Raw genomic sequence first — 71,086 nt, forward strand, 5'->3', positions numbered from 1 at the left:
ACTATTCGAATTTTTAAAATTTTTAAATCATGCATGTGGCATTTACATATGTTAATTAGAGTTTTTAACAATAAATTTAATATAATTCCTATGCTAAGTATATATGATGATTACAATTTTTATTAATTTTAAATCATGCCGTATGTATATACATATGTTAATTAGAGTTTTTACCAATTTAATATCATTCATATGCTAAGTATATATGATTATTAGAATTTTTATTAATTTTAAATCATATATTTGCTTATTACGTTTTATCCACTTAATTTATTACAGACAACAATAATTTTTCGAAGTAATTGTCATTACTCTTTGTACTTTAAATAATTTTAATGCATTATCTTCTATTTTAGAAACACATATGTAATGGAAAATAATATTCAGTGCGCTTATCAGTAGTCCCGGTTCTTAACCCTAACCGGGTTTAAAAAGAATTTGGAAATAACGGGAAAATATCTTTAGTCCCGGTTGATAAGAACAACGGGAGTAAAGATATCTAGGGGTATATATATATATTCCCGATGCGCGCCCTCGTCTTCTCCACCAACACTTAGAAGTTTTTGCCCGATCGATCTCTCTCGGCTTCTCCTTCGCCGCCACTGCCTAGGGCATCCCCGCGCCGACGCCGCTGCCGTATCTCGCCGTCGTCTCGCGCTCGTCGTCGTCGCCGCCGCCTCCGCCTCCTCCTCCGCTGCCGCATCTCTGGGGTGAGAGCCGCCGCCGCCTCCCTCGATCTAATCAGCTATCTCTCTCCGATCTCGATCTCTGTCTCTCCCTCTCGGTTGCTGCCGGCTGTCTCGTTGCAGACGCCGACGCCGACCTCGTCACGACACGACGCCGTGCCACGACGACGCCTTGGCGGCACGACACGACGAGACGCCATGATGCCGCCGCGGCACGGCACCGGCGCCGCGCCGCCACGCTGCCGCCGGGCAACGCCGCCGCCGCGAAACGCCGCCACCGGGCTTAGCGCCACGCCGGCACCGTGCCACGCGCCGCACACCGCCGCCGCGCCACGCCGATGCCGCACGCGGCGCCACACCGCCGCGCCACGCGCCCGATGCGCCGCGCGCGGCGCCACGCCGCCACCGCGCCGCGCCGCCCCGCTGCCGCCACACCGCCGTGAACGAGAACGTGACCGAGAACGTGAACGAGCGAACGAACGTGACCGAGAACAAGAACGAGCGAACGAACGTGAACGAGAACGAGCGAACGAACGTGAATGAGAACGAGCGAACGAACGTGAACGAGAACGTGAACGAGCGAACGAACGTGAACGAGAATTGAACGTGAAAGAACGAACGAACGTGAACTAACGAGCGTGAACGAACGTCAACGAACGTGAACGTGAACGAACGTGAACTAACGAACGTGAACGTGAACGATATCGTGAACGAAACGTGAACGTCAAGTGCAATATATGTTACTTCGCATTTATCCTAATACATCTTTTTGTATCTTGCAGAAAAGACGTTGTCGGAGTCGTCCCTCAAGCCGGAGTGGTAGCTAGCCCTCGAAGGAATTCGCGCATGCAAGTGACGTAATTATATATATGATTGTTATATTTGTAATGCAATTAAGACTATTAGATTTAATATACGTCACCTAGACTTAGCATATATCACTATTTGAGTTTTAGTATAAGATTATTAGATTTGTAATTAGACTTAGCATATAAGATTGTGTAGGGTTCTAATATACGACAGTTACACTTAGCATACATGACTATTTGAGTTTTAGTATAAGATTATTTGAGTTTTAATATAAGATTATTATATTTGTAATTAGACTTAGTATATAATTATTGACTAGCTAGGGTCCTATAATATACGTCACCTAGACTTAGCATATATCACTATTTGAGTTTTAGTATAAGATTATTAGATTTGTAATTAGACTTAGCATATAAGATTGTTTAGGGTTCTAATATACGACAGTTACACTTAGCATACATGACTATTTTAGTCTTAGCATATAAGATTATTTGAGTTTTACTATAAGATTATTATATTTGTAATTAGACTTAGTATATAATTATTGACTAGCTAGGGTCCTATAATATACGTCACCTAGACTTAGCATATGATTGTTAGCATATAAGATTGTTAAAACATAAATGTCTCATGACTTAGCAGATGTTTCCTGTATGAACAGATGGCTGATCGCGATGAGGAACATATATTGTATGATACAATTGCGGAGGGAAGCAGCCAGTACTGGAACGAAGAAGAGGGGAACGAGGATCCAAACCAGTATTTCAACGAGGAAGGGAACGTGGAGAGGGATGCGGAGGGGAACCAGGAGGGGCACGTGGAAAGGGATGTGGAGTGGAACCAGGAGGAGGAGGCTAGTGGAAGTCAACCCTCCGTTGGACAGAAGAGGGCATGCGGGCAACGAGGTGCCGCGAAGAAGCTTGAGGGTCGGCACATCATAACGGAAGTGGACGAAGACGAACGACCTAGTGCCCCGGCAGAAGCCGCCAAGAACTATGTACGTCACAGCGGTTGGGTTGTGCGGGATAACGTGCCTGTCAGTATGGTGTACTGGCGCAGAACAAGGGCACGCGGAGATCATGAGAGCTTTGTCCCAGATTCGGAGAAAGAGATGCTGTGGACCACAATGCTCGAGATATTCACCCTTCCCGCGGGTACAGAGGACAAAGTGAAAAGGTGGACTCTGAAGAAAATGGCAGAACAGTTTCAGAGCTTCAAGGGAGATCTGTACCAGAAATATATCCTAAAGGGGCAGACACTGAACTTCGACACATTCCCAAAGCTAAGGGATCACTGGGACGAGTTCGTTGCATATAAGACAGGTGAACAAGGGCAGGCGATGATGGAAAGAAACAAAGAAAATGCCGCCAAGAAGAAGTACCATCACCACTTGGGGTTAGGCGGCTATAGCGTCGCGATGCCGAAGTGGGAGGAGATGGAGGCTAGCTTACTTGAGAGGGGTATCGAACCGGCCACCGCTAATTGGCCGGAACGATCGAAGTTCTGGTACTATGCTCACGGTGGAACGCTCAACCCAGCTGATGGCTCACTGGTCTTCGGCGATCAGATATGCTCTGCGCGTCGACTAACAGACGCAGTGGAAGCCTCTTCTCAGGGCACGTTCCGACCAGACAGAGAGAGGGACGATTTGTCACTCGCCCTGCAGACTCCAGAGCATCCAGGACGAACACGAGGGAAAGGGGTGATTCCTTGGAAGATTGGGTTCAAGGAGGACATCCACACGTACAGGAGTCGGATGAGGAGCAAGAGAGATACCGAGGCGAAGATTGCAGATCTAGAGTTCAGGGTATCGAGCTACGAGCTCAGCATGCAAGAGGAGGTGGCAAGGAAGGTTGATGAACGCATGGCCGCACATCGGTCCCATGATCCCCAGCCGACCATTCCTCTTGCAATGGTGAGCCCGTCAGGAAACTGTAGCAGCTGCGCCTCAACGGGGCAGGTAGGATCACATAGCATGGACGCCATGCAAACCCAGGACGAATCCACCTGCCCCGTTGATGACATCACTCAGCGGACACCATGTGAGCTGCATATTCCTTTCAAGAACTTATCAATAAAGGTAAGCTCGTAGTTTATATATTTTAGATTTGGCCATTCCGCTAGTTGCTGCTTATATATGTTGATTACTAATAAATAACCTCTCACTACATGAAGGTGGCGTCGGGCATCCATCCCAACGGACCCTTCAGATACTTACCACTGCAGGCCGATTCCAGCAGGATACTCCAAGGTCAAAGTTGAGTTGGTCGAAGGCGCGTATGAGGACCTCGAGCTGGATTACCCTGGAGGAGACGGTGAGACGCATCTACGAGACACAAGCCATGCCATTATTCTATGGCGCAAGCGGTACATCATCCTCCCTGGGCGACAAGCGGCGTCTCGTGCACCATCTCCTCCGGCTCCGCCATCTCCTCCTCAGGATCCTGCACCGTCTCCTCCTCATGCTCCAGCACCGTCTCCACCTCAGGCTCCTGCACCGACTCCTCCTCAGGCTCCTGCACCGACTCCTCCTCAGGCTCCTCTTCCGGCACCTTCAAAGTCAACGGCCCCCCAAGCTCCACCGCCTGCCCACACAAGGGCAACGAAGAAGACGAAAGTTGATGCCGCCAAGAACAAGGACCCGGGGTACGATTGCACGCAAGAGGAGCTTGACGCTTACATGGCATCAGAAGTCAAGAGACAATTCAAGCATCGAAGTCCAGAAAAGAAGATTCCTATAGACCCGAGTGTCAGGAACTTCTTCAGGGGTATGTCTGCACCTGCCAAGGAGGCCATAAAGCTATCGGACTATGAGCGAACGCTGAAGAAAGCATCTTCTGGAAAGTCCAAACCAGTCCCTCAGCTTGGAGAGCAACCAAACCAGGAGATCGAGCCGTTGGTGACCGGTGAAGATATTGGAATGGAAGAATTTATTAATGACACCGGCCTAACTACAGATCAATTGCTAGGAGTCGCACCAATCGAAAAGGAGGAAGTGAAATACATGTACGAACTCGGTAAACCGCTTGTCAAGCCTGAGCTGCCGCAGTCCCTACCCACACAAATGTACAAGTTCCATCATCTGTACATGGAGATGAGCGCCATTGGTAGAGAGATGATCGGAGCGAGGATCAGGGACACGGACTTCTTGCAAGGAGATGACATTCTCTGGATCAATTTCAAGGGAATCTACGAACTATACCAGCTGGATGCCCTCGACGTCTCTATTATGAGTTGCTGGATTTTGTAAGTATATCGTTCAGTTAGATTTCTTACTACGTCTCCTTTAATTAATTAGGTCCTTGTATATAAGTAGACTATATATAATATATACTCCCTTTTATCGTTGTAGAATGGAGATTCAAAGGGCCCGACGGCAGGGGGTTTTCGATACTGGATTCATCGACCCTCGGAAAGTAAACGTCGCAATGCTCGACCAATATCCGCAAGCCACAGTGGACAATCTCGTCCATCTCCTGAAGGCGCAGCATTACAAGACGTTCATACTGTTGCCGTACAACACATAGTTAGTTTAATTTTACTGTCTTCCTATACCAAATTTCATTCCCGTACGAACTTGCTAAGAGTTTCATATGTAATGCATCCCACGCACATTGCAGATTCCACTGGGTGCTTTTACTCTTCGACCTGGCGGCCTACACCGTCAACGTATATGACTCAATGGATAAAAAAGAGTCTACGTTTGACAAGGTTTTCGAACTTATAGACAGGTACTGTCATAAGTTCCTCTGTTAATTAAGAAAATCTTGTTATGTTAATTGCTACTACGAATCATAGCTTTAAACTCCATGTAGGGCTTGGTATCGGTTCCGTCATTTGGTCCGCGGCAACTGGAGAGAAAGACTTAGGCGGAAGTTCAAATTTCCTGTGAGTACACATGCTCTACATTTATATTTCTCCGATTCAAATACATACAAGTGTATATTAATTAGATCTCTCGTCGTTTGTCATTTATTTGTAGTGCGCAAAGCAAAAGCAGGGAACTAACTTGTGCGGCTACTACGTGTGCGAGTATTGCCACTGCCTTGCAGACCAAATCATCACCACAAGAGAGCTCGATGTACGTACAAATAAATTCAAAATTTCATTACGTATCGATTTGTTGTTTAATTACTAATCAATTTCATACATTCATATAGTTTATTCGCATGAGGGATAACCTGACCACACACAAGGAATTTATCACGGCGGTTCAAGAACAACTTATGGAATTCATCAACGAACAAATCCTTGATCCCAAGGGTGAATTCTACTACGACGGAAATACAATTCATAGGTCCTTAGCTTCTGAGCTAGCGACTACTACTACGTCGAAATCGTAGCTAGCTAGGACATATAATGGATTGTAATTAATACATGACTACATATGTTTCTATATGCATGTGTACACATTTTCTATAATGTAAATATATTTTGGTCATATATATATATATATATATATATATATATATATATATATATATATATATATATATATATATATATATATATATATATATATATATATATATATATATATATATATATATATATATATATATATATATATATATATATATATATATATATATATATATATATATATATATATATATATATATATATATATATATATATATATATATATATATATATATATATATATATATATATATATATATATATATATATATATATATATTTACATAACATATATATGTATAAATACATATATATTATGCATGTACATATGTATTGAAACATATATATGCATGGTTTATATATATATATAAACCATGCAGCAACAGGGCCATGCAAAAAAAAAAATGTCAGCTTGATCTTTAGTCCCGGTTGGTAACACCAAGCCATCTTTACTCCCGGTTGGTGTTACCAAACGGGACTAAAGATCCCGGTTATTTCACCTGGGACTAAAGATAGCGATCTTTAGTCCTGGATTGGTAGTCCCGGTTTGGAAACCGGGACTAAAGGAGGGTTACGAACCGGGACTACAAACGCTTTCTCCACCAGTGAATACACCGCTACATGTATATGGCATACCTACGTGACAATATTAACCAAACAAACAAATACACAAATACAACTCGCAAGTTCTCAAAAAAAAAAAATCACAAGCCAACTCACAAGTATGGGAGGCTTTAATTTCCCGGCCCAGCCCATCTACCGTGACAGGCCACTAACTAGGCCGGGATATTTTGGGGCCCCCAAACTTATAGGCCCCAACCCTCAAAGCTTAAACAGGGGCATGCATCTCCTCGTCGTCGTATATGGCATAATGAAGTACATAAGGTCATAAACAGAAAATACCTGCTGAAGAAATGGAACATAAGAGCATCTCCAGCAGGGACCCTGAATATAGCCCCAGTGTTGAGGCTAAAAAATTCAATCCAGCAGAGCCCCTATCAAGGATCCTAAATTAGGTGGGCACCCAAATAACCTTTCCAAGCCCCCACAGTCCCAGGGGCTCTACTGCACAGCCCCCATCCACGGTTGGAAAAGCGCGGGAGCCGCCTGACGTGGTCTTGGTCCGCCGGCACTTCCCCTGCCCAGTGCTCATCCCCGGCCGGTGCGGCTCCTCCCTGCCTACCGTGTCCTCCTTCAGGTGCCCTCCTCTGCCCGACGCTCCTCCCCGGCCGACGCGTTTGCCGTGCCTGGAGTCTCCTCCAGCCTGCACCCTCCGCCTGAACTCGATGAAAAACATGGCCTAGTGACCGAGTCATGCAATGGCGTCAAGGCACTGGATGGTTCAAGTGCTGCTGCGGGCTGCGAAATTGAGACAGTAGTAGCAGGGTAGCACTAGCAGCTGCGATTGTGGGACAAAAGAAGAATGGGGAAAGTGATACATTTTTTTAGATAATGGAATTTTACATTTTTTTTAGATGGGGAAAGTGATACATGCGATGTGCTATGCAGCTTTTTTGTTGCTTTGCTTGGTTGTTGCTTCGCGAGAGAAGTAGCAGGTCTATTGGTGGATGAGAAGACAGGAAAAATCAACACATGTGAGAAACTCCATGGAAGCGCGATAGCAGCAGAAGCTCGTTTCACCCGAGCTATGAATACAGGCTACTAGGATATGTATTTCCATTTTATTTTTTTTAAAAAAAATCGAATTTGAATTGTGATGTTTTGAATTGTGAATTTAAATATGGTTGGATTATTATGGTTTCATACTAGGAGTAGCGTAGAGTATAGAACTATATATTAGTACTTTAAAGTATATGTTAAAATAGAAGATGAAATGAAATAAGGGGTGAGAAAAGGGACTGCTGCTGGAGTTAAAGGTATTTTTTAGGTACTCAGGAAATGGGGGAAGCCCCTATTGTACTTTTAGGGACTGTAAAATAGGAGCTATTACTGAAGATGCTCTAAGAATGCAACACCTAGTGTATTCGTCAGCTCACGCGTCAAACAGGATTACTTGTGGGGAGTCATCTTTCTTGGTCTCTGGTGCTTCTGATAGAATATTGATGAGTTTCCTGAAGTAACAATGTGGAAGTCAGTTTTCTGCTTTACTGCATATTTTTATTCTTATTGCTAGATGTTTAATATATTTCTCTAAAGAAAGCAGTTAACTGTAGTGTTAACATATTAAGAAAGAGAACCCGATTAACATGAAAAATAAACATAGAAGATATTTTAGTGATGAATTTTCATGACATCATAAAAATTTCTGCCCAAACAAGCCATCGTATAAATTTACATACCCAAGCTTTTGACAGGGGCTTCTTATCTTTCTTCTCTTGTACAGTGCTTGCTGCCACCATCAAGTTCATCATTATCAGGACCAGCAAGATCAACAAAGGTAATTCTGCTAGTCCGTGAGCTGTTGAAGCCATTTGATGAGCAACCCTGTAATTTGGTTGAACAAGGTAAATTCACAAGATAATGACAGCATGTATATTTGCGGATCAGTTAGTGGAAACTTAAAAAATAGAATAGAATAGACCAAAAAGCATATTGATCTTTTAAATGCTCTAATACTGACATAATTATTGCAATACGAGAAGTTAAATATAGCTGGTTATGAGGTCTCCAAACAACAGAAGAAATAGGAGGTTTAATTTACCTTGCTCCATTCTTCAATGACACAAGTGAATATTACATGAGAACAACCTTTTCAAGTTCATACTGGTGGTGCCAACTTTTCTGTTTGAAAGGCCCTGTAAAGAAAAACAAGCTTAGACAAGCTATCAATAACGCTGGAGCAATGGTAGACTTCAATTCAGATTTTAATCTCTTAGAGGAGAAGGCAGTGACTCAGTTATTAGGACAACATGAAACAACTAGTATTGAGAGAGCATGATACAAGAACTAATATATGTGATCTTAACAAAAATACAGCTTGTTATCAAGACAAAGGTCTTTGTGACTACAGGGTAGCTCAAGCAGAGGTCCTGGTTGTGATCCTCATCCATGCAGAGGTGAAAATGAAAAGCAAAGAAACCCTAGTTTTAAAAGCAAAATAGAAAGGACAATTTCTTTCTGCTGCTCTTGTAGATCAAAATTATAGCTTCATCAAGATTTCATTGACGTCCTCAACCGTTGACACATACTCATCGATCAAGTTCTCAACATGTACACCATTGCAAGCATTCTCTCTTATCTATAATAATGGAGTTGGAAAAGTTTACTGCAATCCATTAGCAAACACCAAATACAGGATTAGAATATACCTAAAGGTTATGCTGAAATGGATCCAACAGGTCATTAATCTACAAATTATACCTGGAAAGCATTGAGCAAAATTTGCATCATGTCAGATATGGAAACCTTGTTAAATTAACTGAATTCAGAAAAAAAAAACCCACATCTAGATGCACTTTTCAGTTCAATTAAGAACACGCAGATGAGTAAGTACTCACCTCAGAATTGGTAGCTTGTCTGCTTGCTTCTCTGGTGAGCTTTCTTGCCTCTGTACAGGAATAAACAGAACTAATATTATAAGGAAATACAGGTTTAATTCTAACAAAAAAAGGCCTTAAGCCTTGGATTTGAGCAAAGAGGTTCTGGAATTCGTAGGATTCGTGCAAGAGCACGCAGAATTGGAGGAAGCTTAGCTTCAACCCGAACTCACACGGTCTGTACGGACGGCAGAGGGATGGGAATAATGCAAACCTGGGAGAGTGGGAGGCCGGAGGCCCTGTCTGTCGTCGAGGAAGCCATCGATGGCGAACAAGGGAGGGGTTCGTTCCGTCGCCGTGATCGGAACCTCTCAATCCTCATATATACTCGTCTACCGAGATTTGAGGGGAGAGGCGGCGCGGCGTCGTTGACTCGAATCTCGTCGCCGACGTACGCCGAGCTGCTCCCCCATCCCCCCGCGCCGCCACCGAGCCCCTCGCTGGCCGCGGCCTCGCCCCATACAGCGACGACGAGGAGGACACGGCGGCGAAGAGGGCCTCGCCGGCGGCGGATGGGAGTGAGGGAGGAGAGCGTCACGCCGGCGAGGTAGGAGGAGGTAAGGGATAGAGATATTTTGCATAAACCCCCCTCAAGAAATGGTATATTACAAAAACGTTCAACGAAGCGATCTGTCACCGTCGATCCGCGATCCGACGGCTGCGGGAAGGGGACGAACGATGGAATCCCAGAATTCGATGTTTAGAGATGTGATGATGAATAATTGGTGAGTGTAAATTAATTAATTTCGTCTGGCTCTGTAATGGTTGTTTTCAATTGTTCCTGATCAGCAAATAGGCATGATTGTCTGAGTGAAACTAGCAAATATATACTAGCTGGAATCGACGAATTCAATATAACAATCAAACCGAGGAGAAAGTGTCCCAACATAAAAAAAAAAGTTTGCAACAACAGAGCAGAATAATTCAAAACAGAAATAAATTAGATGATCAAATTCATCTCAAAACTTTGAGTTATAACATATATGCATGTTTTCTTTCAAAAATGAAAAACAAACTAACATACATGGGATGAAATACATGGTTGTGACTGGTCACTACACACATATAACACGGCCCAGCTAGCTATGAGCAGCTGATGGATGAGGATATGATGAGCATACACGTACGACGAAGCAAGCAAAGCTGGCTGAATTTTATTATCTGAAAAACAAAAGATAGTAACAAATATAAATACAGCAATACATATATATATGGCATACCTACGTGACAATATATAACCAACCAAACAAAATACGTACACAGATACAACTCACAACACAAGCTAGCCTTTATTGAAGAGACAGTATGGAAGGCTTTATATATATACTATATATATAGGCCCTGAAGGCTTAAACAGGGAGAATAACCATCTTGTCGTCGTCGTTGTCAGCGATGTAGCGAAAGCTATATGGAAAGATGAAGGCGTAGGCGAGCTCGACGGCGATGAGGGCCATGACCCAACCGACCACGAGGCCCCACGGCGGCAGCGGCATGATGGAGCCAAACAGGTAGAACAGCATGACCGAGAGACATATGTACAACAATACAGTTAATACCTTGAGGCGAAAACGGAGGCTGTTGGAAACGGTGAATAATACGTTGCGGCTGCGGCGGAGGAGAAAGCGGCAGAGGTAGATGAGGATCATGTGTATACCGGCTACGGCTGCCAGCTCCTTGAGATGATGCAACATTTGCAACTCCTTGAGATGAGGAAGTGCTGCCAGAGAGGAAGTGCTTGCAGCTCCTTGAGATGATGCAACAAGGAAGGGCTTTTATAGTAGCTGATGTTAGTGAGGCGGAAGGAAGGCATAATCTCACCACCACGACGAATTTACCTTTGAAACATGGGAGGTGGTGGAAGTAGCTGATGTGAAGGGCGCGGAAGGAGAATATTGCGATGTTAGTGATGTTCGGGTTAGCTGTGAGATGATGCAACATAGTGAACCCAGCTATAATACAAAGTAGTAATATAGGGAAGACTTTGACTCAGGGAAGAGGAAGCGTTTAGCTCATGTGGACAGGGAGGAAGACGGATACTTTGAAATAGCGGAAGGGAAGGGGGGACTGCTAATGCGCGCCAAGCGATCACCCCGCATTCCCCTCCCCCCAATATGCAATACCTCCTCCCTCTTCTCCCCCTTCCTCCTCCCCTTCTTTTTTTCCTACTACAGTACACCAAAAAAAATTAGTCCAAAAGCATATATTCTTTTTTTCCTACTACAGTACACCAAAATAATTAGTCCAAAAACATATGTGTTTAAATATTGATCGCAACTTACCTGAATTCTCCATATGGGACTAATCCTACCAACACCATGCATGCCATCGGCCACTCGATTAGACCTCTTTCAGGCTTTGCAATTTTCGTTTTGTATACTTACGCCGGGAGGAAATTTTGAGCAAAAGTTTTATTAAATTTGAACTAATTTTGACTGTATTTAACAAAGTTTGAATAAATTCAAAAGAAATTGGAAATTTTGGACGAAATAGTTTCGTGCAGGGGGTTCAAAATTCATGAAATATTGGAAATTAATTTCAAACCAAAAGTTCAAACATTGATTCATATCTCTACTAACAAGACGGGATAGATATTACTTTATGTTGCAAAGACGGGAGATGAGTAATATTTGTTCCATTTACTACTCGTTACCTTATCAACCGCAGCTAAAATTTAAATTTGATCATTAATTTTTTTACTATCTGTTACACATTCGACATTAAACACCCATCAAAATCTTGCAATTTTTGGATCGTTGGATCGCTTTAAGATCCGTGCAGAAACCTAAGCCTACCTTCTTTCTCTTTTTCTTTCTCCCCTCAAACACCGCATGTTTGATGCTTGATGCCTCTCAACTCCACCACTTCCACCACCACCTGGCCTCGCCGGCTGCCCAGAAGGCGTCAGTGGCACCAACAAGGTCCCACCCTCCCCCTGGCCGGCCTCCTCCTCCTTCTTCCCCCCCTCCCCTCCCCCCCTTCTACTCGTTCTCAATTCAGTGGCTGCGAGGTACCTCTACCCCGCCGTCTTCCTCGTCTCCAGCAACTCCCCGTCAATGGATTCGCTTCCACCGCTCATTACCTCCTAACTTGTTGCTTCGCTTTGCCCTTGCCACCAATACTGGCCTATAGCCAGCTACCAACCCCGTGCCTTCGAAAGTGCCGGTGCCGCCTTGCTACCCACTCCAGGCCGCCGCCTCCCACGGCCATCTCACTTAGCCCAACAACATTTCCCTTCTTCCCCCTCCCTCTCCTACCCCTCACACCCCACCCCAACCTAGGACCCTAATCTGTTGGTCCTCTAACCGAGTTTAGGTTGTCACCGGCGTTGAAGAAGAATAGGAACTCGCCAGAGTTGAAGAAGAAGCACTGGAGCACAAATTGCGAAGCACATCCAGTGATCCAAAATTTATATGATTTGGGATGGATTTTCTGTCAACAGAAGGTGTCAACGGGGGATACCCGTAAACCGGATAATATGGGTATTGGGGAACGTTGATACGAGGATCTACACGATTCGACATCAAGCAGACAAGGAGATAAGTATTATACTGGTTCAGGCCCCTCGTGAGGTAATAACACTAATCCAGCTTATATGAGATTGATATAGAAATCCACATAGTACAATAGAGAACAACTGATTCCGAGATTACCGGCGAGATCCTTGTTGAGAGAGTCTCGACGAGATCTACAAGCGAGTAGGCTTCAAGTCCTCTGGATTGCTCCTGTGGTGGCAGGTTGGCTGGTGCTATGATTCGATCCCATGGACCTCTCGGGGGGTATGTATTTATACCGTGAATCCCCTTAGTCTCTAAGTAGAACTTGGAGACCCCAGACCCTGCACGATATAGTATAATCCTAACCCTCTCTGAGTAGAACTCTGTTACGTACTTGCCCGTGAGGATTATTTCCATAATCTCTTGTCAATTTTCTTATCGTATACGGAAGTCTATCGTACATACGAAGGTATGCCGCATCCGTATATTCCATAAGTCGTAGGATAGAAGGTATATCGTATCCGTATATTTCATAAGTTGTAGGATAGAAGGTATGCTTTATCCGTAACCATGACAGTAGCCCCCGACTTCAACTCAAAATGAGTACTCGTTCTCGTACCGAGACTTCACGGTCAACGATGTCGTGCTCTCTTGGTCATTCTCGATGAAGATCGAGAAGACATGAAACATGCGATATCATTGAAAGAAGAGCAACAGATAGCTAGCTAGGCCGGGATATTTCTGGCCCCAAACTTAGCAAGTAATTTTAGGTCCCTCAATTTGTCGCCGAGTCCGAATTTCGTCCCTGAGCCGCAATACTAGATATGACGCGTCTAGTGCAAATAAGATCCTAAGACGGTTTGGACTACGGTTTCGGCTGATGTGGCACCTACATGACAATGACGTTGTTGACGATTCTTAAGTGCTAAATTTGACCACCAACTCCTGCAAAAAACTAAATAAAATGAAAAACCAAACTTAGCGATAGGCGTTTATTGCTAACCATTATCACAAGTGTTGGTAAATATTTGTATGCAGGAGATTTTTGATGAAAATATACATGTTATGCGACCAAATTCAATTTCATTCACTCGCAGATCAGCTTCCACTTCCGTACCGTATCTTTTGGATCTTGGTTAATGTAATCAACCATACTCGGTCTATTCGAGTAACCCATGTAATATTAAATATTGTAAGACTTATGCTATGCAGAATGTGATGCACCAGATATGTATTGTGTGTATGTCAATCTATCGGTCCATGGAATTGTTATTATGTACACATATATATGGTCTCCTGTGCTATAAAACCAGGGGCCAACACTGCCCCCACCGCTGCCCGTCAGCTCTGGCGCCCCCTTGTGAGTACCCCCCCCTTTGATGTCGCGGCGACGATGGCTAGTGTCGATGGTGTCTTTTTCTTGCCTTGCTCTGATTCCTTGGTTTCTTGGTGGCTTTCTTCTACCTCCTATCTCCCCCCTCCACTCATGTATTCCCATCTCTCTCCAGTATCTACCTCTCCCCTCTTTCCCCATATCTGTCTAGGGAGGCAGTTGGCGTCGACACGCGACGTCTTGGGTACCTCCTTAATTTTAAAGATAAGCCCGCTTGACGACATCTCCCTATGCTAGGAGATATGTTGGTTTCTCTCAGTTGATCAAAAGAGTTAGGGTATGTGCAGCTTGCTTTGGCGCCTCTCTCGTGCTTGTGATCATCTAACACCAGTCCTCCACTGTAGTGGCTTGGTTCCATTGCACGGGGTTTAGATTGCGGCAAGCGACCCAGTCCGCAATGGCCCCCCAAATTCTCCTGGTATATCTACACTTCACAAGGAGGAAAACACATGTCATTTTCATTGTCCACCTTATAGAATCATCTTACAAGTAGTGTATTTTCTCGACTCCGTCGATCCGGGAACTTGGTTCTGGTGGCTGGAATAGAAGTCAGAGGTGGGTTTTGTTGGGAATTTTAGTGATGTTGCAGCTTATTTGTGTTTTTTTTGTTACACTTTATTAAGATGTTTCATTCCATTTTGATTCAACATTACATACATTGATTTCTTAGTGTTGCAATTGATATGTTTGAATAGAGTACTTAGTTGAAACAATTATGCTCAAGCGTAGAACTATTTTTCTCTTATATATCTGAAACATTTAGAACATTTTCATTGAAACAATTTTATCGAGAGATGAAACATTTTTCAACAGTGCGGTGCAATACTGTCCAACGATTTTTTTTTTAAAAAAAAATAAGACATCCGATCCATATAGTAGGCTCCCAAGCAATTTAAACAATGCTGTTTTTTTTTTGAAAAAGAAACGAATCGTACATTTAAAATCGTGGCGCGAATAAACCGCACATAATCATCGACCAGCCATAATGAGAAGAACGGCATCAGCCATCACCCGATGAGCATGTGGAACAGCATGTCGTTGCAGGCGTCCATGGCGCCGGGAAGGCACCAGTGCACGCAGTCCCGCGACACCTTGAACTTGTCCGGCTGCCACAGCCTGTACTTGCTCGGGTGGGCGTCCGGCCGCTGCGCCATGGCCTCCGTCGCGTCCATCAGCATCATCCTCGCCGCCCCTTTCCCCCTCTTCCTCGCCGCCGCCGCGAACTCCTCGACCTGTATCCGGTGCATGTCCTTCTCCATGGCGTTCAGCTCCCACTCGCCGCGCCGCGCCGGCCTCGTCCGGACGCAGTCCCCGTGCCCGTTCCACGTCCCGTTCTCGTAGTGCGACGGCGAGATCGTCCGCACGATCACCGTCCTCCTCGCGGCGCGCCCGCCGCGGCGGCGCGCGCCCCCCGTCGCCGCCGCCCGGAGCGCGCTCCGGAACGCCATCCGGAGGGAGTAACGGAGGGTGAGGTCGGTGACGTTCGGGGACAGGCAGGTGTTGCAGCCGACGAGGCGGCCGCGGCGGTCGTAGAACATTGACGGCCGGTAGAACCAGCTCCCGGCGGAGACGACGACGTGGTCGAACGCGCCGACGTGCGCCGCCCACCCGGCGTCGGGCTCGTCGAGGTGGAGGCTCCACAGGCCGGCGCCGCTCCCCGTCGGGCCGTCGGGGTCCGTCTCGACGGCGCGGACGAGGAACGGCGACCAGAACGCCGCGACGGTGAGGCCGTGGCGCTCGAAGCGGTACGCGTAGCTGCCGTTCGTCCACGGCGCCGGCCGCTCGGCGCGCGACAGGAGGCACACCAGCGAGTGCATCTGGTTCCTCGCCAGCGAGTCCCCGACGAACGCCACCGACCTGCCCCTCATCGCGGCGAGGAACCTCGCCGCGTCGAACCGCCGCATCTCGCACCCGCCGTCCGGCCGCCACCGCCACCGGACGTACCCAAGATCCGGCCGTCCGTACCGCATGCAATCATAGTGCCCATGGATCACCGGACAGCTCTCGCCGGTGTACGGCGGCGGCTCGCCGGACATGTCCGGCACCCACTCGCCCTTGAAAATATCACAACCAGACCGGTCGCCGCCCACGCCATCCGCCGTGTTCTTCGTCACCTCCGGCGCCAGCAGCGGCGGCAGCGGCACGCGGCCCGGTAGGCTGACGGCGGCGAGCACCAGAACGCACGCGGCGACGGCGGCGGCGGGGAGCACATAGCGTAGGCCGTAATGAGCAATGGATGGCAGCTTGATCACCTCGTGAAACTTCATCATCGACCTGGGCGGTCAACATCCACACTATAGCTAGCTTAGCTCATGGATATGAAATGAGATGAGAAATGAGATTGCTGTATATACATCGAATTTTTTTCTGCAATTTTCGTCACGAATATTGATTTGATTACGAAATTAAAATGAAGTGTACACTTGGGATGGTGGATTCCACGCGTGTAGTACGAGATAACCACCTGTTTATTACTAGGTCTTGGCGAAATGGAAAGAATCAAAATGCTAAACAGGTGTGATTGTTTGAGACCAGGGGCACTGGCCACCTGTATGAGCTAACCTAGCAGCAGCTCTCCCTTTCTGTCTGATAATCTTTTGACTGCATGTCGAGATCAGCCAACTTGAGTTCAACCACTGCTTTTGAATCGGCTAGATTATTCCTAATTCTTCCAGATTTGTCACAAAATATCAATATAGTATCCAAATCGATTACGAAGTTTGTTCTGAAATTTTTGGCAATATTGGGCCTCAGGTCGATTTAGGCCCATACAGACGGAATCACAATTACCCTTTGCGAATGCAGCAAACAGGACCAAAATGTTTGAGTTCAGCTTGTGCAAACGTGCTAGAAATTCACATGGATCATGGACGACGATTTTTAAATTCTAGACTGAATTCAGGAATGAATGTTTTTTTCTCTGTTTTTTTGGCTGCTACATTCGTTTGATCAATAACCTAACTAGCTTTGCGATGTGAGCAACATGTGTGAGAGCATGTCGTTCCAGGCGTCGACGGCGCCGGGGACGCACCAGTGCACGCAGTCGTTGGAGATGGTGAAGTACTCCTTCATCCATCCCTTGCGCCGCGTCCACCCCCTGTACCTGCTCGGGTGCGCGTCCGCCCGCACTATCATCGCCTCCGTCGTGTCCATCAGCATCATCCTCACCGCGCCGCCGCTGCCACCGCTCGCGGTCACCGCCCTCTTCGCCGCCTCGAACTCCTCCACCTACGAAGCTCAGAACGCACGTTCCTAGAAAGAACAAGATAATTGATCACTAGATCAATGGAGGAAATTCAAAAAATTGACCTGCAGCGTGTGGAAGTCGAGCTCGACGCCCTGCAGCGTCTTCTCGCCGCGCCGGTACGGCCGCGTTCGGACGCAGTTGCCGTCCTTGTTCCACTCCCCGCCCTCGTACTGCGACGGCGACACGGTCCGCAGCACGGCGGTCACGCCGCCGCCGCCGCCCACCACGGCGCGGAGCGCGGCGCGGGTGGCCATGCGGAGCGCGTACCGCAGCGTGAGGTCGGTGACGTTGGGGAGGAGGCAGTGGTGGCAGCCCACGAGCCGGCCGGCCTCGTACAGCATCGACGGCCGGTAGAACCAGCTCGACGCCGACACGACGGCGTAGTCGAACGCCGGGACGTGCGACGCCCACACTGCGTCGGGCTCGTCGAGGTAGAGGTTCCATAGGCCCGTGTGCGCCGGCCTGTCGGTGTCGATGAGCTCGTTCCGGACCAGGAACGGCGCCCAGAAGCTGAGGACGGTGAAGTTGTAGCCGCCGCCGTAGTGGTACACCGTGTGCTCGCTGCTCGGCCAGCTCGTCGTCGGCTCGGCGACCTGCAGGCCGGCCAACAAAACGTCACACCCTTGTTGCTGCTGGCCCATTTCTGACCGTCCGATCAAGCGATCGACGGGTCAGATCGAAGCTAGTACTGTAGCAAATCCGGCACGTTTTTCACTTTTTTACCCTGGTCAGTAGACAGATGAGGGAGTTCATGTGGTTCCTGGCAAGGGAATCCCCAATGAAGGCCAAGGTCTTACCCCTCATGGAGGAGAGGAAGCGCGCCGGGTCGAGACGGGGGAGATCACAACTGTCGGGATGCCACCGCCACTGCACGAAGCCAAGGTCCGGCTTTCCGTACTTCATACAGTCATAGTGCTCGTGGATGACCGAGCAGGTGTCGTTGGTGTAGTAAGGTGCATCAGGATCCGGAACCCACTCTCCCCTAAATATGTTGCAGGCCTCGTCGGCGGCCTTCTGCCCACCGTGGGAGGAGGAGAAGGAAGAGTAAGACAGTGTTCGCGACTTAGTTGTCGGGAAGGGGAAGTATGTATTAGAGACGGTGAGGATGACGACGAGTAGGAGGAGAGAGACGGCGGGGATCAAGCACCTGGGGTTGTAGTACTGCTTCTTGACACGAAAATTGCAGAGATTATTAAGAGGCGTCATTGGCACTGGGAGGAAACCAAGAATCTATATCTATCGATTTCTAAGAATTGTGTGTGAAACACCTGCAATAGTAGAGTTCATTCAGGTGTATATATTTGTGCGTTGCAGTTAGTTCTCAGCTCCTTGCACTGCACATACAATTGCTCATTAGGTCATGAATATCCAGAGTATTTGGAAGGTGACTGGGAAGCGAATTGTGCATCATATCCTACTTTCATCCACTTGCCATGAAACCCAAATGTTATTATCGGCGTGCTCCGTAGCTATCCAGTTCGGTTAGGGGGAGGCCATTTGCAAGTAGGTGAAGGAAGCTCCGCGAAGTTCGCCGGCGCAACCAAACCACATCACATGCATAAGTTGGTGGTGATGCATGCCAGGTGCGCAACTCCTCGCCGCTGCAGCTCTCCAACACCCCCCCACCCGCCCCCAGGGCATTCGTCGCCTGCACCTCCCTAGAGAGAGATGGGGAAAGAGGGGATAGGTGGAGACTGGGAAGAGAGATGGGAATAGAGGAGAGAAGAAGAAAACCCTGACATGTGAGCCCGATTAACACATGGACTCAACTACATGTGAGTCTCGCATGTTTTTTTCCTAACTAGGATACAACATCAACAAAAACACCTATCCATACTGGTATCGGACCTAAGTCGAACGGTTTTGAAAAAGATGAAAGGTGAAGATTCGTATTGCGGTTTAGGGATGTGATTAAACTAGACGTAAAGATTAGGGACGATTAGTGGACTTATTCCATTTTAGTTTAGTGACGGCGGCTCACTCACCATGTCTCTACTTCCACAACCCAAGCCCAAAGGAGGCCCAGGCCAAATCCCCCTCGGTCGGCCATGACAGGAAGCTTCGCATGAATATCCACACCCAATTCCCTTCTCCCTTTCCTCCTCCTCTTCTTCCTCCTTCACCCCCATTGCCGATCCGATCCCCCAAACTCGCAGTCCACTTCCTCCCGCGGAGATCCATCCACCACCAGCCACCAGCCGCCGTGGCGCAAGATTCAGATTCGGTGTTTTCTTGGTTGTTTGAGGAGGAGAGACAGAGAGGAGGATGGGGGAGATGGGGGCGTGGATGTAAGGAGTACAAGATCGTCGTCATGGGGCTCGACAACGCCGGCAAGACCACCACGCTCTACAAGCTCCACCTCGGGGAGGCCGTCACCACCGCCCCACCATCGGCAGCAATGTCGAGGAGGTCATCTTCAAGAACATCCGATTCGAGGTCTCATCTCCTCCCATCCCCTCTCTTTGCTTTCTTCTTCTCTCTTGGCAAGCTCAGGCCCCACCTGATCTATCTAAGGACAGGTTATCTAAGTACAGGGTAGTGTTGATGCGAAAAACACATACTGGCCTGGAAGATCTCCTTAACTCCTGTGCAGGTCCAAAATCTCACCTTTAGGTTCATAAGCGTGCCAGTTGATTTGATCCCGCAATCAACAAGAATAAAGACAAGAAAAATTGCGGTTAAATCCATAAACGATAGCCGATCGGCTAGTTGCCGATGACATATCATTTATCTTTGAGCCGATGTCATGTTGGAATCGATCGGCAATGATTAATAAATAAAATAAAACTAAATCTACTCGATCGGCTATAGATATTAACAACATACAGTTTTTACTTCGATGTATACTTAATCTAAGTGATTGGGATAGATCGGTCGTCATGCCGAGACAGTATGAATCACTTAAGTCGAAATATACGTTAAAGCAAAGATTGTATGGATATTTATAGCATAGTCGATCAGATAGATCTAGCATGTATCGGCTAGTACTCCGATACCACTCTATACTAAGATATCGAAACAAGCAAGATATATCAAATAAGAACTTAATATAACTTTAAAGCAATAAGATCTTAATATAAAGGGCAGATTTAGCATAACAATTAAGCATATGATATTAGAATAGCTAAATCAGGTAAGATCGGCTGAAACTCCGATACTATCTCTATAAATGATCATAAAACAAGCTAGATATCACAATTATAGATAGAACTTAATAGATCGAACTCAACCGATGCAACATTAAGCATATAAAATAACTGTAAGATCTAAACAAGATGATGAAAATCTCTGAGAGATGGTAGATATACGATATAATCTAGATCAATAACGAGATTTAACTCTATCGGCTACTTTCTAACAGTAAAAACCAGCCGATGACAAGTTATATAACGAAACTAACAAAGATTATATAGTATATATGATAACTCGAGGAATTACATAAACAAGATTAGAGTGTCATAAAGATGGAAGCGCTAATCCCGAGAACGCAAGCCGCCATGACAAGTTTACCTGTTGAAGATCGAATTGATGCAGCTCAATCCGAAAGCAAGAACTCGTCGAAATAGAATAAAAGGGTGGCGATGCGCCGAAATTGTTATTGAACGTGTGTTGTTTGATTACATGGTTCGAGTCATATTTATACCCGAGATACAAAATATGTCCTTGCCGGACACGACTCTTATCTCTAACAAACTCTAAGATACCATAAGTCTTTGCGGCAGACTTTTGCCCAAACATATCTCAAAGGAAATTACATAAGATATCCTAATTAATAGATATAATTGCCTATGTAAGAGCTTTATCTCCATCATGGCAATCCATGTGAAGCACGTCGATTGATTCTAGAAACAGCCTTGAAGCCACTACCGTCGGAATCGGCTGCTTCATCTCTATCGGCTGTATCGGTTGTCTTCTATCCAATCCATCTCAGCCGACGCACACTCCAGCCGATGCCTTCGCAGCCGATTCATACTCTGTTCTTCGAATCCATCTCTTTGCCGAATCCGCTTCGACTCCAATGCCGAACCTGGTTCATATCTTACCAAATTTGGTCGTTAACAGGTAGCTGTCGTCGATCTGCGGCTTTGCTGCTCGGTGGTTGCGGTTGCGGTTGCGGCACAATCCCAAAATTCGATATTTAGGTCTCGTTCTTTTTCTCCAACAAAATTAATCCATTTTTCAAGTTTGTAATAACTAGAAAAAAAGCCCGTGCGTTGCAACGGGTGAATGATTTTTTTTTTACAAAATCATAAGCTGTAATTAGGAGTCCGATCATCTCAAGTTAGCATGTGAGTTTGTTTAAAGAGATTTCTTATAAAACTCTTTCTGTATTTTTAAAACCGAACGAACTTAAAAACCGAATCAAATACGGATATGTATTTTCAAAAGTGAATGGGCTTAAAAACCGACTCAAACACGTAGATCCTCCTCACAGAGCGAGCAGGACGGTGGCGGCATTCGGGGAGTACAAGATCTACTACCACCCCGGCCATGGTGGCCTGCCACCGCCACCTCATGCGGCTAGTCGGCGCGAGCTCTTCTGGCTTGTCCTCAACGACCCCGACGTCAGCATGGTCTTCGGCGAGGTCGGATTCCGCAGAGAGGACATCAAGCTCGCTATCCTCCGTCCTTTCCATGCCGCTCCTCAGCCACCTCCCCATGCACAGCTGCCCCCGTTTCTTTTCCTCTGCAGCTTTGCCGCTGCGGACAACACGGGCATCCCTTATCCCGCCGAGAACCTCACCGCCACGAGGAAGGAGAATTGCCGCCGCATCGCTAATATCCTCTCCCGCACCCACAACCCATGCTTGTTGTCAGTTGTCACGGGCGATGCGAGAGAAATAGAAGGGAGGAAGAAGAGAAGGGGATCACAAATGGGCCTCACCTTTTTTAATACTTTTTTACTGTTGTCACTTACATGTAGGACCCTGTTCTGTTTTCAACTCCTTTGATGATTAGGTGCCACGTTAGCACACTTAGACCAAGTCAACTCGCCGCGTCAACAAAAACCACTTCCCAAACCACCCAAGGAGTCAATTTGCACTAGTTTTTGAAATTTGGGGATGTATTATACCCGGTTTTGTGGTCGAGGGATGCGATTAAACCAAGGGCAAGAGCTGAGGGATGCAAAATAGACTTATTTCTTTTAGTGGCGGCTCACTCACCATGTCTACTTCCACAGCCCAAGCCCATGGAAGGCCCAGCCCAACTCCCTCTCGCCGCCTTCACCCTCGGCCAGCTATGAGAGGAAAGCTTCGCACACGACACGAGCACGAATATCCACACCCAATTCCCTTCTCACCTTTCCTCCTCCAAATCCGACCTCCTCTTGTTCTTCCTCCTCCACCCCCATCGCCGATCCGATCCCCCAAACTCGCAGTCCACTTCCTCCCGCGGAGATCCATCCACCACCAGCCGCCAGCCGCCGCGGCGCGAGATTCAGATTCGTCGTTCTCTTGGTTGTTTGAGGAGGAGGAGGAGGAGGGACAAGATGGGGGCGTGGATGTCGCGGGTGTGGTTCTTGATGTTCCCGGCGAAGGAGTACAAGATCGTCGTCGTGGGGCTCGACAACGCCGGCAAGACCACCACGCTCTACAAGCTCCACCTCGGGGAGGCCGTCACCGCCGCACCCACCATCGGCAGCAACGTCGAGGAGGTCGTCTTCAAGAACATCCGATTCGAGGTCTCACCTCTCCTCCCCTCCCCTCTCTTTGCTTTCTTCTCCTCTCTTGCCAAGTTCAGGCCCCCGCCTGATCTAACTAATGACAGGGTAGCTGTCGCCGATCTGCTGCTTTGCTGCTCGGTGGTGGTGGTGGTTGCGGCACAATCATGTAGTAGTAGTTGTAGTCGGTAATCATGGTCAAAACGTAGTTTTTGTTGGTAAGAAAGAATTAGGCTCAAGAAGAGGTAGAGAGAGGAAGGAAGAAGAAAAAGATTCTTTGTTGATGTAATCTGTAGTTTTTTTTTTTTTTTTGAGAGACGCTGGGTGCCTCAGATCAAGATATGTTTCAACGTTTGTTTCTCAATTCCCACCTTTCGATTTCCTGAGGAGATTCGGTGAGGTAAAGAGTAGATGAGAGTTCTTCTATTGTAGTGTCTATCCGATAATTTTGGTTTCTCCATCTAATCTAGTAGTAGTCCATCAACACAAACTGTAACAATACCCTGTAAAAAAATGTGTTCATCACTTCATCTTTACTTTTAGATCTAATCATGTTGAGTGTTATCACTTATCAATGAGCAAAAATTCATCATTTTACCTTTAATATAGAATATAGAAATCGGCTCAACATTGTCTCTGCACTAGCCCAACTGCCCAAGCAGCAGCACGCCAGCATGTCTTTCTGGAATTGGGCATTGCTCAGCCAATAAACCTAGGCCAATAACCCTGTTTTTTTTCGATAATGGGGCCACTAACCCTTTTGGACCAATAGGAAAATTAGGCTTGTCATATATGCTTTGAGATATGAACATCATGGTCAAAACATGATTATTTTTTTATGATAAGAAGAATTAAGCTCAAGAGGTAGAGGGAAAGGAAGAAAAATGATTGAGTCTTAATAATCCGTAGTTTCTTTTGATATACTTGATTAGCCTGGCCCCAAGATAGCTTTTGTCGCTCAATCCACCTCTGAATTTGTTCAGGACAGCGAGTGAGGTACATAGCAGATGAGAATTGTGTGTTGTTGTAAGGCATATCCGGTAGCCGCGGTTTGCTTCATCTAGTCTAGTGGTATTCCATCAAGATAAACTGTAATTCCTTTTTGCTGTTTCATCATTGCTCTTTTTCCGGTATTGTTAAGGACTGGATTCACCCTGTAAAAACCATGTTCATCTCTAGTTTTAGACTTAAATCATTTTGGGTGTTTATGAATGAGCAAATGTTCATCCTTTTACCTCATAGGATATAGAGATTGGCTCAACATAGTACTCTACACTACCCAAGTAGCAGCATGTCATTTCTTAAGGACAACAGGCCAATTACCCTGTTGGACCAATAAAAGAATTGGGCTTTTCATATACACTCTGAGAAATGTAACATGTATACTAGGAGTGAAGCCATTGTGGATTCCAAACTTACACTGGGACAAACCATCTTTCCTGTCCTATAAGAAAGAGCTAAGCACTATCAAGGTCCATCTAAGGCAAAGTAACAAACAATTAAACAAAAATCGATATGCGTCATTGTCAATAAAATGTTGCCTGGTACTTTCTTGTAATAATTGTTGTAAGGAATGGCATGCTGCATTCACATTTTTTTTCTGGGTTCAGTCTTTGTTGTCGCCTTTATTCCTGGCTCCAGGTAGGTGTAATCAGATAGATCAAAGATATACCTTTCTTTAAAGAAAAGAAGAGAACTCTGTATGCAATTAATCGATGGTGTAGTTTAGTAACCAGTTGAGTGAACCAACACAGGAAGCTATCGAAATGTATCCCTTTGCTTTAAGAGTTTGCATGCTATTGTTGATACCTTTCGGCTTTGTAAGTTTGCATGTATATTCTTGTTCTTCCATAGTCTAGTTTCCATCACAGATTCACCGTACATGTTGCTGTATTTGTACAGCAAAATCACATAATAACATTTTTATTTGCCTGCAGTCCTGCACAGTATACTGATACAAGCGCTACGATGTTTGCATTTCCATGTTTTCTTGATAAGGCTTATAATACCTCACATGCTACTGTAGGCTTTCTCAAAAGGAAAGGTAGCTGCTTAGTGTTTTCAGACTTTCAGTTAGTCACCCAAATACCCAATACTTGTCAGAAATCACAGAGACATGAAATTCACTTCTTTCCTGGAACAATCTTCTGTGGCTTGCTTGAATCCTGATTCCATATATCTAATATCATGTTACTTATCGACAAATATTTTTTTCATGCCACATAATTTATTTACCATATTGTCAATCTTCTGGGACATTTTTTCCATGCCAGTGTTATTGATACTGAAATTCTTATTGAACCAGGTGTGGGATTTAGGAGGACAAGAGAGTCTACGGACTTCGTGGGCAACATACTACAGAGGAACCCATGCTGTCATCGTTGTAATTGACAGCACAGACCGTGCTCGGATCAACATTATCAAGGATGAGCTCTTCCGGCTGCTTCAGCATGGGGACCTCGAGGGCGCAGTAGTCCTCGTGTTCGCAAACAAGCAGGATCTCAAGGACGCCATGTCGCCAGCTGAGATCACCGACGCTCTCTCCCTCCACAGCATAAAGAACCACGATTGGCACATACAGGCCTCATGCGCGATCACCGGTGAGGGCCTCTACGACGGGCTCGGCTGGATAGCTCAGAAAGTCGCCGGCAAGGCCACAACAAGCTGACCCATAGCGCCTGTATTTCCATGGATTTGTTGGAGCTGGCAGGTTGTGTTTGTTATTGCTGCTGCTGCTGCTACCACTTCAGTGTTTATTTATGTCTCACATGTCTGAAAAAAACCATGTCTGTATTCCCTACCAATCTGAAATATAAAAGATCAAATTTGTGCGCAATCAACTACAAGTTGCTCCATTTTTTTTCTCATATTCTCTGATGATATACACACATCATTTTCCTGTGCGCAATTCTTGAAATTCAGAGTTTTGATATTTCTGCATATACTCCTTGAAAGTTTTCTTATGCGCAATTCTTGAAATTCAGAGTTTTGATATTTCTGCATACTCCTCAAAAGCTTTTTATAAAGTGAACTGCATTTCTTTTAGTGCGGCGACATGTCACCTCCAGGTGGTACTGTGGTGTACTAACTTGTTCTTCTGTCCTGGCCACTTTGGATTTGCAGGATGCAGAATTGCAAAATGCTGGCCGAGCAAGCAAGCAATGCTGAGCCTACCTTCGCTCACTGGCCGGGAGCGTTGCTGCACGGAAGAGGATCCTTACTTATTTCTCTCCAACTCTTATTTACTTTCCTCTGACTTTAAGTTACTTACATGTGGGCTTGTTGGATAGAGGATTAGAGAACTCATATTTACTTTCCTCTAACTTTGAGTTACTGACATGTGGGCTCGTTGGATAGAGGATTAGAGGGTCCATATTTTAGTGACTCGCGTCAAAGGGGGAGTATTTCAATCCGTTGCTGCACGCATTGTTTTCGTTTGCAGTACAAACGAAATGCAGCTGCCGACGGTTGCCTCTGATAAGATGCCACTATCAGAATTGATGATGGCAATAGCATATTTGTGTAATGCTCCCAGATTGTCCCAACTTTTTCGCAAACTATTCTATTGTTTTTTCTTTTCCTATTACCCGAAAGACGCGCATACAACACTTGCTTGAAAAGATGGAGGTTAATGGTAAATCTCTTATTTGGCTAAATATCTAATAAAAACTCATATTTATGCGTAAGATTGTAGGCACTAAAATTTAAACCAGAGTGGAACCATACATTGCTTTTCCAAACTTTTTTTTTGAAGACATTGAACTTTTCCAAACTGTTTTGTTTTCGGCTAATTGTGTTGAGATTTTCTTCTTTTGGATTGGAAGACACGTCTAAGAGAATTTTAGAGTCTAGCGGCGACGGCTTACAAGAAAGAAAAAAAAAGCTCCTCGAAGCATCCACATAATCTAATCTGTCGGTTACTGCAGATCGGACGGTCAAAAACGGCCTAACGAGACACTGTGCACTGCAGATGATCTGTTTCCCTCTTACCAGGTGCTATACAGAAATTACTGTTTGATGATAGCTTCGTTTGCACCTATGTCCAAATGATAGTATTTCACATTATTTAAAACAATTGAAGTGTTTATATTGAAATACTCCATCCATCGGTTCACAATTGTAGTAAGACAATTGACAAGAATGACTCTATTAAGACTAAGAACATTGGTAATGTGAAGTCGATACCATATTGAAGAAAAAAAATGCCGATGCCATGCCATGGCATGAGAGCTTTTTTTTTTTTTTTCACAGACATTTTCATAGAAAATGTGGTGGCAAAATTCAAATAACGCGGGGAGAGTGAAACTATTTGTGGAACAAAGTTTAATTAGGGTTAACTTTTCAGAGGGGAAAAAATGTAACTCATTAATAATTTTGCCACTATAATTTTACTGTTCGCTCATTTCAGTCGCTAAAAATTAGTGCTAGTCCAAATTAAATCCCAATAGATAGATAGTGCAATTTGATTTATTATAATAAAACTAAACTATATGGCATTATATCCAGATGGTTCAGACCAAGTTGGTACTGTTCAACTTAATGAAACTAGGAATAAACTATGATACTATAACTTCGAGATAGTTCAGACAGACTTGGAGCGAATTAACTAAGAATATACTTGAGACTTGAGAGTGAACAAAGCTTTGTCTTACTAGTGAGATTATAGTTAGTTACGCGATTATCTTGGACGACACTGATTAATACTTCATTCCAAGTTGACACAAGATTGGATAAAAAAAACTCACTCCATGTAGAGAATGTTAATTAAAATATCTAACCAAGCTGCCTGGATCTTTTCGCCAGCTGACCAATTAAAAGAAGGAAGCATCAATAAAAACCAAAGCCCATTAGAGATGGACAGCTCCTTGTCCATATATATACTCCCTCTGTACTCGTAAAAGGAAGTCGTTTTGAACAGTGACACGGTCTCCAAAATATAACTTTGACTTCTTGTTTTTATAAAAATATTTATTAAAAAGTGATATATGTATACTTTTATGAAAGTATTTTTCAAGAAAAATCTATTCATATAATTTTCACATTTTCAAACTCAACAACTTGAGAGTTATTTATTATTTATATTCCTAAGGTTTGACTTAAACATTGTTCTAAACGATTTCTTTTACGAGTACGGAGTACTGAGGGGGTATATTCCAATTAGCTATCAACATACTAATTAACTATCAACCTTAATAAAAACATAATTATTAGACACTTTGATTCCTTATTCCCACCACAACCAAGATGCCCTCTCCATGCCATTTGGTCTCTTCTCTCTCCCTCCTTGCAAATTGCATGACCCTCTCTCTCTCTCTCCACTTCTCTCTATAAACCTTCCTCTCTCCCATAACTTCTTTCCATTTTCAACCTACAAATATACTAATCTCTCTCTAGCTAGTCTTCACCTACAAATCTCTCTCTCTCTCTCTCTCTCTCTCTCTCTCTTCATGGAGACCACCACGCTTGTGCTGCTTCTTCCTCATGGCGGCGCCGGCGGCGTACGGCCGGCGGCAGCGGCAACGGCGAAGCGAAGCTACGTGATGAGGAGGTGTTGCTCGACGGTGAGGGCGGTCATGGCGAGGCCGCAAGAGGCGCCGGCGTCGGCGCCGGCCAAGAAGACGGAGACGGCGGCGATGATGTCGACGGTGCAGACGGAGACGGCGGCGGCGCCGCCGGCGACGGTGTACCGGGACAGCTGGTTCGACAAGCTCGCCATTGGTTACCTGTCCAGGAACCTTCAAGAAGCTTCTGGTTCGTGCCTATAATCTACTGAATATATCTGATGTATTGTGTGCATGTACATGCAATCTTTCGGATGAATTAATGAATGATCAAATCAACCATGCATGCATATATGTGTGTATTTATGATGTTTTTGCCATGGCTGATTTGATTTTTTGAGTGGAAGAAATAACATATATATGGTGAATAAACCAATGTTCTTCAGTTATTTTTGTGACAATTAAATTATATGTGTATTCTACGATCATCCTTTTCTTCTTATCGTTTGGTTATTAATACCCTTCTCGTCCATGTGGAACATAAATTCTTTGATTTTTTTTATTACATGTTGCTTTGGCCAGCGTGGGTGTACTTGCAATTGCATGCTTTCTGTCATATTATAATTGAATTAGCTCTTGATTTTTACATGCAAAAGAATAATTTATTTATTGAGTTGCTGATGATCACGTAAGCCTATGCATGTGAGATGTGATGTGTTCTCCGGCCTAATTAAGTATCGACGTACTATATATATGCACGTACATCAAGTACGGCCGTATTTCATAATTTGATTATTGTTACTGTACCAGACAAACCTAGTGCTTAATTATTGACATATACCCAACATCGATTAAAGTCAGTGTGACACAATTGGCAGAAGAAGATAACAAAAATCATAGAAGACATATATACCACAACAGTAAAAATTACAGTGCAAAAAGGGATACCAGAAGCTTCTTAATTAGGTGAATGGTCACATTTAGTAGTAGTAATACACAGTAATAACACATTATTTGACGAATAAATTAAGCGGAAGTGCATGATCAGCAGCATATAAGCAAGCAACTACGAGAGGTCAACCGTTGATCCGTGAAAATGTGAGGTTCACATTCTAGGAATCTTTTAGTGCTTGAATCTAATCCTTTCGTTTGTTTTCCCGTGGACTTTTTACTTTGATCGAATAAACTTATCTGAATAATGCGAAGGTCAAACATCACATGTACGTGCCCGGTTCTTCTTCTAGAAATTCAGCCGCTTACTATAATCGATGCTGGTTTTTGAATTTTTTTAAAGACATTTATTTTGGAACAACTTAAAAAAAGTGCACAAACCAGGGTTTACCAAACCGTTTGAAGTGAGGTTACTGCCACTCCATGGTTTGGCAATTATCACGAGGTGCGTCGTGGTTCCAAAAACTAATAAGGTTATCGTATGTGATAACCGCGATAACTGACGGTTTTGTAAACCCTGCACAGACAACATAATTATATTTACAGGACTGTTTGGACTTCATTAACACTGTAGCATCCACTACATCCGTCACCTCCTTGGCTCTCTTACATGTTTAGCAAAGTCAATCATACAGACAAACCAGAAAAGTTCCCAACAGACACAGAATGCTACTTTTCTAGTATGGGTAATTAAGCATATAAGAGAAACTTGAAAGCATACAGGAAACCGATGTTCACTAGTCCTGAGTTTTTTTTTGGTGTTGTTCAGGTGCAAATTAACTGCAAAGGTTGATTCCCTGAAAGGAACTTGTAGCACTTGCTGACTGACACGAACATGCATGCAATGTAATGCAGGGCTAAAGAATGAAAAGGATGGCTACGAGAGCCTGATAGATGCCGCCCTAGCCATCTCAAGAATCTTCAGTCTGGATAAACAAAGCGAGATTGTGACCCAAGCTCTTGAAAGAGCACTTCCAAGCTACATCCTCACAATGGTAAGTACCATAATCCATGACAATTGGCAATCATGTATGAATTATTGAAATTTAAAAAACCTAAAACTTTTTTTTATTTGAACAGGAAGTAAAATTCAGCATTTATTCTCTCTTTTTTTTTTGAGGAAAATACAGAACTTCTGTAAAGGGAGGAAACTTTAAAAGTTCTCTTCTTTTATTTCTTACCTCAACTTTGATTGAGAATTCTGTCGGCAGATCAAGGTGATGATGCCACCTTCAAGATTTTCCAGGGAGTACTTTGCTGCATTCACCACGATATTTTTTCCTTGGTTGGTTGGGCCGTGTGAGGTATATATTACATACACAGTTCCTCCTTTTGTTACTTCAGTTCAGAAAGGAATAGCTGCCTGATACCTGATTAGTGCGTCTTCACAAGAATGAATTCATGATTGTGCCTCTGCTGAAGGTAGCCCTGCAGAATGAATTGATACGAAGCCACACGTTAATTTGAGAAATATTGCTACAGAAGATCTTAAAATGCTGTTGAATGTAGGTTGCGACATATAATATCTCTTTGTTTTCAGGACATTACATTGTTTAAAGTAGTTGTACGAAGCATTTGTGGTGCAAATATCATATAAAGTATGGAATAAATGCCCTTGTATGGATAACTTGTCTTCTGAGTGATCATTCTGTCATTGAACAAAGGTTATGGAATCTGAAGTTGAAGGAAGGAAAGAGAAAAACGTGGTATATATCCCCAAATGCAGGTAATTCAATCATCATCAAGAAATTGTTTCACAAGTTTGACTAGGAGGAACATTTGTAAAGAAAATTTCTTCAACTGCTGGGTATCACGTAACATATCGGTCAAACGGTTTCCTACTCCCAGCTCTTCATAGGCAGACTACAAAAATTTTCAGGTCTATAAGTAGTAACCTGATGATTTGCAATTAACATATGACTCTGCAGCCATCAATTAGTTCTGAATGAATTGTTGCAGTATGTCAACTCTTACTCAAGTTAATCCACTCATGAAAAACAAATTGAAGAACTATGGCTGGGACACAAGTTGTATTGTCAACGTCGTAATTGTGGCAACTGACAATCCTACTCACACTCCACAAGCTGCTTATTATCAATTCTACCCACGTTAGACAAACTACCATGATTAACACTGGGTTAAGAAAAAAATAGAATTTTAAGTGCAGATATATCAATAAATACTGAAGAACCACCTTAAAAATACATAAATACTGAAGAACAGGATTTCTACTGGTGTTGCTGTTTTTCTTTTCTTTTTTTTTAATCTCCAATCCTATTTGTGGCAGATTTCTGGAAAGTACAAATTGTGTTGGTATGTGCACAAACCTTTGCAAGATTCCATGCCAGAAGTTCATCCAAGATTCACTTGGCATGAAGGTCTACATGTCTCCCAGTAAGCTTCCTCTGCTCTGATTCATCAGGAAAGCCTGAATATCAGTGGGTAAACACAACAACTTAAATATAATTTGGTAGAATAAGGTAAAAATAATCAAACTCCATTCCTTTGCATAAAGTTGGCAAGAAACTAATAATGGATTGTCATATCAACATCATCTCAAAGTTGAAAATTTGGGTTGAAACCTGGTGTGCCTCTAACTTCTCAGGACATTGACCTAATTTTACTATAGCGGATCATTATACGGACTGCCGCTAAAACATAAGTGAACTCAAAATATCAACTTTCGACTTTAAGCAGAATTAGTGAAGTAAAGTTGAATCAATGTAATAGGTCCATAGACCACCAACGGTTTAGAGCTATGAGAAATACAGAACTTAATTTGACATATTAATTTCATGCCACCTCTACCTACCGACAATCTGAGGACTGTGCCCTTTTTGGGTATGGGAACCACTGGCCACCATTCAGGAAACAGAAAGGGCTGAAGTGGGGCCAACATGTTTGCAGGTTACTACCTCCGTTTTTTAATTTATAACGTCGATGACTTTTTAGATATATATGATCATTCGTCTTATTCAAAAAAAAATGCAATTATCATTTATTTTATTGTGACTTAATTTATCATCAAATGTTCTTTAAGCATGACTTAAATTTTTTTTATATTTGCACAATAATTTTGAATAAGATGAATGGTCAAATGTTTGTCAAAAAGTCAACAACGTCATACATTAAAAAACGGAGGGAGTACAAAGCAATCACAAGCAAGTTGTACAGAAGAAGAAAGTGCTAGCCCCTACTTGTCATTCTTAGTGGGAAACGGCAAATTGCATGGACAAGTTGTGGAACAGTAGTGTGAAATCCAGAAATCCACAATGTAGTGCTGTGAAAATACAGTACAAGCACCTTCACATGGCAGTGACGAGCCAGCATGTCTCGATAATCAGAGCAATATGGTTCAATTTCACTTATGAGAAGCACTAGTTTTGAATGTTAGTCTTCTATGGTGATACACTGAATATTTCAACATCAATCATTTTTTCTAGGTCAAAAGATACTGATATTTTATGACATCACCCCACAGAATCAGATATCAACCTCTGTTGGAATTTGCAAGGCTCTCTTTCCTTTTTATCCTGTCGAGTGGTTAGATCTAGGAGTAAGCAATGAATGTTATTTACTGCCAGTGCTACTAAATAGTCCTATACAGCTTATTTCCAATTAAGCAAGAAGGTTTTTTCCAATACTAGGTCAATAAAAACGAGAATAAAGCAGAGTCCCTAAAGATAATAGTGAATGTATCAAGAGAAATGTAACATAATTACTTACATCAACTATATATTTATTCTTCAGATTTTGAAGACATGAGCTGTGAGATGATATTTGGACAGCAACCTCCTGAAGATGACCCTGCATTGAAGCAGCCATGCTTCCGGACAAAATGTAAGGAATTCCGCACTGAGGCACCTTCATGGATTCAATCAACACTCCTCTATATTCATACTTTTTACTTCGTGTATATGCAGGCGTCGCAAAGCAGAATCATGGTGTGAATTGCTCCATCTGATCTGAAAGAAATTATCAATAGATAGATTTCAAATCAGTAAAATGCCTTAAGCTCCATTTCCTTTATTCCTTTGGAAAAAAAATTAGCACCATCATTGTTTTTGCCCACAACACCAGCATGTTTGGAACATACACTCTTCATTGTAATCCAAAAGTAATCTAAGAGGAAATGAAAGGCCCAACAGTAACCATTTTAAGGTACATCTACTCCATATGTTGTTAAAAGAGGAATTGAAGAGCATTGAAAGCGGGGCATGGAGTTGCCGATTTCAAAAAGTTCTAATGTTAATCAGATAAATTAAATCGATGCACCCCTTGCAGAGACATATTCTATTTATTACTGTAATTGTAGAAAATTTCAGTTAATTACAGAAAGATGTGAGTGGAAACCAAGTACTATTTCATGGACGAAAATTATAATGCACGGATTCCTCTAAAAGAATTTATTTTAAAACTCTAACTGATATAACTCTCGATCCACTATCAGTTATTAGGGGAAATATTCTATTTGTCACTAAGTATTTTGAGGAAAATAGAATTCTATATATGTATATGGCTGTCTATGCACTGTCTCATCCACCCAATGTGCTAAAAGATTTGAGCAGGGACATTGAAATTATTAGAGATGGCAATTTTTAAAGTTTGCATGACTATCGAGGCATATGGGACATATAGGACAGTGCCTAACTCATAAATATATGTCAGAAAACCATTCTCCACACTACATCAGGATATTAGTATGAAATGGGGAAACTGAACATATCTACATGTACTTCTCATCAGCTTGCATTTTGTACAAAAAAAAAACCAAAACCAAGATTGCAATGCCAGACCTGCGGGATTTTTAAGTTGGAAAAGAAAATGATTCAGCACCTCCAGAGAGGTCCATGGTTCTAGCAAATACCAAAAGAAAGTAGCTATCTCACATATTGATTCTGGAGACATTGGTACACCAATTATGACAGACTTGACCAAAATTGTATAAAGTAACACAACTTTAACATATTGTAGAAAAAAAATAGTTGGGATCTACCACACTGATGAAACCACTTTTTGAGACCTAGAGCACTTACAGGATAAATTCACATAAAGAATTCAAATGTCACAACAAAATCATGACAGGGATAACCATTGCTACTGACAAGGGGATCGTGCGCCACATTACTGTTCTTTGTCTCCTGATGCATGATCGTTTCCGTAGCTCTACTGGCTTTAGTTTATTCTTCACAAGATTTCCGCATTATTGTTCTTTGTCTCCTGATGCATGATCTGTTTTCATAACTCTATTGGGTATTGGCTTTAGTTGTTCTCCAAAAGATTCAGATAAGGTCCTGACTGAATGTACTACATAACTATAGTCTCCATTAGGATTGCTGGTTCAGTATAACAAATGGTGTACGCAGAATTCAACAACCATTGAGAAGGCCAGTTTTTATCGCTAGTTCCTGAAATTCTAGAAATAGTCCTGTATTCCAAATGGGGCTAAAAGTAAGGAAATTCTATGTTGTTAACAAAGACAATAGCCTAACCCCAAGTAAGTTGGAGGTTAGAGATGAAACCCAAGCCAAGCCACATCCTACATGAATGTCATTACAAGTGCAAATCTAATGAAGCTCCAGGTTGTCCCAGTTTTATATTGTACAAGATAATCTGCACGAATCATGATATTTGATTGTAAAAAGGAAAACCTAATACTTCAAAGTCAGTTCAAGAACGATGCAAATATGTGCAGTACTTTTTGCAAATTAGCTTATTGAAAGAACGATTTAACAAATAAGAAACAGGAGAAACACAACATTCCTAGCTGTTCACTTTTGCATGATATTCAACTAGGAGCCTTGTGGGGTGGTGGTGCCATTTTGCAAGTGATACACTTAGTATGGCACCTAGCTAATTTCCAACCTTATATACAATAATCAGGTCAAGGCCTCACTAGGCTTCAAAAATGTTAGAACCTCTGCAGAAATATCTTACTATATATTGATACTTTAAAAAATTGCAATCTTGAAAAGAAACTGTAAACACAAATGTATGGTATTGGTACCAACAAGACCAACTTGAAAGCCCCCAACTTTTCCCACATCAATTCTTTTTTTGCAACATTACAGATTTCTCAAAGAAACAAAAGTAAATTACAGAAATGCAAAACATCTAAGAGAATAATATCAAACCATGCATAAAATTGAGAAATAAAGTGGCTTAATCATATTTAATTATACCTTCTACATGTATTGCAATTTGCAAGCTTTAGACAGTTAGACACCTTCCATCCAGCTGCAGCCTGGTTTTATGTCCAATCCTCTTGTCATCGATACTCTTAGGAGATTGTCAGCGTCATCCCTTCTCCCAAGCAAGACATAAATATCAGCAAGCATCTTAGAGTTGGCCCTATTTTCTGGATCAAGAGATAAGAGATGTTTGGCTGCTGCTTCTCCGATCACCAAATCTCCACATGAACGGGAAGCGCTTAGCAGCGTCCCCCACAATATTGTATTGTTAATGTGTTCAGAATTATTATATTTAATAAGGTGGTATGCATCAGTCAAACGTCCTGCACGGCAGAGCATATCAACAACACAAGAAATATGCTCAATTTCTGGTTTTAGGCCACACTTCTCTTGCATGTACTTGATCAATTCCATTCCTTCCTCAACAAGACCTGTGTTTTTACATGCAGATAGTACAGCAAGAAAAGTGTAGTGGTTTGGTTCTGTTTCTGTTTTCTTCATCACCTCATAAAGTTTAACAACTTCATTAACATGTCCATTCCACGCATATACCTGCATCATAGACGTCCAAGAGATTACATCCTTGACCACAATCCTGCTAAAGACTTCAATTGAATGCCTAAGGCTCCCGCATCGACCATACATGCTAACAAGTGAGTTAGCAATTGCCCTTTCATTCAGGAAACCTCTTCTGACAATCTGAGCGTGTGCTTCCATCCCTGTTTTCAGTGATGGAATTGATGAGATCATAGGTAGGATCTCCAAGTATGTAATAGCATCTGGATCAACGCCTATCTTCTGCATTTCTACTACAAATCCAACTGCCTTTTCCACTAGTCCAAGCTCTCCACACCCTTTGATCATAGCGTTCCATGCAAATACATCATCTCTAACTTCTGCAACCCCATATAGAAGACTGACTGATGAATCTAACATTCCGCACTTTGCATACATGTATATTAACGCTGTTACCACAGATGGATCTCTCTTGAATTCAAAACCATTGCAGCACACATAGTTCTCTTCAACCCATTTTCCTTCTCTCCACTCCCCCAACTCAGCGCAGGCCATAATCACATTGAGCAAAATAGACCTAGTGACCAAAACTGTCGAGTTTGTCACCATCCAACGGAATAGCTTAAGAGCGGAATCCGGTCTTCCATTCCGAACAAGCCCACCAATCATTGCACTCCAAGTGACAGAATCTTTCACCGCCATCTGACGAAACAACATCACAGCCTCTCTCAAACAGCCAAACTCGACATACAGATCAAGGAGAGCATTGGAAACAAAGAGATTAAGCTGGAAGCCAAGCTTGATTACAATGGTGTGCATCATACCACGGCCCTCCCAGGAACCAAAACCTGCATAACCAGAAACTAGGGTCACCAGTGTCGCCTCAGTCGGGAGCACAACATCCACAGACCTCATCCTCATAAACAGCTCGACGACCTCGCGCAGATGTCCTCCACGTGCATAGCCAGCAATCACCGCATTCCACGCCACAGCATCCCGCTGTGGCATTCCATCGAACACCTTACGAGCGGCGCCCATATCCCCAGCTTCAGCATACATCCCGATCAGCGCCGTCGCGACGAGGAGGTCGGACGCGAACCCTTTCGCAGCGGCCTCCGCCCCGATACGCCAGCCGACCTCGAACTCCGACGCCCGCGCGCACGCCGCCACGGCGAGGTGGTACGTGTGGCGGTCGGGAAGGCACGCCGCCGCCGCCATCTCCCCGAAGATCCCCACCGCCATCCGCGGGAGGCCACCCGCGAGGTACCCGCGGAGCATGGCATTGTAGAGGAGCGCCTTCTGCGGCGCCGCCGCCGTCGCCGCGGCGTCGAACACATTGCGGGCGGCGCCGGCGTCCCCGAGGCGGAAGTAGCGGGAGACGAGGAGGGACGCGACGTAGCCGTTGGAGGCGAGCCCTGCTACGACGGCGAGCGCGTGCGGCCTGCGGTGGTCGGCGGCGGCGTGGTGGCGGGCGAGGTCGTGGCCGGAGATGGCGGCGGCTAGGGCTTCCTTGAGCGCCTGGTACCGGTATCCCGCGGCGGACATCCACGTCGTCTCCGCTACCCCTCGTCCTCCTCCTCCTCGCCGGAGTTCCCCGGCAGCTCGCCGGCGAGCGGAGCGGCGGTGGTGGGGGTTCTCGCGGCGAGGGCGGCGAGGCACTGGGCGGCGCGGAGGTGGGAGGAAAGGGACGATACTGGGCCGACGAAGAGAAGTGGGCCGTGACCCATCGGAAAAGCATGGAAGGCAGGAAGGCCTTACGTCATCATGGCCCAGCTACGTAGAAAATGAAGCAAAATTGGGAACTCTAGAATATACAAGGTGGGGTGAAAAATAAAGAGCATATACAAAGAACTTTAGTTTTTCATGTTTATGTAGATTTTGTTTCTTATATTGTTAACGATGTACGCCAAAGTGTAAACTTTAATCTTTCTTAGAACATTCTTTGCTTCTATGCAGGAAAAAGGATTGGCATACAAGTACTTCTTGTGTGATCGAAAGATTAGAAAAAATCGACACATTGAAAAGTAGATTGTCCTCCTTTTACATTATTTATTATTTCATGTGTCCTAAATATAGTAGCTTAAAGGTTCGATTAGGTACATTACTACGATACAACATATCTAGGGCTGTCAACGAGCCGAGCTCAAGCGAGCTCGTCTGCCTAGGCTCGATGTTTGAGCTTTCCGATAGGCTCGGCTCGAGCTCGATCAAGCTCAAACTCGACTACCGAGCTTGATTTTAAAGTAAAACAATATATATTTCAAAGATAATCTTTTAAAAAATAATTAACTTCTAGTTCATCATATTAATAGATGAGGAGAAAAGAATAAAATAAATATATGATGTCAATATAAGACATACAAATAACATATTTGATCTCCTAATTTATTAAATAACAACAAAAATCATATATTACTAGACTCGTTGGAAGCTCGAGCTCGGCTCGATGAAGCTCGCTAGCTTAGGGAGACGCTCGGGCTCGGCTCGTCTGGAGCTCAAATCGAGGCTAGAATGAGCCAAGCTCGAGCAGCTCACGTGCCTCGAGTTTTTTTTAAAGCTCTAAACATATCTAATCCAATAATAGTTCGCTATATTTTAAGACGGACGAAATAATATTTTTCTTAGTGCGTCCAGCCTTTCAGGCTCCGGCAAGGACATTAGAGGTGATCGTCGATGAGCTAAAAGCAAAACTCTCAGCTCTGTAGCCTGTACTCCCTGTATCACTGCTCCAACTCCTCTTTTGTCATAGATGCTCCATTACATTTACGCGCGAGGTTCCAAACATATAGGGGCGCTACCTAGCTAGTGGTACGTACTGCAACGAACGATCGATGTTTGGTGGTCACGTACGCTAAAAAGCCAAAAGAATCGTCGTCACTGGTAGCAATAGTGCACATCGATCGATCCCTCATCATTTCCATGGCCGTCCAAGCCATTGTATTTGATCATCATTCGTTCACACAATAGTGTACACACACACGTACTCCTTCCGTCCTTAAAAAAAACTCAATCAAAGAGTTTAAATCTGGGCATAGTGTATGTCCATATTCAAACTTTGAATTGGTATATTTAGGACGGAAGGAGTAGGCTGGTAACTAGTACCAATACACCCCCGTCTCAAAATAAACGTAGCAGTACTTTCCCGGTCCTAAAATAAACTCAATTTAGAACGAGTGTCCAGATTTGTTGTATTATGAGAGGCCGCATCCCTATGTAGATTAAATTTTTTTTTATAAGGGAGTACATGGCAGACGATGAACACTGTCTGTATTTCCTGACTACAACTGAGCTACATGTATGCCTATCTACAGTTTTGGGCAGTATCCGACATCTCATGGCGAACAGGAATTGTTCATGATATTGCTTCAGCCCCAGCATTTAAGGGCTCTCTGTTAGAACGAAGGAAGGGTGAATGAGTTGAATTGAATCCTCGAGTAAAATTCCTATGAAGTCATTTGGAGCAGAGGATATGATGCCTCGAAATTCCTTTGGAAATCCGATGGAATTAATGAGTTATTTTTTGGCATTTTGGAGGAAAACAAACATAAGGCTTACCTCCAGTGCACCATTCGAACAACTAGTTAGGACATTCGTGCGTTTCTAGTTCCAATAGGAATTTGCAAGGTGAGACACCATGATATTGTGTTTTTTCCCGTTCCCGCATTTTCAAAATATTTGCCTCCAAAGGTTCCCTAAGGGCTTTATTGGAACACATGACTTTAGGAAAAAAAAACAGTTTATTTGCTTTAAAATTCCCACGAGATCCTCCGATTCCAGAGGAAGCCTAAGATTTAACAATACAGAGAGAAATGTGAACGTTTCGCGCAATAACTTAAACTACTCATCCTTAAAAAATGACGACAAATTAATTCTTCACAAGACAACCTTCAATGGTCGTGGTGGCCTTAGATTATAAGAAGTAGCTAGTAATTGGTCGGTGAGTGTAAGTATTGTTTATATATATCCTACATATATCGAGCCTCAAAATCTATCTATCTATCTATCTATCTATTATATACTAAAAGTCCATTAAGCGTCCTATAAACGCTCCTAAGCCGCCAAGTGGCGCTCTAATAAATTAGATAAATTCTTAGAAATTCTAAAAAAAAAAGCAAAATATCTAGCCCTTAGATTTCAGTTAAACCGGTGGACCCGTTATTTTGCATGGTTAGATTAAATTTGTGAGAAAAAAAGTTAATCCATATGTGATCCTCCTTGCCTGCTAATCGCTTTAGATCTATAAAAAAGTAACACACTCCACGATTCTTACGCGCGATGGGGCATGAGTTAATCACAAACCAACACACTCCTCCAAGCAGCAGGGTTCTGCACGCACCATGAAACATTGACTAGGCACGTCAATCTCTTTCACCGGCGATCGGCCTGCCCAGTTGCCCTAGATGATCGGCTACAAGGGCAACCATAACCATGAGTCCGTTGATGTCAACCAGACTCTCGCGTCCCCCAACTTCTACCACTCCGGCACTATTTTATCAATTAAGATTTGATCCAAACTGAAATTTGCAAACTATTGTTGCTGTTTTTTTCAAAGAAAATTTCCGTTCCAACATCCAAGTTTTGTTTCTTTTCATGTTTCTGATATGAAACGACATCATGAACTTCCAAATTGCTTCTTTCCATGTTAATGATATGAAACGATCGACATCGTGGTCATTCAGTAACCTAACAAATTTGCACTACTTGTATATAAGTAATAAATTGTGACACTTTCTTATTATTACTAATTTTGAAGTTTGCATCTATTTAAGTGGCACCAAATCATAAAAACTTACTAATTGTTAATTTTAAAATAAGTTCTCAAGTTAATAAAATATTACTATTGAGAGTTACAGATGAGTACAATTTTATTTTTATATGTTGTACTTCCCAAACTATAAAATCATGAAAAATTAAAATTGTAACTCCAAGTAGAGCACATACTTTTCGAATTTTAAATTTATGAATTATTTTATCATTAGAAAAAAAAATCTAAAAATTATAACTCCATGCTAAGATGACTCCAGATGCATTAACTGTTCAGGTCATAACTCTACATGTACAACTTGATATTTACTACTCCCACCATTATCGTTCCTCCATGCCAGTTTGATCTCATCCAAGTTTTTTATATCTCCCTTAAATAATCATCATATAACAAATGACTTTTGTGTAAAGAGTAAATGGGCATCGTTGAATAAGCTCATGCATGCAACTAGCCAAAATTAATTTCTATTGGTGTAACCTAAAAAAATTATCTTGGTGTAACTCCACGAAATATTTACAGTGTGATGCAATCAACACCTTGATTGATGAAAATAATTTTAGAATCATGGAGGTTTTGTTGTTTTTGTCTCGGCATCTTTGCTTAGGTGATGATCAAATTGGAATAGAGCTTCTTTCTAAGTCAGAAATATGCTCTGTCTTATTTGTAAGTGACAAGTTGCATCAATGTAAACTGGGTTAGGTTTATGCCAAATAAAACATAAGTGTTAGTAGAAAATAAACAGATTTGATAAAAAAAAAAGTTAGTCCCTAAACATTTATTTTTTTCAAAAAACACCTTTTTTTTAATTTACATTTAATTTATTATATATGTTTTCTAAATAGACTAAGTCTACATTATCTTAGATGATGACAAAGACTATAGATATATGTTGCTTATAGGGATGAATTAAATATTATACGGTATAAATCTATCAAATAGATTAAACAATTATTTAAGCAACGCAATCTACTATATAAGCCCGCGCGAATGCGCGGTCTACCTTCCTTGTTTAAGGTGAAAAATCAATGTGTTTTTAAGGTACTTTTTAGGTAGCTGCAACTGTAATATGCCCCCATTAGTCACAAACCAGTGACCACCACCCAAGGCGATAACTACACATGCCTGGGGTTTGCAATATCACGTGATTACCTACAGTTATCGTAGTGATCATGTACGATAAATTTATAAGTTTTTGAAACCTCACAGTTCTTTACGGTTTTACCGGTAACCGTGATACTGCCGAGATAGCGGTAACCTTACCAAATGGTAAAAGAAAACCCAGCACATATGCCTCCCCTGTGAGAAAAGATCTTGAGCTAGAAAGCTTCTTTCTAAGGTAGCTATCTTCCTCTGTTTTCTGGTATATCCCAGGTGATTTCGAAATTATTCAGCTACTGTACTGCAATACATGTTCATCATATCGTTCCTCCTCTCATCAATACCGTGCCGTTGATCGCCCTAACACAAATTTTGTTCCGGATCTATAGTACCGGACCCAGCTTAATTCAATTCCCTGCCCAGTGGCCACCAGTAAATTAGCTCCAACGTTCTGTGTGTCCCGCTGTAATGTTGTTCGTCCCAGGTGATTTCGATCTGATTTCTACTGTAATGTCAATCCTCTTATCAGCGCCGTGCTGTTCATCGCCTTAATGCAAAATTTGTTCTCATCTGTAGTATTGGACCCAGCTTCAATCCCCTGCTCATGATCAGTAAATACGAAATACAGAGTAGGTCCAACGTTTTGTATTCCCCTTGGTAACAGTTGCTCCTTCCGTCCGCTGCCAAAATTTAAATATATTAAAAACTTAATTTCTTTAGTCGATTTTGGAGTATTATCTACCGAAATGCTAAATGGCATTCGACATAAATTTAAGGATAAATCTTACAAATTTTAGACCGTTGAATCCGCGCTAGGCCGCCAGGGCTTCTTGTCCTCCGATGTTGGTGAGTTGTCTCTCTTCTCCGGTAGCGGTGACACCCCCAACTCTTGTAGGGGACATACGGTTTATGGTTTGGAGTTGGGGTAGGAGGGGAATGCAGGAGGGGGAAGAGAGGGTTCCCAGGGCTCAGAGGAATGGCCATGGGCTTGCCGGCGTACATAATTTAATATTATGTTACCATTTTAATATATAACGATGCTATCCGTGTAATCTGTAAGGTCCACCATGCTAGTTAATATAAAAGTTATATTCATAAACTACCATTTTCCCTGTACATACGGCGTTTTACGGCTTATTACTTATGGCTGTAGACCAAATAATCAAATTGTTGTTATATTTATTTAGAGTATTGTTATAAGTATGATTCAATTATACAACTCATGTATAATAACTAGATATAGTCAACAATAGATTAATCAAAGGAGAGCATGCATGTTCATACATACTGCAGCCGTTTACAACCGGTTAATAGCTAGGATAGTTGAATCGTATGGATAGCATGCAATTTTCTTTTCATTTATTATACTTCCTCGTTCTCTAAATGTTTGATGTCATTGACTTTTTTAAATATGTTTGACTGTTCATCTTATTAAAAACTTTTGTGAAATGTATAAAACTATATGTATACATAAAAGTATATTTAACAATAAATCAAATGATAGGAAAAAAATTAATAATTGTTTAAAGTATATTTTTGACGAACGGTCAAACATTTTTTAAAAAATCAACGGAGTTAGGTTGGAGGGAGGACGACGACGACACGCACCACCAATCCGCAATACGGCGCGGTCGATCGGGCGGCGTAGGGCCACCCCGGTGTCGTGTACGCGCTCGTTGCCGTTGCTGCAGCTAGCGCGCGGCGGATGGTCCATCCACGGGCGGCATGCCTGCCTTGCCCTGCAATGCTGCGCGCGCGCGGCCCCGGCTGTCCACCGGCGAGGGGGCCAGCATGCAGCGCTCCTCCTCCGCTCGCTCTCGCCGGCCTGGACCGCGCCCCCTCGATCGCCAGCCACCGTCGCCATCGATCGTATCTATATATTCAGCACTAGCGTCCGTCGCGGGAGCGAGCGAGCAGATCGAGGCACGGCAGACGACGGTGAGCCCCGCGGCGGCGGTGGCTGGCATGGCATGTGATGTGATGATGATGTGAGGCCGGCCGGCGTCACGGCGCGATCTGATACGGGGAATAATAATGCATCGATGGCGTGAGAGGAGGAGGAGTGGCAGTCTGTTGCGTTGCATTGCATGTTTGCATGGTTGGATTGGGATATAGACGGACAGGCGGTGGGGTGGTTTTTACTCCCTCCGTCCAAAATAAGTGCAGCCATGGTTTTTCGTGTTTAACTTTAATCGTTCGTCTTATTTAAAATTTTTTCGAAAAAAACTACAAACATAACTCACAAGTAAAGTATTATTCATGTGTTATCATCTCATAGCAACAAAAATGCTAATTATAAAAACATTTCAAATAAGACAGACGATCAAAGTTGGACGCGGAAACTCATGACTGCATTTATTTTGGGACGGAGGTAGTACTATGCATATTGCTTGGTGGAGTATCAGCTCTGGCTCTGCTGCTGCTGCTGCTTGCCCCTACATATACCCCACTCAGCCATCGCATAATATAAAGGATTTTGGGTTTTTGCTTTTAACGTCTGACCACTCGTCTTATTCAATTTTTTTTTAATTATTATTTATTTTATTTGTGACTTACTTTATTATCTACAGTAATTTAAGCACAACTTTTTGTTTTTTATATTTGCAAAAAAAAATTGAATAAGACGAGTGGTCAAACGTTACAAGCAAAAACTGAAAATATCTTATATTATGGGACGGAGGGAGTATATACGGATAACTACTACTACTATACTTGTATACGGTTGTGTTGGATTCTGGTTTTTACTGGTAAAAATGACTCATTTTACCACATTCGAGTGTGGCTCCCAAGCCCAGACTGGATTTTTCACATTTTGGTCCTTTTGAAAAACTTATTTCGTAAATAGACCCCTGAAAAAACTTATCCCAGAAATGGTCCTTTTTGGGACGCCAGAGTGGCTGGCGCCGTCATCCAACGGGACGGCGCTAGCCTCTCTGGCGCCGTCCTCCTGCCACCGTGGCGCACGCGAACCGACGTGGCAGGAGGAGGGCGCCAGCCATGCTGGCGCCGCCCCAGGGAGGAGGGCGCAGCATGGCTGGCGCCGCCGCCTCCATTCCTGTTTCTCTGTATGGAGTTGCAACGGTGTCATTTTTATTTTATTTTTTCGGATGTTTTTTCACACTCAGGATCACGATACAACCAACCACAGAAAAAATTTAAACTCGAACTACCACTTAGCTAAGTCTGAAAATATCTAGCATACCACTTAGTCTACTTTGCACCTTCACTAAAATTAGACCATAACTCCTTTAGTAAAATCCTTTGATCAGCATGTTAAACATAATGCACTCTACCACTATATGAAATTACTTAATCTAATTCAAAATATAACCATATGAAATGACATATATAAGTTAAACAGTACATAGAGATGCAATTTTTTATTTTTATTTCATTTTTTTGATATTTTTTTCACACTTAGGAGAACATAGGAACCAACCGTATAAAAAATAAACTCAAACGGACAAAATATGTGACATGTAGAATTTTTCAAAACTCTACCGAAACGGACAAAATATGTCATCTATTAAAATAGGCGTAACTTTCTCATACAGACTCGGAATCAAGCAAATAATATATGCACGGACATCTACAGAAAAAGTTACATCCGCTTGCAAGATTGTGTTTTCGAGGAGAGAAGTTTTTCGGTAGAGCTTTGGAAAATTCCACATGCCATATATTTCGTCCGTTTGGGTTTATTTTTTACATGGTTGGTTCCTGTGAGTTCCTAAGTGTGAAAAAATATTAAAAAATAAAATAAAAATAAAAAAGTTGCACATCTCTCTCCTCTGCACTAGTTCGGAGAGAGAGGAGAGGAGAGGAAAAATTCTACATGTCACATATTACTTCCATTTGAGTTCAATTTTTCTATGGTTAGTTTTTGTGTGTCCCTAAGCGTGAAAAAAATATCAAACAAATAAAACAAAAATAAAAAAATTCGGGGGGGGGGGGCGGGGCGCCAGCCACTCTGGCGCACTCCCCCTAGCCACCTCAGCATCGCCCCGCCATGTCGGCAGGGGGATGGCGCCAAAAAGGCTGGCGCCGTCCTGTTGAACGACGGCGCCAGCCACTCTGGCGCCCCAAAAAGGACCATTTTTGGAATAAGTTTTTCTAGGGATCTATTTACGAAATAAGTTTTTCAAAAGGACCAAAATGTGAAAAATCCAGCAGCCCCAGAGTACAGGAGCTAGTATATAGCGTCGTTCGTTGTCCGTACGAGGAGACAAGTGTAGGTGTACATCTTTGAATGTCACGTGTGTTGGACTACATACGAAACGCGTTAGCCTCTGCTTTCGACCTACTTCTAACAAAAGTACGCCACTACCTCCCGTCTTAGAATGTTGCTACTTGATATAAGACGTTGTATCATCTAATCTCACTGTTTTCGTCTTAGAATATGTTATTCTAGTACGAAAATATGGCATACTTATAGTACGGTGAATTTGGATAGACATAACATCTGTTACTACATTAACTTATTCTGAGACGAAGGGAGTGCAAATTTAGCAGCCACACCAATTGCTACTAACCACCGGCCTGCCTCGCGGCCTCGCCCTGCCAAGCTCGCTGGCACGCCGCCGACATTTCTATGCTTTGGATAGAAATGGTTAGTTTGTGAATGGGGATCGTTGAATCGAGTGTGGCATGCGGCTACGACAGCGGAGCTGTGGGTGTCGCTATTTGGTTCAAGGGTATAATAACCATTGGCATTTTCTCAGTAATTTCGTTCATTTTTTTTCACTCTCTTATTCTGGGCCCACTAAATGCCCATCCAAAGTAGGGGCAAACTTCAGCCTCATTTCAAAAAGGCAGGGACAGAATGACAAAAGGTTAAAAAAGCGAGAGCAAAATTACAATTGCATATGAAAATAGGGATTAAAACTCATTTACCATTTTCAGTTCAGAGCAATTACACTTCTGTTCGTTTTTTTTGGCATCCATGATCCATCCCATATGTTGGCTGTTGGCACACACGTGACAACAACTCCACATGAGCGTGCCGTTTCCTGCTTCACATGCTGCCGGCAGCACTAAATGCTGTGATGTCCGTTACTATTGAAGAGTTATATAGCACGAAAAAATTCATTAGCTTGTGATTATTTGAATTTTAGTTGTTATAAACTTAAAAAATAGATTTTTCTAATATTTGGAACAACTTCCATATACATTTTTTTTATAAAATGCTACTTTGTCCAAAAAAGACAAAACTCTAGCTACAAATTTAAACACACATGTATTCATATTCTTATCTAGGATTGGAATTTTTTTTCTCCTCCGTCCCACATCACAAAATAGCAATTCCTAGAATTCTAAGAAGGAAGTAGTGGAGAGTAAAAATAACCAAAATACCTCTTATTATTGAAAAAAGTAGTAATAGTGAATTAGTGATAGGTAGGTAAAGAGTATTTAAGAGATAAAACTTCTCGTTTTATGTGCTGAGAGTAAGTAGAGTGGTAAAAGTTGATTTTTTTTATAAAATTCAAATTCTAGAATTTGAGTTTTTTTTGGGATGGAGGGAGCACGTGCTAACGAAATTAAGGTTAGAAAAATAATCATGACAGAATGGTCCTGCTCCCAAGCACATCACAAATAACCGAACCTTAATTTCCACTTTCCTGCCCAAAGACCCAAACCGTCCCAAAACGTACGGCGACACAGACAGGCAACGCATTCAAGTACGAGAGGCCACCGTATCGGACCACGTACATATACGTAGTACTCCGTACTTATTACGTACGTATACACGTACGAAACCATCGTCGTCTTCTTCCCGGGAACCAAACCGATTTCTTTCTTGCCTCCTTGACCACACTATAGCTAAGTCCCTGTTTATTTCCAAAAACAAAAATTTTCACACTGTCTCATTGAATATTTGATACATGTATGGAGTATTAAATGTAGGCAAAAAAAATTACATAGATTACATGTAAATTACGAGATGAATCTTTCAAACCTAATAGATTGCGTGTAAATTACGAGATAAATCTTTCAAACCTAATTGAGCCATGATTTGATAATGTGGTGCTACAGTAAACATTTACTAATAACGGATTAATTAGGATTAATAAATTCATCTCCAGTTTTCTGGTGGAATTTATAATTTATTTTGTTATTAGACTACGTTTAATACTTCAAATGTATATTCGTATATTTAATGTGACCACCAAACCTATAAATTTTACCCGACTAAACAAAGCCTAAGCTGAGCCGAGCTGAGCTATCCTCCATGGAAGCCAAATTAAGATAGGAGGAAAGCTTGAGCTGAGCCAAGATCTCTTCGATCTTCCATGGAAGACTACGAGAGTACCATCACTGCGAGGCTGTACCATCCCAAATAATGGCTCATTCAAGTGACTGTACGAACTCGAGTCAAGAGGAATCCAGATGTGCATGACGCCATTGTCTGCATTCAAGATCTCCATTTGCCAATTTGCCAGCCATTGTGGCTGTGTGTTTTGGTCTACTGCTTCTCCTGCCTCCCCCCACTGTTCCCACATGGCCACATGCACAAACATGTAATCTCAAAATCATCATCCAGTTTAATAAGATTACACTTAATTAACAGTAATAATAGTAACTAAATAGTGGCAGTAAGTCGCAGTAATTTTACATGACACTGGACAAACCAAGCAGTACAAACTAGAAAGAGAGATTAATATGATGCGAGATTATTCGATTAATTTTGGCTCCTACGTTGAGTTTTTTCTCTTTTTTTTTAGAAGACCAGTTTCCGACGTGGCAGGCGGAGGCCGACGTCGGCGAGCTCGCGGATGGTGTCGGCGACGAGGTCCTTGAACACCAGCCGCTCGATCTGCAGCACGGCGTCGGCCACCTCCGCGCCGGGCAGCAGCTGCGACGACGACGGCGGCCACCGGTGGTGGTCGGCGGCGAGGTCGCGGACGACGCCGCCGCGGATCAGCTCGTTCAGGTCGAGGTCGGCGTCCGGCGCCGCCACGGGCTCGCGCGCGCGCCTCACCTCGGCCCAGACGTGGTCCACCAGCTCGCCGCCGCGGAGCCACGACACCGGGTCCCACGCGCAGGCGGCTCGCCGGCGGTCGAGCGCCTCCACCGCCGCGGCGCAGAGGAGCATCCGGTGATGGGGGCACGTGTCGTCGTCGCCGCCGGTGGTGGTCTTCGCCGCCGCGGCGTACACGGCGGATGGGTCCCGCGTCGTCCGGTCGAACACCTTGACGACCTCCGCCACGTAGGCGTAGTCCGGGTCGACGTCCGGGCCCACCGTCCACGTGTCCCACTGGTCGTCGTCGTCGTCTTGGTCGGACGCGGACGCCGTCGCGGCGTGCGGGGCCGGGGCGGCGGCGCCGAAGAAGATGGCGCGCTTCGACCCCGACGACGACGGCGAGTCCTCGTCGGCGAGGAACGCCGCCGCGTCGAGCACGGACACCGGGCTCGGCTGCTGGTCGTCGCCGGCGGTGAACGCCTGGATGCTGCTCAGCAGCTTGCCGCAGCGCTCGAGAAGGCCGCGGTCGGTGCGGAGCTCGTCGGGGCGCGCGCGCTGCTGCATTGCGAAGCTTTCGTTAGACGAGAGAAATTCCGAAATGGTGGCCGCCATTGGAGGTGGAGGAGGGCTCACCTCGAAGTCCCAGCGGGAGGAGGCGCTGAGTGAGCCGCTGCTGGTGCCGTCGGAGAAGGTGGTGGACGCGTCGTCGTCGGGAGACAGCGCCGCGCTGCCGTGACCTCCGCGGCGGGCAATGCGGGAGCGGTCGCCGGTGCTCGGCTTCCTGAGCGGCGGCTGGTACCTCGGCGACTGCGCCGGCGAGACGCGTCGCTGCGGGGACTGAGGGCCGCGTCGAGCGGGGGAAGCCGGGCTCCGTGCGGGCGACGCGGCGCGGTCCGGTGAGCGCGGGCGCCGGGCATTGTCGGCGTCGACGCGGACTCGGCGGGTGGGCGACGTCCGCGACGCCGGCGGCTGTGGCGGCCGCGACGAGGGCCGCATGACGACGATAGGAGGCGGCGGCGGCTGGGTGCGTAGCGACGAGACCGGCGGCGGCGGGGTGTGGCGGAGGAGGCCCTTGAGCTGGAGCGCCTCCAAGATTTGCTTGAGCGTCTCCAGATCCCTGGCCGGCTCGGCGATCCCGCGCTTGCGGAGGCGCCGCTCGATCTCGCCGTAGAGCGCGATCTCGCCGTGCCCCGCCGCGGCCGAGTCGACGACGCGCTTCGCGGGCTCCGGGAACACGTCGTGCGCGTCGAAGCGGCTACGCCTCTGAATCCCACCGCGCGGGCACGCGGGATCCGGCGCGCGCCGCAGCGCCGCCTCGACCGCCGGCGAAGACGGCCTCTGCTGCTGCGGCGTCACCGGCGGCGAGGGCCTCTCGAAGAAGCTCGGGTCAACGAACCTGAAGCAGGCCGGGTCACGCGGCACGCGCTCGGACGCCGACCGCCGGAGCTCACCCCCACACGGCGCCGCGTCCCGCTCGTCCGGAGCGCCACGCGGCAGCGCGTCGAGGCCCATGAGCCGCGCGACGACGCTGGGCGAGCGTCGCTCGTCCCCGCCGCCGGCCCCCGGGGACGGCGGCGCGGCGGGCGACGTCCGGATGTCGCGCGGCCGCAGCTTCCCCCTGGCGTCCACCACCGCGCGGCTGTCCAGCGACAGCCGCGGCAGCCGCCACACCGCGGGCGCGCCACCCCCGTCCTTCGTCTCCAGCGGCGGCAGCTGCAGCGACGGCCTCGGCGCAGCCGGTGGCGTCATGTCGGGCGACGGCAGCGGCGTCGCCCGCTCCGGCGACCGGTCCAGCTGCATCGACCTCTCCGACGGCGTCGCCGACCCCTGCACACACACCACACCATTCCCACATCAGCAACCCCGTGAAAACGAAGCCACCATTTCAACCGGAGAGAGATGGCGAGAGGGACGAACGCTGGAGGATGACAGGAGGCGGCGAGGCTGGTGATGGAGGCGCTTGCCGGAGAGTATCTGCGGGCGGTCGAACAGGTGGAAGAACCCGGCCATGCAGCCCTGGTGCATCCGCCGCTCCTCCTCCTCGTCCGCGCCCATCGCCACCATCTCTCCTCTCCTCCTCCTCACCTCTCCGTCTCCTCTCCTCGCGGCGGCGCGGGCGGCGCTCTGTGGGTGTCTCGGCGTGTCGCTCGCCGTCGACGAGGGCGGAAGGAGGAGCTCCCGCTTTTGGGACGATTTTAAAGCGGGGGGGCGGGGGGACGAAATGACGGTACTACCCCTCGGTCTTCGCGGTATTCGCGGTACATTGCCATCGCGTCCTGTCGACGCGTCGGGGTACGCGCGCACGCATCGGGCGAGACGTTGGCCTAGCTGGCCGTGCAGGTGGATGACAGGTGGGACCCACATGTCAGCGTCTCATGGTGGGTGCTCGTGTTTAATATAAAAGGGGGGTGTCAGTGCGGGCTCGTGGGCGTACCGCTTTTACAGCTAAGACGGTCGTTATTGTGTTTTAAGTAGGGGCGTTTGTTCTACGACAAGCATAATCTTGTGTGTGTGTGTGTGGGCGTGATTTGTTCACAGATGGATCAAGCGTTGGTGACATCATTTTGGCACGTATTACAAAAGATAACCTTTTTTTTTGTTGTATAACGATGTGGCAATGTTTTTTTAGCTTGAAGAAATCAATTCATCATTGATATCAATGAAAGAATTTCATTAACAGCATACTACGTCCTACTCCCTCTATATGTATAGAAAGTCATTTAGGACAGCGACACTATCTCCGAAACACAACTTTGACTTCTTATTTCTATAAAAATATTTATTGAAAAATGATATATGCATACTTTTATAAAAGTATTTTTCAAGACAAATCTATACATATAATTTTTACATTTTCAAACTCAACAGCTTAAGAGTTATTCATGATTTATATTCCTAAGGTTTGACTGAAACATTGTCCTAAACAACTTTATTTATGAGTATGGAGGGAGTATATATTACTCCCTTCTTCCCAAATTAATCATCATATAATAGAATCCAAAATTTCTTAAATTGATCATCATATAACCATATGAATATGGATTTCATCGAAAAACAATTAATGCAACATAAGAGAATATGTATATGCTAGGGTGTAATTGGTTGGTGTTTTAATCAATGCATGCATCATGAAAGAATTTGTGCATGATGTCTTGATTAATACGATTTATATTATCATTAGTCTTTGTGCATAAACATATAAGATGATCAATTTGAGATGAAAGGAGTAGTATCTAACTACCTAACAAGCGTGGTATAACATGACTTTATATCTTTCGTGTAGCTAACGCATGACGATCCTACGTAGAAAGTGGATATAGAGTTACAGCATGACGTTAGTAGGAGTATATCATTAGAGGCGGTACCACGTTGAATGTTTACAATACCAAATGCTAGAAAATAGCCTTATCGTTCAAGTCGGATCTGAACCACTGTTAGCACGAAGGAGAGAAAGAGAAAATTTAAAGCCAATGGCTTCAAATATGTCAGTGTCCCGTGCGGAAGATATATATGATAGCGTAGGAAAGAAAAGAGGTGGCTCACGAAGAAAGGGATTTGACTTAAAAAGTTTTTTTTAGGAAGACTTAAAAAGTTATAAGTTGTCATTTTGTCCACCTCACGCATATACACAGTACCGTGTCGTTGCATGGCAAGAACAAATACCATACATGTCGAGGAGTCCGACGATGGCTTCTTGGATAGTTGAATCATATCACGGCCAGATCTGGTGAGTTTAGACTTCGACGGTATCACTTCCTATGATACATAGCTTTAGCCTTTAAGATTTTTTTTAAGACAATACTCTATCATAAAGCTACACGGTCACTCCTTAACCTGTCATAAAGCTTGTTGGTATCAGTCATGACATTTAGGTCTTGTTTAGAGAGTTTAAGATTCTGAGAATCTATCAGATGGTAGCAAGTTTTTCAGAATTCGAAGAAGCTGAGTTTTTCGACTTTTGACTTTTAACTAGTTCATTATTTGAAGTCTACAACTACATATCCTCAGAATCTATGTGACAATCTAGCCTGTTTGAGAAGTTGAATATTCCGTAAGAAGTTGCTGCTATTAGAAATTTTCTTGAACATGTCCTTACTCATGTACTTCCTCCGTACTTATAAAGGAAATCGTTTAGGACAATGTTTAAGTCAAACATTGGGAATATAAATCATAAATCATAACCTTGGGAGTAACTCTCAAGTTATTGACTTTGAAAATATAAAAATTATATGAATAGATTTGTCTTAAAAAATATTTTCATAAAAGTATACATATATCACTTTTCAATAAATATTTTTATAGAAATAAAAAGTCAAAGTTGTATTTTGGAGACCGTGTCGATATCCTAAACGAATTTATTTACGAGTATGGAGGGAGTACACTTTATTGAAGACATACTATTAGGGTTGAGTACTTGCGTACATGCATTCAACTTGTAGTTTAAGAGAGAAAACTGACATGCAAACCGGCATGAGTCGATCGTCAACGCGAAACAGATCAAGCGGAAGGTTTGTGACGCAGATCGATGAATGAACCAATTGGTTTTGGAGTCTCGAATCCCTGAAGGCATTAAAGGACGAAGTACACATTGGGGGTACATGCAAAGTATGCAACGTTGCAATGCCAAATTGAGTGCTTAAATGTGTGGATCGAGCTAGCATAGCACCTTTTGTTTTTTTTTTCAGGTTGAGCTATTTCTTTCACAGCAGTAGTACTGATTAAGTACCATAGCATTACTCGGTTGGTAACTTGGTATCAGTAGTAAATAATACTAGCTCTGTTCCCTAATATAATAAATTATTCTAACGTTTGACCACTCGTTCTATTAAAAAAATTGTGCAAATATAAAAAACGAAAAGTTGTTTTTAAAGTACTTTGGATAATAAAGTAAGTCGCAAATAAAATAAATAATAATTCTAAATTTTTTTAATAAGACGAATGGTCAAACAGTACAAACAAAATGTCAAAAATCCCTTATATCAGGGGACGGAGGGAGTAATACTAACACTTGGACCGATAATACTTGTCGTTTTAGAAAAAATGTGAGGTCAATGTTTAGAATAATTTTATAAATTATTTTTAAAATATTTGTCTTTTTAAATATGGTGAGTACATATATAAATTAGTCTTAAAAAGTATTTTAATAAAATCATATATTCGTTAACATTTTTATACATATTATAATGAAAAAAATGGGTTGTTTTTAAGACCGTATTCTTGTCTAAAACGATAACGATAAGTATTATTAACTCATAGGGAGTAGTATGTACTTCTACTAAACGAGTCAAGCATCCTCGCAACGCGTTCAAAAATTCAGCAACAGCGAACACTCGCGACAAGTTAGTTGGTAGGTGCCTTTGCTACTTATTTTCTGATGAACGGATGAATGGACGAAAGAATGGTTTCGGATAATAATTAGAGAGTATGAAGAAAGGACTAACTACTGTAAAGCATAAAAATGAGCTTAAAACAATATTCTAAAATCTTCATATGTACAAAGTAATTTTTCGGGGATAGAAGTTCCGTTTTGGAGCTTGGAAAACATGCTCGTTAATCCATTCATCGGTGATGTTTGTTTATGATTAAGATAAAGATAAAGTCACCGTACACAAAATGATAAAGCCATTAAAATATAATTAATTATTACAAACTTAAATTTTTTATTTATGTGATATTCTAAAGCAATCTTATTGTAGAAAGTTTTTTTTACGAAACAAACTACTTATTAATTTGAAAAACCTGCTAATGGTAATAAAAAAAAATGTATCTTATAATCGAAAAGAACAGGCTGGCGATATTCTTTTCTAATCGAGATACATATTTTTCCTCCATTTCTATTAGCACACATTTTAAACAACGATATATTTCGTGACAAAAAAGATCTATATAGAAGTTGCTTTACAAATATCAAATAAACTTATTTTTTAATTTTGTAGTTATTAAAAATCAATTAATCACTCACTAATAGTTTTTTTTTCTTTTTCATATTATGTACACTAACGTCATTTTCATTTTCATCGGTGTCAAACACCACCGTATATTATGTATATTATTCTGAATGGAACAACTTCATGTGAATTTAACGACAATCTTGTAAGAAATTGTACAAACCAAAAAAAAACCGCGTTCAAAGCATCGGTCGTTGCAAGACGCAGTGTGTTACAATAATTGCTTATTAATAGTATAATAAGTAATTATTGTATGAATTAATGTAATAGCTAATTCATACAATAGTTGCTTACTATACTATTAATACCTAGTCTCACCTGTCATACACACATTATTTCTTAGAGTCCGTGCTACAGTTAGCTACAAATCTGTAGCCCGCCTCTTGTCTCTCTTTATTTATCTTTTTAAAATATATTTATAGCTGGTTTATAGCCCATTATTGTACGTGCTCTATGAAATTGTACAAACAAAAAAAAAAACCCGGCGTTCAAAGCATCGGTCGATCGTTCGCCTCGGAGACGACGACCTGCCGGCCGCCGGCGCCCGCACCACGCACACTCAGGACACATGAGAGACCGCGTCTCCGCCCCGCCCCGCACGCTCGTGGCGCGCGCCGTCCGTCACTGCAGCCGCCCGGCCGTCGCGCGCGCCCGCGCACGGCCTCCGAGCCGCGCGGCGCCCGCCACCCCGCGCGCCTGCAGGGCGCGTTTGACCGCGCGCGCGCGACGCCGAGACCACCGAGATCACGGCGACTGCGCGCGCGTACGTACGGTGGGAAAAAAAAACAAGAAAAAAGGGCAAAAGCGCCACACGCCGTGGCATACGCCATGGCATGGCATGCCAGCCACCACCGCTACATACGGCTACTGCGGCTGCGCGTGTTAACAGTTGGAAGAGGACGCAGCCGTGAACGCACGCGCGTGTCGCATCCTCTGCACGCTTTGCCGACGGCGAGCAGGCAGGGCAGCCACAGGCGGCCCGGCCGGCCGGCCGGAGGGAATCCGATGGCCGGTGCGTGCAGCGCCAGAGGCCCAGAGCAGAGCAGAGCATCATTAAGGTCTTAATTAAACTACATCGAGGAGGAGGACCAGTTTAGTAATAGTAGTAGTAGCATATTTAGCGTTAGATCGCTTAATCAGTGTTAGATCCGAGTGCTCTTAATTACACATTTACTATACTTAACAACAAAAAGAATCATGTCTTTTTTTACTGTAACCAGGGTGCGTGTTGCGTGGCTGCACCGCATCAACCACACCTTTTCCTCGCTGCCGGCGAACGCACACATGACTCTGCATTTGCACCATACAGTTTAGTTGTAGTTATGGTGCTAGTAATGATTTGTTAGTGATGTACTGATACGTGAAACTCTTATGAGAATAAATCTAGAACTCCTCAATTTAATTTTAAGAGTTATGGGATCTGGAGTTAAGTTGTGGAGTATCCAAAACCTAACTCAATCTTCTTAGTTCATTTTGCAAGAACACTTTCAGTCAGCTTCTTACTCATATTTTAAGTGAATGTGAAACTATTTGGTTGGGCTCCATCTTAAGAATAGGTGTAGCTAGAGTTGAAACTTTGCAACAAATTCTTACTATCATCTGATTTTGAGAGGCTGGTATGTGAGACACCTCACAGCTCATAGGCTCATACATGGAATACATAGAATATGCCAATTATCCATAGGGCAATCCCTCATCTATTCTAAATATAACATATTTTAGTTGGATGTAACATATTCTCTATTACTACAAATTTAGGTGGTGTTTGGTTGAAGGGACTAAAGTGGGGCTAAACTTTAGTCCCTCTCAAAAAAACATAAGTCCCTACCATAGGGACTTGTACTTTTGTGAGAGGGACTAAATTTAGTCTCTAGTTCACAAACACCCCCTTAAACAGAACCCTATTCATTTGTACTCCCTCCGTCCTTATAAAAAAATTAAGATGTGATATATTATAGTAAGAGGTTACGTTTTTTTAGGCGGAGGAAGTAATATCGCATGTGTTCCAGTTAACTAAAATCTTGTGTATCTTTGAGAAAGAGGAAGCGTATGTTATTTTAGGCAGCTTTTTTCCATTAGTACGTACAGTGATGGTGCTTACTCTACTGGTAGTAGCAGCAGCTGTAAAGCAGTGGAGTGTGCACATGGCGGGAGGTCTCTTGAGCTGGAGGGCGGTCAAATCGGGCAGGGCGAGGCACAGCGCAGAGGCGGTGCCAATCTGGGCAACAATCCGGTGGTGACGCATCGGGCCATGTGTCCATTTGTCCATTTCACCGGCCATCCTCTCTCTCTCTATCTGCCTCTCGTGATGAAGCGAAGGAAAAGGAGTAGGCACGGCATGATGCAATCTGGTGAGAGCGATGATGATCTGACCGAATACATCATATGTGGCCGATCTTGAGAGGACGTGGGTCGAGCAACTTTTGCATCACCACTGCCATGCCAACGATCTTCTTGTTTCTTTCTTACTTGCACTTTATGAAAATTTGCAGCAAGGTGCAACACATTTTCGGCTCCATCTTTTGGCTTTATTTAAGAAATAAGCCAAACGATATATTCAAAAATATAAATAATTTTGAATAAAACTTTTATATACAAGTTTTAAGTGATTCAAAAACAAGGCTAAAAAATAAAGTATGATGAAAAAATTCTCAAAATCAACTTTAAATTTAAGATTGAAAATTTAAATTTTGGCTTATAAGTATAAGTATAAGTGAAAAGATAAGATTATTTTAGCAAATAGCTATTTCGGTTAGTAAGTATAATTATAGTAGAGTAGATTATAAAACTTGCATAATTAACCAAATTACTTGTTGTGTGTTTGGATCAAAACCAATATTGGAGTATGTGACTAATCAATTTCGTTGAGAAATCTTACCCTACCAACAAACTGGTATAGCGTCAGAATTTTGCTAAGCTTTAGCACTATCGATATTTTGGTAGGGTACCAATTTCAAAATTAATGGCTCAAAATCTTTTCTTGGGAGGTCGTGTGAAGTGCATGATAAGTTATAGTAGTATGATTTATGTTGTTTTTTATATCATTTTGTTGGAGTTAAGAAAACATCATGCATTACTAATGAGTACTCATTGTGTTGCATGTATCCATCAGAGCAGGTTTAATAAGATAGATTGAGCCGGCGATATGAGCTACACGTCAGATTGGATGATGACATGGACGAGAGAAGGGAGGAAAGAGGGTGCGAGCGGACGGTAAATTAGTCGCCAGCGCACACGAGCTCCTAGGCGCCTGTGCATTGCTTTTTGTCAGTGTTGCAGCGGAGTGAGAGAGGGAAGGGTAAAGAAGAAAGACATTGAGGTGATTAAAAAATTAATAAAGATATTACTTGTTTAACGTGTCAACAGCTTACTATTGTACTCTCTAACTATAAGATGACATGTACACATTTATAGCACGTAGTCGGCGATACTATTAAACCTGCTCTCAGTTTATCCAAATCAAGTGCAAAATGATGGCTAACGAGAGATATCGGTGCAGCCATGCCATGCTTATACACGATGAGTGTCACACATCGATTCCTTTATAATCAAGGATGACCCTTTTTGGCAACATGGGGCTATGACTTAGAATCTATAGCTATGGAGGTAATTAAGTACAATTTTATGCGTGGGATCATGAACTTGTACCAAAACAATTACAACATGTTGCAAATAAGTAACCAATCCAGATAGAGTCATGGGCAAGCACACTGCCCATGTAGCACATGGGAGAGTAAACTATATATTACTCCCAAGTCACAGCTAATTAACTTGATTTATCATGCTTTTATTTGTGGGGAACATCAATCATTGAACTAACTCAGTTAACAATAAACGGTTTCATCACCGTATGAGTTATGATTAATCAAACAGCCACTTGCTTGATCTAATATTATCATTATTAGACACTCTGCCATTTACCCATTCCTAGCTTTTCTTTATTGCTCCAATTTTACCAAACAACCATATAGGAGAAGGTTTTTTTTTCCAAGTGGCCAGATATGGAGCTTCATCTATCACTGCCATGGGGAGCTTCCTCCACAGAGCATCAACCAGCAACTGCCTGGCCAAAGTGAGAAAAACTACACTGTTCTTCAAGGCCAAAACGTCCAGATCACATGTCACTGCATGATAGTTTGCATGCATAGATGTGGCATGTAGTAGGGGCCATCTCAGCCTTCTTGGAGGGTAGCCACAAGAGGGCAGTGGTTCTTTGCAAATTGCAACCCAAGATCCATCAATTACTATAGAACTACCAAACTAGTAGTACTGTCCCCGTTCTTTTCTGATTAAGGTACAAAGTTTAGCCGGTTTCTGTTAGCATGGTTCTCAAACTGCTAAATGGTGCATTTTGTGCGAAACATTTTATATAGAAGTTGCTTTAAAATATCAAATAAATCTATTTTTCAAGTTTTATAATAATTAAAACTCAATTAATGTTGGTTAATATTCTTTTCCTGTCCTAACTTCATCTCCATCATCCTTAGTACAAATGAATGCCACCTAATTAAGGTGGCAGGAAATGTGAGGAGGGAAATTTGGAGGGAGAGAAAGGCGCATTTAATTAGTGACAAGATCTCGGCATCAAAGGGTTTAGGTCCCCATTTGGAGGTGTAGGGGCTGGAATAATGACCTCCTTTCTGTGAGCTTGACACTGTGTATACATGAACGGTCCCCGGTAATCAAACAGATGAACTCTTGAATGGTCATAGCAATGATAGTATAGAGAGGCATGCTATATTTGGTCTATGGATCAGGTCATCGCATTGGCTTGATCTCTCCACCTTGTACCGAAAATGTTGAATAGTGGGTGGGGGTGGGGGGGATTTATAGTTACGAATCTAGATAAATAGAATGGAGAGATTTAAGAAAAAGAGTTTGAATATGGTCACTCTAATCTCGTTTAAATCTCTCGCGCAACATACTTTAGGTATTGTTCGGTTAATCTCTTTTACAAAGAGAGAGATTGAGAGGATTTATTTCGTATATGCTATTGATCGAGTTATTGTATTAATCCTCTTCAATCCCCTCTAGTCCCTCTCTAGTAAGGATTAACCGAGCAAGTGCTGAGCGGTTTAATTGTAGAGAACTGGGAATTAATATGTGTAATTGTATCCTACCACTGTCAGAGGATACTGTGGCATGCAGTGGGGCCAACTTGGCAGATGGATCAAGAATGCATGCATGCAAAGCAATGCAACTGCCGATCCACTGATCTAGCGCCAGTGGATTTCATCGCTTAAAACTTCCAAAAAAATTTCTTCTCTCTCTCTCTCTCTCAGATCAGAAGAAGCCAGAGTGGTCAAAGATTTGGTCAAGGCATAAATCAATCATTAAAAAACCTTAGCTGCATGCATGCGTGAATGGCAGGGTTGGTTGGTTTTGTTTGTTCAGACTTCAGAGCTTCAGAGCAATACACAGATCGAACCGGACAAGTGTATGTGAGTTGTGAGTGTGAGTAGCTTTGGGTCAGGTCAACTGATCCAGCTGCAGGGTCAGCGGCTCAGCGCTGAGGCAGAGTACTTAAAGACGCTTGTTGGCTCACTGAAGGCTGAGAGAGTGAATTCATTGTGGTTCGTGGTAGTAAGTGAAATCTTGTCACCGGGTGGTCATCAGAGAGAGAAAAAATTGACATTGCCTTCCACTGTAGGAGTACTATAGGAGTAGGAGTATTTGTTAAGACAAGGCAAAACTATAGGTGCATTCTTGTGAAAGATAATACTCCCTCCAACTCTAATTCAGAATGGGGAAATATCGAGGGAAACCAGGGAAAACTTAGATCATTACTTTCTCAAAGAAAAAACTTAATCTAGGAGAAGATGTCTATATTCATTGTACTAGTAGTCATATCTCTTTTAGATTGAGTTTTTTTACGGAGGGAGTAATCTTGGTTCTCCTATGTTCTAGCAATTGCGCTCCCTAGACCACTACCATTTAGTTAGGTAGGGACAATCAATCCATAGTTACGGGAATAACGGAATGCATGGGGGTCCAAAAAAATAGAAAAATGAAGATTTTCTATGAAATCCTTTCTTTCCATAGATGTATCTGGTCTGAGACGGTACAGTACTCTACGAGAGGAATGCAATGGATTCATGAAAAGGTTGATAGGGATAGATACAAGTATGAAATATTCATACCAAATATTAAGTCTGAACCTAACTTTGTTTGGGTTAGAAAAAATGAGAGGCAAATTTCAAGTTAATAGTGTCAATGGTACTATTCACTCAAAATTTATCTTTTTTTACTCCTAAATAAAGTTAAGTTTGAACTGGATATTTGATGATTTATTCATACAAATTTTTAGGTTTAGTTTTCACAGTTTATTTGATGGTTTTGCCCAGTTATATCATTATTCAAAACATAAGCAATTCTATGGATTTTAACAAAAGTTAAGTTTGAGTGGAAAAAACTAATATGCCTATGGTAAGATGATGGTTAGAGTAATATGGAAGAAAATTAAATGATGATTGGTTGATAGGACACATAATTCCATAGAGATACTTGTATTTTGATATATATTTTAAATATTAGAAATACTTATATTTTAAAACGGAGAAATAAAGTTTACTGCTACCACTATTCAACGAAGAGATATAACTCAAGACACCATGTATGCAATCTCTGACTCTCTTATTGTCATGCTTCAGGAAGAGACAAAGACCAAACACTACAAAGAAACAAAGTATTAGTGATAACACAGCAGCAGTACAGTATAACAATAATCTGATCCATTCCAGATGAGATGGATATAACTACAGAGACGCTGAGAACGAAAGCTTAGAAAACGGAGACAGGTGTCGCATGCTCATTGGAAAGAAAGAGAAGAAAAAAGAGAGAGAGAGAGTGAGAGAGAGAGAGAGAGGGACAAGGCAGTGGCGTGCTCACGTGGAGGGTGGCCAGTGTCCACGTGACAACGTGCATGCCCATGCTTTGCTTCCAAAGCAGCCAGCACACGCAGCCGAGATCGATCCGGTCGTCGTCTCGTCAACTTTTCTTCTTGCTGACTTGCTGCGTAGTACTACCTCTTGTTCCAAAATACAAAAAGCAAAATAATACTAATAATAATAAAATATACCTACTTTATCAAATCCAAATACAACTATTTCGTCATTGTATCTATTCCCAATATAATTATTCTCTACTTTCACAAACTCAATGCAATCATTACTCTGAAAATTAATTTATTTTGGGACATACGAAGAAAGCTAAAAATGAGCTTAATATGGGACAGAGGAGCTAGTTGCTATCGCCCGTCTCTTTCATTTTGATCTTACAGATTAGTAGTACTTTTTTAAAAAACAATTTGAAAAACTGGATAAGTTAGAACAAATTGACTAATAACATCAAATTTTCATTTTTTTTGGTAAATAACTTTGTTCGAATTCTATCGGTTTCTGTTGATAATCGATCGGTTAATTACCCGTTCACAGTATTGCACGTATGTATTTTTCTCCACTAAATTGGTATAGGTACGTCTGTCAAGTAAATCGATGAAAAGGCCGATACAAATGTCTCGTATGATTATTGCTCTGGGTGTAAAAAAAACAAATTATATTAGAAATATAAAATATTTTTTTTGCGAGGAAGAAATATACAATATATTCAAGGACGGGTTCAGTAATAATTTAAAAGGGAGGCTCATCATCGTTTCCCCTTTCTATAGGATCCAACGATGATGGTAGGGGAGCTTGAGCCTCCGGATATTCATATTGCATCTGTCCCTGAGTATATCATAGAGATACAAAACGGATGACATTAGACCATCTTGCAAATTGCAAGGGAAGAAGCAATAATCAATCAATCAATCACACGATATGCTGCACGCCTGCACCTACATGAGATTTGGACCGAAGTTGGTTTTTGGGAGAGAAAAAAACCGCGGGAACCCACACTGCCGGCCCCACCCGACCACTCATTCAAACGCAAGAACCAATCATGGCTGGACGCATGGACCCGGTGCTCCTATCCATTCAAACGGACCAAGATCCAGACTTTTCCCGCGCCCCGTCCATTGGCGCCATAACCGTGGGCGTGGTCCACACAGAGATCTGCATATGCTTTGGCGCCATCAGCAGTATCAATGGAGAGAGAGAGAGATAGTGATGCACTGTTCATCACAAATTATTAGTAGTTCGATCTTTCTATCCATTCTGCAGGATGAACACGCCATGTTGCAAATGGGCGATGATCATCTCTGATCTCTGCAGCTAGCCAACATTCGTTTCAGTGATCCCCATTCCATCCCAAGCTGTTGGCAGCCTGCCCACCTAAGCAAACGGTATAGTGAATGTGTATACTGAAATAGTACTAAATATGATGGTGCTTTGATCTTCTTTCAATGGCAAAAAATACGTTCATTCATGAGTGATGGTGCATGCATGCTTTGACGGTTGGAGACACATTTACTCATTTAAAGCATATATATACATAATCCTTGTGTCATACTAGTACATTAAGAAAGATGGAATCAAATTAACTAACAATAATGGTATGGATAAAAGGTTGAGCCCTTATACAACCATACAAAAGCAAAATTAAGATAAAACATGAAGATAATTTTTTTTTGGGTGAGCCAGTAATACATTTTAGATGCCTATACGTACGGACGTCTAAGACACCGCCACATGTGGATACCTGACAGGTGAATCATTTGATCACTGAACGTCATCAAGATAATGTTAAACCCCACTTGTCACATATAGGATCCAATAACCTTACTTTTATGTTAAGAACGGAGAAGAAAAAAAAAGATAAGAAAACGACTATACAGCTGCCACCCCACATTACCATGTCTCATCTGGTGATCACATAAGCTAGGTACCTCTCTCTCACCTCCCAAAGCTATGTCCAACTATATATCCAAGGGGTCCCCTAAAGGCTTTAGCTCAAGACAAGGAGGAGAGGAAACCGGGATAAAGTTGGCATTTGCATATGCATGGACCCCAAACTAAACCCTACTTTAGCATGTGGTGATGTGAGCTCAAAAACCCTTTTTCCCCTGTGGCCCTCCCCATGCATGCATCAACGTTAGCTACATAGATAGGCACTTTGTTGCCACCTTTTCCTTCGATCTTCCGTTGTTTGCTACTCCTAGTTTGCAAGGGAGGGAATAATGGTGTCACAATCATCGATCCATGGAAAAGAACACCCTTGAATAAAGCTTTTGGTTTTGCATGCACATGCTTTTGATAGCCAAGTCTGGCTTATTTTTGATCATATCAAGTCAACTATAAGAGTGTATATAATTTGTGGTTTAGTAGTGTGTGAGAACCTATGAGTATGCCCTGCAAATGTGTCTGAGTTTTCACGCACCACATTATTATATATTGAAGAAGAACATAAGGATTATATAATGCCGCTTTTTAAATAAGTCTTCGTAACTCGTAAGAAATGGCCAACCAAAAAAGGGTTATTTCATTCTTAATTATTATGATCGAGGATATATATGCTTTTAGCATAACACGTCTAGGGATTAGTCTAGAGTCGACAGCTACGTGAAGCATAATGATAAGATATATCTCATTTTAGAGGCATCTTGTGCCGATATTTTTCACAACCAATATATAATCGCGCGCATCAGAGTCAAGCCATGTCGTCTAACGCCCTAACATGAGAGGTGGCTCCGCTGCTATTTTTCAAATAAATGAAATTTGCCGGAAATCATAACAATTACTAATAATATATGGGGGTAAGCCACATGAACTGAACAGTATACCACAGTGACGAGTACCATCATCATGATAGTGATGACCTCGGCAAACAGCCTGTGCCCTGCCCCATCATCCATGAGTCCATGACCATCATCATCCTGACATTGTGACATTTCTCCCTCTCACCTTTCAGTTATACACGCATCTATGATCCTTCTCTCTCGCATCATCAAATCCCAAATCGCACGAGAGAGAAGCAAAGAAAAAGAAAAGCCTGTGATCACGCAGTGTGCACGAGCCAAGCACAAAGCCAAAGCGAAACTATGCCCTGGCTTTTGTAAAGCCAACACCAATGGCCTTTTCCATGTACAGATCTCACCAATCAGCTCACCCTCTCAAACACATCACATGCAAACACGCATGCTTTGCATCCACAGATATGCGTAAAGGTTTGGTTGGGTTGATCCTGGCCGTCCGATGGGCCATCAAGGGTGTGAGATGGGTTGTCTAGATTATTGCAATTTGCAAAAGTGTCTGTAACGTATCTAGCAGCTGTTAACCTCTTCTTGGGTCACTAGCTAGAAGATGCCTGATGAGTGATGTGAATGTGAGTGACAGTCAGTTGAGAGTAAGTTTACTACTAGCTCCAAATCATCTATAGTCAATACAATAGCTAATTTATACAATAGTTGCTTACTATATTATTAATATCTGGTCCCACATGTCACACACATATTACGTCTTGGAGTCCATGTTGCAGCTGGCTATAGATCTATAGCCCGCTGCTCTTCTCTCTCTTCTTTTATCTCTTTAAAATATATTTATAGCTGGTTTATAGTCTGCTATTGTACCTGCTATAGAGAAAGAGAACGCATATGAAAAATGAGATCAAAGAAGTTGTGTGAGAGAGAGCACATTTCCCAATCACTCAGCTCTCATCTCAGTGTCATTCACTTTTTTCTCTGCCACATTCCTTAGTCTTTCCAGCCCCTCTCTCTCCTAAGACCAGCGTATACTACACTGATTAGGCCCTTATTTTATAATTTGGTAGTGTACCACCATGGTTACTGTTACTATTACTGTGATTTACTGGAGCATTAGGACTCACTATGTTCCTTTCTACTACTCCTTCTGTCCCTTAAGTTGTCTAGCAAAGATTAGGAATAATGGGATATATTTTCATTCGGTTATTTTAGTGGTCGAATTTTAATTTTTAAATTGCTTGAATTCCTCTTCTAAGTATCTAATTGGATGAACATTCTTAGATTTTCGTATGTAAGAATCAATGTCTTAAAAATACTTGTATTGTATACTACAAAACTTAAATCCTACAAATGTTTATATTTTTAAACGGAGTGAGTAGTACCGCTAGATGACTGGATCTGTGCAATGAACTTAAACATTTCCATAAGATTTTTAATGTTGCTACTTTAAAGCTGAAAATATTCAAGTTCAGAAAAACCATCAAGCATCAAATTCAGGTTCATTGCATCTTCTCTAGTTTATGTATCCTAAAAAAAATGTATCCTAGGTCATCAAGGACATATACTGTGTTAGTACTCAATAGTCAGTGTAGTAGTGATACTGTGGATGCATTCGCCATAGATGCATGTACACACCATATGCATATATGCTGTGTGGACTACTCTCATATGCCCGGTGAACCATTGATTCCTTTGGCAGCAAAGAAAAAAGAAAGAAAAGGAAAATATTTAGGCACTTAGCAAGAAATGTTCAGTGTTACTCCAGGCATTAATTAGCTGGTGATTTGCCTGATTGGATGGCTCATGGATGTTTACTGTTTGAGCCAACGGAGAAGAATATACAAACAGTGAAGCAGTTTGAGCTGATCAGCTAATACATGCTTGTGATATACTGACAGTGCTTGCAGTCTAATCTTTTGCCAGAGCCCTTGACACCAACGGATCTTTTTAATTAATCCAATTATGTTATCACTTAACCACCGGCCCAAGAGGGCTCTGGCAATGTTCTCTGTCTGATAGTGTGGTTGTTCTCTGTGTGTGTGTAATCTGTAATTGGGAGATGTGCTTCAATCATGGTGAACATGGGAGTAAGTACTTGTTGATTCCTCCTATTATCAGTCAGATGCAGGGAATGGGAGGCTACTCACACAGTCACACCTTTGTTAATTACTACTAATACTAGCAGTAAACACAACTTCCAAAGACACCTAAGATAGTTTCTGCCTTTTTTCCCTATAGTTTCTTTCTCCTCTTCCATGTCTTTTGACACATTAGAGGATGCCGTTTTTCATGGTTCAGTAGGGCATTGTGATATTCAGGCTATAACAACCTTAGGACCAGGCCTACAAGAACACTAGAAAAAAAGTTCAGAGTAGGAATAGTAAACAGTGCATTTTTCTAGAGTAAAATGAAAAAAGTCTACAGTGAGGAGGCACTCTCACAGTGCATATTTTCCCCTTATTACATCAGGGATTTAACTGTTTAATGTTTAATTCTTTAGTTCAGGAATTTCTATTTCAGGGTGTTCAACAACTGATCTTTTCACATGCTCTATTTGGAGCATTTGGTCTCTTTTATATTCCTGCTAAAAGTAATTTTGCTTCAATAATTTTTACTATGTAAACAAGTCCTAGGTGCTACCTTTTAGTAGTAGTGACTAGGGCTAGTGAACATTGGTGATTGGTCTAGGTTGAACATTTGCTATTGGCACCAGTGAAATAAGCATGTGCCATGTTCTCTTGTGCTGAGTGGAGCATAATTGTTCAAGCTAGGTATGTGATGCCAATGGAGATCTCTAACTTGCAGTAGCCTAGTGATTTAGCAGCATTCTAGCTATAGTAGATGATAACAATATAAAGTATCTATCTTGTTACTGATTATTCCGTCTACTAGTACTAACAGCTAGATTGACATAACATCCCTTTCATTCCATCCTATACTAAATTCCTAACACTCAATGAAAACTCTGATGATCTTTCTAATTAAACAAGAAACAGTAGACCACACCTACCTCTGAAGCAACAAGCAGACAAAGGTACTATACAACAACAGATGCACCATAAAAATGCAGCCTGTTTCTGCATGGCTACATCCAACATGTGAATGAAAATGTCTGCTCACACATTAATGATGTGATCATCATCAAAATGGCCAGTATCTTAGTGGCTAGTAAGATGGAAACCTAAACATTCTTCATTAGGCTCTAAAGGATCATCAACCACTACTGATGAAAGAATTATAAACTGAAGAAAAGTTCCTCTGCAGTAGGCAGAAGTACTGTTCTAAAAGGTACTATTGCATAGCTACAACTTTTTTGACTATTTTCACAAGTTCCTTGAACCTATTTAGTTTGGGTCAAGAGCTACATCATAGTGCAATAGAATGCTATAAAATCTACTGCAACAGTTCAGTGCTCTAGCACTATGTTAAAACTATATATTGCACATATACTGAACCTTTTAGTGTGGAGTATCATTTATCATATCAGTTTGTCAGTTTGTATGTAACTATGGAGTAGTAAGACACTGTAAAAACAATGATGGTATGCACAAGAAGTGCAATTCATGGTGTGTTGGTTGCAAAGTTAATTTGCCTCTGATCACATACATATTCACCACAATCCAGGTAGGACCACATTGTCAGCTCTCTGCTTGTCCCTGTGATGTCCAATAGGAACCAGCCATAAGCTATGCACTAGTAGAGTGAGTATCATTCAGATTTCAGAGAGCTCTGCAAGCAGATGACATCACATATTTCTCACAAAAGGGCCCCACTTGCCCATTACTTATGCCATGGTCATGCCATGCCATGGCAGCTTGGCTCAGCACAAGTGATTGGTATCTTTTCTTGGTATCCCTCCCTGCAACAGAGGAATCCAGCAAGGGCATGTGGTTGCATCAGAGCAGCAATAGTTAGTTAATAAAAGCTGGAATCTTTTTTGCACAGTGGCATCATCTGTTGCTTCTGCTGTGGTCATGTAGTAGTAGTAGTATCATCAAGGATGAGTGAAATCCATGGTCCTTGCAAGCACCAAAGGAAAGGACTCATTTTGCAGCAGCCATAGCAGCAGCATCCATTGGACACTTGTTGAGATCCAGCAACAGTGAAGGGCAGCACAACAACAAGCGAGTGACACACTCACCAGCAGCCTGCAAGAGGCTCTGCTCCTGATTGAGCCCATTCAGTTGTTCTTGGCCTTGGCCATGGCCAGCCAACAGAATACAGGAGGAGACATTGCCATCAGATGATGTCCACCACATGTTCCTCCCCTTCCTCTGATGCTGATGCAAATGTTGATGCAATGCAACAGTAGCTGTAGAAGCTTCACTGTTGATGCAACTTGTGAAAAACCTTTGGCTAATCATATATGCAACCATGAACACAGGAAATTCTCTAGCTGGTAACTGTGTAACCCTCCATCTTAAGTACATATGAACATCTTGATTGCACAATGGTTTATGCAGTGAACAAAATTTCCTTTCAATGTTCATCTACATGACCATATATCTCCTTACCTGTCTAACTGTCTTTGAGAGGGGAAGAAAAAAAGAACCAATCTTTATGTGGATCTGGCTGAGATTTTTAGCTGTTCTGATGTCATCCAGACAACAATGAAGCTTACTACTACACTGCATATGCAATTGCTAACAATGAGGTAGGGGCTCCCACATCACATGGGACTGCCTGCATGAATCTCTGAATGAATGCATATGCTTTGCTTTCTCTTCAGACAATATTGCTCACTGCCCATGATGATAAGTATGCAATAATGTCATGCCCTGCAGCAAGAAATGTGCATTTGGCCTCTTATTAGATCAGATGCAGTGCAGTGCAGCTGTTGGTGGTGGTCCATGCCAGGATTGGTCTACACATGGATTCTTCCTCATAGGAAGCAGCAAAGAGTTTGATAAGTATATATGCATTTTAATACTCCTACATGAGTGATTGCTACTAGTATATAGTATATATATAGTATAGTACCTTGGTAACTGCAACCATTGTGATTGTGATGTAAGCTTACCTCATGATGGGGTTTAACTATGGTTAAGGTGAGTATCTAGATGAGTATATTACTGTTGGAAGTTGAGATTAGATAAGGGTAATCGAGGATTGATTCCCTAGATTGACGAGGATAATGCATGTTTAAACCTGCCACTTTCTCTCTATAATATTTGTGCACACGAATTACAGTATGGTCTTGCTAGCAGATAACTAGCAGAATCAAGTCATGCAATCTATTTGTTCCTTCTCCTTTTGTTTTGTTGGCTGAAAGCCTGAAAAGAAAAATGAGAGCCAAAGTGCTAGAAAGGAAAACACAATGCCTGAATTTTCTTGCCATAACATGGGAATAGTGCTTGCATTTGCAATTGATTTAAGGGTACAACAAAAAAAAAAAGAGAAGAAAAATTTGCACTACTATCTATCTTCTGTCCTGTGTCTCAACAAGGTGTTAGTACAGTCGGCAAACAATACCATGGCTGTACAATTCCATATGAAAAAAACTGGAACTAGAGCACATGAAGCACTGTAAGAAATCTTGTGTAAAATTTGAGACTTACTACCTCTAGGCAATCTATCTCCAAGCCCAAAGCACAAAGCCATGAGAGGACACAGACAAATAGGCACTGGAGCAACCTTGAAATCCTAATGCAGAGGTGGTCACACTGCAATGTTGGTCTGATCCAGCCTAGATTGCCTGTGAAAAAAGTTACTGTATTCTGTGGCAGGCAACAGTTTTGAGGATATTGTCATCTTACCCCTACCTTACAAACTAGTATGCCACTATTTTCATATGTAGAGTTAGTACTACATATGTATGCATGTTAGTTATGGTTAACCATTCTACCAAGATCAGAGATGCACCATGCCATCAATGATCTTTTTTTTTTTCATAATTTACTTATCCCTGGAAGGGATGTTTTGTCGATGTGGATCAGTAGTATTCTTTCATTTTTCACTTACACTGTAAGTCCGAGTTTAGTTCCAAACTTTTTCTTCAAACTTCTAACTTTTTCATCACATCAAAACTTTCCTACACACACAAACTTCTAACTGTTCCGTCACATCGTTCCAATTTCAACCAAACTTCCAATTTTAACGTGAACTAAACACACCCTAATATAATTTCCTTAATTCAAGAAACCTTGTCAGAACCGATAACCCCGGTCAATATACACACAATTTACCAAAATCTGCTAACTTCAAGATTCAGAGTTTCAGTGAACCTGACAAGTTATTCTACATTTCTACTCCTCACAGCCCCAAGAATGCAGATTTCTGGGAGACCTACAAACTGAACAAGCTGTTACTA

At 42.8% G+C, this 71,086-nt stretch overlaps 6 protein-coding genes and 1 long non-coding RNA gene across 20 annotated transcripts; 2 read left to right on the forward strand and 5 right to left on the reverse strand.

Annotated features, from left to right (window-relative positions):
• Positions 1–7,784: 7,784 nt before the first annotated feature.
• Positions 7,785–9,996, reverse strand: LOC107277362 (uncharacterized). Of its 3 annotated transcripts, none has more exons than XR_010737290.1 (6): positions 9,630–9,996; positions 9,377–9,426; positions 9,068–9,144; positions 8,581–8,674; positions 8,219–8,363; positions 7,785–7,990 (listed from the first exon to the last, which is right to left on the reverse strand). It is a non-coding gene; the product is annotated as an uncharacterized lncRNA (long non-coding RNA). The 3 variants fall into 3 exon arrangements; XR_010737289.1 differs by lacking the exon at positions 9,068–9,144 and adding an exon at positions 9,188–9,239; XR_010737291.1 differs by lacking the exon at positions 9,068–9,144.
• Positions 9,997–15,244: 5,248 nt separating this feature from the next.
• On the reverse strand, positions 15,245–16,578 carry LOC107275584 (protein trichome birefringence-like 19). Its single transcript, XM_015761243.3, has one exon. It carries the CDS (start codon positions 16,570–16,572, stop codon positions 15,310–15,312), a length of 1,263 nt encoding a protein of 420 aa, XP_015616729.2. The 5' UTR covers positions 16,573–16,578; the 3' UTR covers positions 15,245–15,309.
• Positions 16,579–17,263: 685 nt separating this feature from the next.
• Positions 17,264–18,755, reverse strand: LOC4350801 (protein trichome birefringence-like 20). The gene is made up of 3 exons (XM_015760826.3): positions 18,273–18,755; positions 17,612–18,142; positions 17,264–17,530 (listed from the first exon to the last, which is right to left on the reverse strand). Exons 1-3 carry the CDS (start codon positions 18,753–18,755, stop codon positions 17,264–17,266), a joined length of 1,281 nt encoding a protein of 426 aa, XP_015616312.1.
• A 4,066-nt stretch (positions 18,756–22,821) lies between these two features.
• LOC4350802 (ADP-ribosylation factor-like protein 5) lies at positions 22,822–26,152 on the forward strand. The gene is made up of 2 exons (NM_001425680.1): positions 22,822–23,232; positions 25,517–26,152. Exons 1-2 carry the CDS (start codon positions 23,041–23,043, stop codon positions 25,877–25,879), a joined length of 555 nt encoding a protein of 184 aa, NP_001412609.1. The 5' UTR covers positions 22,822–23,040; the 3' UTR covers positions 25,880–26,152.
• Positions 26,153–28,528: 2,376 nt separating this feature from the next.
• On the forward strand, positions 28,529–33,829 carry LOC107276001 (beta-carotene isomerase D27, chloroplastic). The gene is made up of 7 exons (XM_015759767.3): positions 28,529–28,962; positions 30,519–30,658; positions 30,875–30,967; positions 31,328–31,389; positions 31,951–32,057; positions 33,414–33,503; positions 33,587–33,829. The coding sequence occupies exons 1-7, from the start codon at positions 28,659–28,661 to the stop codon at positions 33,625–33,627; spliced, it is 837 nt and encodes a 278-aa protein (XP_015615253.1). The 5' UTR covers positions 28,529–28,658; the 3' UTR covers positions 33,628–33,829.
• On the reverse strand, positions 30,203–38,073 carry LOC4350803 (pentatricopeptide repeat-containing protein At4g13650). 11 transcript variants are annotated; one of them, XM_015759765.3, is made up of 6 exons: positions 35,846–38,073; positions 33,390–33,628; positions 31,991–32,091; positions 31,212–31,311; positions 31,034–31,091; positions 30,203–30,920 (listed from the first exon to the last, which is right to left on the reverse strand). In XM_015759765.3, exon 1 carries the CDS (start codon positions 37,913–37,915, stop codon positions 35,882–35,884), a length of 2,034 nt encoding a protein of 677 aa, XP_015615251.1. In that variant the 5' UTR covers positions 37,916–38,073; the 3' UTR covers positions 30,203–30,920; positions 31,034–31,091; positions 31,212–31,311; positions 31,991–32,091; positions 33,390–33,628; positions 35,846–35,881. The 11 variants fall into 11 exon arrangements, with proteins under 11 accessions (XP_015615251.1, XP_066161750.1, XP_066161751.1 ...); XM_066305653.1 differs by having other exon boundaries at positions 30,203–30,589; positions 30,845–31,091; XM_015759766.3 differs by lacking the exon at positions 31,212–31,311 and having other exon boundaries at positions 30,449–30,589; positions 30,845–30,920.
• A 10,676-nt stretch (positions 38,074–48,749) lies between these two features.
• LOC4350805 (uncharacterized) lies at positions 48,750–51,380 on the reverse strand. Of its 2 annotated transcripts, none has more exons than XM_015760361.3 (3): positions 51,109–51,380; positions 49,825–51,018; positions 48,750–49,746 (listed from the first exon to the last, which is right to left on the reverse strand). In XM_015760361.3, the coding sequence occupies exons 1-3, from the start codon at positions 51,253–51,255 to the stop codon at positions 48,949–48,951; spliced, it is 2,139 nt and encodes a 712-aa protein (XP_015615847.1). In that variant the 5' UTR covers positions 51,256–51,380; the 3' UTR covers positions 48,750–48,948. The 2 variants fall into 2 exon arrangements, with proteins under 2 accessions (XP_015615847.1, XP_015615846.1); XM_015760360.3 differs by having other exon boundaries at positions 48,750–49,749.
• Between the last annotated feature and the right edge of the window lie 19,706 nt (positions 51,381–71,086).

The sequence above is a fragment of the Oryza sativa genome, chromosome 11 (assembly GCF_034140825.1).
Source record: "Oryza sativa Japonica Group chromosome 11, ASM3414082v1".
In the NCBI taxonomy this organism is placed as follows: Eukaryota; Viridiplantae; Streptophyta; class Magnoliopsida; order Poales; family Poaceae; genus Oryza; species Oryza sativa.

Bases quoted from the DNA above. Each gene is read 5' to 3' on its own strand.
- LOC107275584 (XM_015761243.3), bottom strand. From the start codon at position 16,572: ATGATGAAGTTTCACGAGGTGATCAAGCTGCCATCCATTGCTCATTAC.
- LOC4350801 (XM_015760826.3), bottom strand. From the start codon at position 18,755: ATGACGCCTCTTAATAATCTCTGCAATTTTCGTGTCAAGAAGCAGTAC. The intron at 18,143-18,272 runs GTAAAAAAGTGA...GCCGGCCTGCAG, and splicing joins TCATCTGTCTACTGACCAGG to GTCGCCGAGCCGACGACGAG. The intron at 17,531-17,611 runs GTCAATTTTTTG...TGAGCTTCGTAG, and splicing joins TCGACTTCCACACGCTGCAG to GTGGAGGAGTTCGAGGCGGC.
- LOC4350802 (NM_001425680.1), top strand. From the start codon at position 23,041: ATGGGGGCGTGGATGTCGCGGGTGTGGTTCTTGATGTTCCCGGCGAAG. The intron at 23,233-25,516 runs GTCTCACCTCTC...TTATTGAACCAG, and splicing joins TCAAGAACATCCGATTCGAG to GTGTGGGATTTAGGAGGACA.
- LOC107276001 (XM_015759767.3), top strand. From the start codon at position 28,659: ATGGAGACCACCACGCTTGTGCTGCTTCTTCCTCATGGCGGCGCCGGC. The intron at 30,659-30,874 runs GTAAGTACCATA...TTCTGTCGGCAG, and splicing joins CAAGCTACATCCTCACAATG to ATCAAGGTGATGATGCCACC. The intron at 30,968-31,327 runs GTATATATTACA...CATTGAACAAAG, and splicing joins GGTTGGTTGGGCCGTGTGAG to GTTATGGAATCTGAAGTTGA.
- LOC4350803 (XM_066305654.1), bottom strand. From the start codon at position 37,915: ATGTCCGCCGCGGGATACCGGTACCAGGCGCTCAAGGAAGCCCTAGCC.
- LOC4350805 (XM_015760360.3), bottom strand. From the start codon at position 51,255: ATGGTGGCGATGGGCGCGGACGAGGAGGAGGAGCGGCGGATGCACCAG. The intron at 51,019-51,108 runs GTTCGTCCCTCT...GTGTGTGTGCAG, and splicing joins GCCTCCTGTCATCCTCCAGC to GGGTCGGCGACGCCGTCGGA. The intron at 49,750-49,824 runs GTGAGCCCTCCT...TTCGCAATGCAG, and splicing joins CCTCCCGCTGGGACTTCGAG to CAGCGCGCGCGCCCCGACGA.